The 72,089-nt window shown below is 39.2% G+C and overlaps 1 protein-coding gene and 1 long non-coding RNA gene across 3 annotated transcripts; one reads left to right on the top strand and one right to left on the bottom strand.

Moving 5' to 3' along the window:
• The first annotated feature begins 20,997 nt into the window (after nt 1–20,997).
• Nucleotides 20,998–57,680, top strand: AUH (AU RNA binding methylglutaconyl-CoA hydratase). Of its 2 annotated transcripts, XM_060762018.2 has the most exons (10): nt 21,016–21,367; nt 26,192–26,259; nt 26,341–26,428; nt 34,428–34,514; nt 36,085–36,177; nt 37,670–37,726; nt 51,781–51,968; nt 55,683–55,733; nt 56,057–56,104; nt 57,152–57,680. In XM_060762018.2, the coding sequence occupies exons 1-10, from the start codon at nt 21,118–21,120 to the stop codon at nt 57,227–57,229; spliced, it is 1,008 nt and encodes a 335-aa protein (XP_060618001.2). In that variant the 5' UTR covers nt 21,016–21,117; the 3' UTR covers nt 57,230–57,680. The 2 variants fall into 2 exon arrangements, with proteins under 2 accessions (XP_067320565.1, XP_060618001.2); XM_067464464.1 differs by lacking the exons at nt 55,683–55,733; nt 56,057–56,104; nt 57,152–57,680 and adding an exon at nt 52,411–52,556 and having other exon boundaries at nt 20,998–21,367.
• A 2,653-nt stretch (nt 57,681–60,333) lies between these two features.
• On the bottom strand, nt 60,334–65,706 carry LOC137096135 (uncharacterized). Its single transcript, XR_010909319.1, has 3 exons — nt 65,369–65,706; nt 64,000–64,420; nt 60,334–60,811 (listed from the first exon to the last, which is right to left on the bottom strand). It is a non-coding gene; the product is annotated as an uncharacterized lncRNA (long non-coding RNA).
• Between the last annotated feature and the right edge of the window lie 6,383 nt (nt 65,707–72,089).

Below are 72,089 nucleotides of genomic sequence, written 5' to 3'. Positions count from 1 at the left end.
TTTTAAATTGTAAGTCGGCCTGAGTCCCTCATTCGAGGTGAGAAGAGCACCTTGGTGGAGAGCGAGTAATTAAAAAATAAAGTGAAGTGAAGATGCAAAAATTTAAGAGTCCCTCCAGAACTGCAAGCACTATCTCAAGCAAATATTGACAATTTATTCACACTGTCATTACTTGCAGCAATAGCCGATGTAGTGAAGCAACCAAGTTGGGGGAGGGGGGGAGTGTTGAATGCTCTCATTAAAGAGGCCAGACTTGGTGGAGATGGTTGACAGGGGCGGAGCTGCAGGCTATTGAAGGCTGCTCTGCCCCCTGCTGTGCTCTTTACTTCAGCATGAGCTAGGAGGCAGGTTTCAACCCCTCCCCCCCCGCCGTGAAATTTTCAACCCCCCCCCCCCGAAAATTTCAACCCCTCCCGAATTTTTTTTCTGGCTACGGCCCTGCCAAGTAGTATGCTTCTTACTTATACTAGTCATATGTATGTTCATAAATGGATATAGATGGGGTAAGACCTCTGAGACCTTTGAGATACAGAAAGGTAATTCTGAAGCAAACAGTAGAAATGAGCATTTATGTTAAGGCTTGACATTACATTGCCATACAAAAAATGTTGGCACCTCAGTTATTTGACCATTTTTTCCCCCTAGATGGTGTTCTGGAAAAGAGGGAACCCAGAAACACTATTTGAACAGTTTTATTTTTGGACAGTAATATCACTGCAATGAATAAAAAGAAAAATGAGAAAAATGTTATTTCTTTAAATATGGATGAGTTAGCAGTAGTGATGTTGGGGAGATAATACTATATGATAGATACGTAAGGAAAGTGCCAATTCATTGTATAATGAAGTGTTTGTCTTGGAAAGGCTGTGGTCTCCTTAGTTGTTGATTTATTTATATCTAGAAATGTGACATTTCCCCCATACAAATTTTATAATGTCTGAATTAGAAATGCAAAATAAGCAAGATCACCAAAAAAATAATTTAAAATAAAAGCAAGCTGCCCGGGGGGGGGGGGGGGGGGAACGGGACGGGACGGGACGGGACTCTTGGGATTGAGGAGGCATATTTGATGAACTTATACATATGTACAAAGCTGTTTTAAACATTGGATCCAGTATGTTTTGCTATGGGTTTGAAGTAATATATCAGTGTTGGAGTGTATTTCTGCAAGGGAACCAGCTGTTATTCTCCCCTCTTTCCCCAGCTGCAGGCCCCAATCCTAATGCAAATGGTCTGCTGTTTATTTTATGTCTTAGCACATTTCCCCAACTTCTACCAGTGTAATGGGAATTCTTCTGTTCTGGTGTCTGACTAATTCTGGCACTCAAAGGTTATGGGAACTAATATTAAACTCAGGGTAAATGGCAAAAAATTGCAATGAAATCAAAGAATTTCTCCCAGCAGATGAACTGCAACAGTGAGTGAAAGCTAAGTCAACAGCGAGTCATGGGAAAAACTCTATGAGGGAGAACGGCTAGATATGGTTTTTACAAAATTCTGTCAAACGCCTTTTAACTGCAAACTTGAGTTTCGGAACTTGAACTGACCTGTTCAAACTGAAAGCACAATCACTTGCAGCAGGGAAAGAGACAGGGAAGGGGGGCACATTTAACATTTATGACAGATATCCCAGAAGTGGAACTTTGCTTTGCTGTTTAGAATACTGTAAACACATTGGGAAGATTTGTCAAAAACATTTGAGAAATCTCAACAAAATCTCAACAAAATGAAACCAAATCCGATGAGTTTTACTAGTAAATCAAATCTGAGAACTAAGGGTGGGAGTTCTCGCCAAGTTCCCTCCCTGTCCTTTCCTCCCCTTCCTCTTCTCTTTTGAAAAGCAGAAAGAAGGAAAGATGGGAAACGTTTGGATCCCAAAAGTCTTTGGTAAGGATGAGATGGTGGATGGGAGATAAAAAGTGTATCCATAAGACCCCGTATTGGCTACTCTTGATATGGAATCCTAGAATCCTAGAGCTGGAAGAGACCTCCAAGGCCATCCAGTCCAACCCACTGCCATGCAAGAAGGCACAATCAAAGCACTCCAGATAGACAGCCACTGAGGAAAAGCCTCCAGAGAAGGAGACTTCCCCACACTCCCAGGCAGCCTGTGCCACTCTCCAGGAAGTTCTTCCCAATCTTTTCAGTGGAATCTCTTTCCCTGCCATTTGAAACTATTGCTCCCTTGTGCCCTGGTCTCTAGAGCAGCAGAAAGTCAGTTTTCCTCCTCCTCCTAAATGGGAAACCCTTTTGAATCTTGAAACATAGTTCTCATGTTCCCTCTCTACCTTCTCTTCTCCAAGCTTAAACATCCCCTAGGAGGGAAGGAAAAGAGGAAGAAAAAAGAAAAGGAAGGAAGGGTGGGAGGGAATGGAGGGAGAGAGGAAAGAGAGAAAGAAGGAAAGACAAAAGGGAAGGAAGGAAGGAGCAAGAGAAAAGGAAGGAGAAAAGAGGGAAGGAAAGACGAAAGGGTGGAAGGGAAGGCAGGAGGGAGAAAGAAGGAGGCAAGGAAAGGAGGGAGGGAAGGAAGGGGAGAGAAAAAAGGAAGGATAGGATGATGGGAGAGTGAGGAGGGCCTGAGAAAAGAGCCCAAGGGGCCATATTCGGCCCCTATACTTGATTTATATGGACAGCTCTCAGGTTACAAGCCAAACCATAGTACAGTGTTCCCTTGCTACTTTGTGGCTCGCTTTTTGCAGACTCGCTGTTTCGCGGGTTTTTGCCTCCCAGGTTATGAATGGTTGCTGTTGCCCAGAGTGGTGTTCTAATCCTGCCTCCTGGCAACGATGGAGCGTGGAAGGGGGTTTCACCCTCCCCCTTGGGAGAGAGGCAACCAATCAAGAGAAATGGCAAGGCAAAGCAGAGATAGATAGCAAAGAAAATGTGCAGTGCCTTTAAATCTCTCCTCGCTTCTGCCTCACCCTCTGAATGCTATATACATATATAGCATTTCGACTTTGTGGATTTTCACTTTTCTTGGGTGGTCCTGGAACGTAGCACCCCCGATAAGTGAGGGAATGCTGTACTGCCATTCTTTTTTCATATCCTCTGAACCCAAAGTTTAGTATCTGATAGCTTGATCTGAAACTTGTTTTTTCTGGGATCAGTTAATACATTGCACGCAAATGAAGACTACACAAGATAGCGTTAGCTCGATACATTACACAGGTAACATTGAGATAGGGTTGACTCTGGATACCTCTTAAATGTGGAAGTAAAACTGAGTTATGCAGATAAAAGTGGTACTTCTAAGGCAGGCTGTGGAAACCTAAACTATGGGACAAAGAATTCTTTTAAAAGCACATTAAGTGTGACTCATCTTCTTAATAATGTGTGAATCTCTCAAAGTGTAAACTGAGAAGTTTATTTTAATAAAAAACTAACTTCTGAAGTATTTGCAATTTTCTGAGTTCATTATTTTAAAGAGCATGTTATCTTGGGCAAATGGTTGAAATTCCACAGGATGAATCATAGAAATATGAGGACAAAACTAATTAGGGTTCATTTTCTTGAGAAGAGCTGGAAGTTTTTGCTGTAAAGGGAGAGTAAACACATTTTTCTCCCTTCTTCAGCTAGCCTGACCACAAGCCCACAGGACTTAGTCACCAGCAGCATTTTTTCTTCTGAAGAAACAACTAATTCAGTATTCTCAGTGGTCTTTTCTTTATGAACAAAACGTTCCAGGACCTCCTGTATTGTCTTTACATAGTCATTTATTAGAATTAAGCATGGCCTCATGTTAAATATGTATCCATTAGGAAGCTACCATGCCTAAAAGCTTGATCAGAGCTTGGCGAAGTTGTTCTTAAGATTTAAAATCTCTAGAAAAATGTGTGAGTTTGTATTCTTTTCTGTCACGTAAGCACAATGCTTTCGACCAGGAATGAGGAAAGTGTGATCTGAGGATCATATGTGGCACCACTTCTCTCCCCGACTTGTTTTATTTTGAGGGGTAGATAATCTCTGAATTGCATCCAAACTGTGGCATAGGGCCATTCCACAGCCTTATATCCCAGAATACTGAGGCAGAAAATCCCACAATATCTGCTTTGAACTAGATTATCTGAGTCCACAGTCATAAATTCCAGTTCAAAGCAGATACTGTGGGATTTTCTGCCTTGATATCCTCATCATCATCATCACTTTATTTCTTAATTAGTCGCTCTCCACCAAAGTGCTCCGAGCGACTTACAATTTAAAATAGCTTATACACAATATAAAACATTCAATATAAAAACATTCAACATAAAAACATTCAACATAAAAACATTCTATATCCTGGGATATAGAGCTGTGTGGAAGGACCCCAAGACCTCCCAAATGGCTTAATTTTCTTCCATAATCCAAGCTTCCATAAGAGAAAAATTAATCCAAAAATAAATGTAAATAAAACCTGGAATTTCTTTCTGACCAGGAATGTGGGGAGTCCTGTGGGAGCGACATGGGAGCAAGTACTGTTTGCTACCTCAGAATAGTTCCTCATCCTTGCACTTGACAGTACAGTATAACCTCTTCATCCATAGGTAATGCATTTTCATGCTTACCTCAATTAGCAAAAAGATAATAGTGAAATCTTTGGAATGCACAACATTTGGCAGATGCATAGTATAGAGCAGGGGTCTGCAAACTTTCAAATCCGGGAGCCAGTTCTTGGACTCTCAGACTGTTGAGGTGGGGTGGGGGCGCAGACTTAACTTGAATTCCTATGCACACTGGACACATCTTATTTGTAGTGTAAAACACCTAAAAGAACAATACAATATTTAAAATGAAGAGCAGTTTTGACCAACGTAAACTTAAAAATATTTCAGTTGGAAGTGTGGACCTGTATTTGGCTGATAAGATAGTCAGTATCCGGTTCCATATTTGTCACTTCCACAATTGTTTCCTACGGTGGTCTGGTCCCTAAATAATATGTATAGAAAGCAATGGGTGAGATGCTATAGTTTCTTTTTTTAAAAAAGAAGGTCATTTCTCAGAAAATTAGATTTTCCTCCAAATACCCTTTAAACAAATATTGAAAGGCACATTTCAAATGTTCACTTTGGCCCCTTCTACACTCCTATATAAAATCCACATCAAACTGGATTATATGGCAGTGTGGACTCAAATAACCCATTCAAAGCAGATATTGTGGTTTATCTGCCTTGATATTCTGGGTTATATGGCTGTGTGGGAGGGCCCTCTTCTAGCTGATACTGACTGGCTCATCCATGACTGTGTCTCCTTTTCACAAACACACAGTATTCCTCTTATGCAGTTCTCTCACAATGTATTGTTGGCTAATTCCTATTATACTAACTGCTGCTACAGATTCTATTTAAAGGGGAATGCTGGTGAAATTGCTTTAAAATAATACAGAAACATTGTGTCAACAATAGGCTACACAGAAAATAAGAGCTTGCACAAAATCATAATGTCGAAACTGATTAATTTATTACTTACAGTCTTCATTAACTTAATGAGGTGTTTGGATGTCTAAATCTTATTTGCCAACTGCTGCTAGATCCAAGAAAGTACAAGATCTAATTTCATACAAAGCAGATAGAATGTCCTTTTCTCTGTCAACTGAACAAATTTGGCCTTGGTGGCGGTGTTATGTGTCTGTAAAATGTTCACTGTTTTGTGTTTTGTCTACATGGTAAGTTGTTAATGTATGTAAATAAAATATTTTTTTTAAAAAAAGGAAAGTTACATCACACTATTTTGTGCATGCAAATGTCATGAAAAAAAATGAAACCTTTAAAAATACAATACTTTCCTGTCAGTGCAATATATAAATTGAAAATTATGGCTTACTATGTGATTGCTGTTAAATAAAAAACATTTTTTGTGGGAAAAAACTTGGCAGTTGTACTTCCTAGACAAAGGACTGTATTTTGTTTTTTGTCGTGTCAGGAGCGACCTGAGAGACTGCAAGTCGCTTCTGGTGTGAGAGAATTGGCCGTCTGCAAGAACGTTGCCCAGGGGACGCCCGGATGATTTTGATGTTTTATCATCCTTGTGGGAGGCTTCTCTCATGTCCTCGCATAAGGAGCTGGAGCTGATAGAGGGAGCTCATCTGCCTCTCCCCGGATTTGAACCTGCGACCTGTATAAAGGACTGTATAATGCACATGGACAGAGACTATGTGAAATGTAGAAAATTACTAGTAAGTTGTCTAGATGACAGTAAAAACTGCAGTATTTACATTTTTGTTCCCAATTCAATTTTAGTATTGAGCAATAAATAAATTAAAATAAAATAAATTTTACTGCATTTTATTGCATAGTTGTACAGAACATCTGGATTTTTTTTACTTGTTGCCAGTTCTCCAGTTGGTATTGCTTCACTGTGTAGTTGGGGGAAAGGGGTTTGTGGTGGGTGCAACTGGTTGGAGGGAGGTGATAATTACCACCAGGAAGTGCATCTGTCCCTTCCAATTTGATTTTTTTAGCATATGCATGCAAGTACTTGCAATATTTGCACACCCCATTTAATTGAAAATAAATGTATCAGCATGCATGGTGGGAAAAAGAATGATGCATAGGATCAGAAATATGATCTTCTCCTAAGAGCATGTTGTTTGCTAGTGAGGAATATGTGGCCAGTTATGGTGATCTCATTACGATGTGTGTAGTGTTAACAGGGTCAATGCAGACCAGGAAAATACAGTACCAAATATATATATTTTGGTTGTCTGTGTAGACAAGTCCTATGACTCCCACAATGTTTTACAAATTTTCAAGTACTTTCCTTGACAAAATAATCTCAGGGTCCTGGCACTTTCCATACCTGTTAAGTATAGCTCTGTTAATATAAACACTGCATGACACAGTAAAAATGCAAACACATTTTCATGACTCTATCTTGACATTTCACTTGTGAATATTTCCCTGCATAATGTAACACATTCTTAAAAAATAGCTCTACAAGCGCTTTTCAATTTAAAACGAAGACATGAACAATTCGGTAAATGTGATTTTAAAGTTCATGGCATCTGCTGGAACCTATTTGCTCATTGTGAGCTCCATAATAAGCTGTAAGTATATTGTTGATGCAAGGTCATGAGCCAAGGAAAGTGTAATTATGCCACAGTACAGTTTAACACATGGCCTAAATACCCTAAAGGCACAAGATCCAGTCTGATTATGGAAGCTAAGCAGAGTCAACTCTGGTAAGTATTTGTGTAGGAGACCATTGACACGTATCAAATGCTGCAATCTCTATTTCAGAGGAAGAAACTGGCAAAACACATTATTGGCACGTTCCAGGAGGCCTGCAGAGAGACCTAATGATGACCCAGTAAGTTTTATTTTTAAGGCTTTGGGGGGTGGGTGGCCCAATGCCATCCCAAAAGTTTTCAGGAGAGCATGCAGACAACCAATGGGCAAAGCCTGTTTCCCCCCGGTGTGTAGGGACTTAAACCTGCTCTGAAGTGGGCTAATTTATGTCTGAAAGTGCCCTAGGAAAGCCCTATGAAATTCATGGGACTGACAGACGTTGATAGGCTATTTGAAGGTACATATATACTTTAATACAAGCAGGAACATTCCTATTCAATTTAATTCCAATATAAAGTTATATCCAGGAAACACCATCTATAAGTCACATCTGAATCTTTTGTGGGTAAGGTTGCCAGAGTAAATAACGGAGAGTTTCTGTAGTCTTAATGGCTATATAAAAATAGCAATTTAAGAAGATGTTGCTTCTCATGCCACAAAGTAATGATAGCTGCAGCAAGATTCAACCCAAATATGAAATATAACCATTTTAATAATTTCTAGTGCCTTTCTTTTTTAAAAGCAGTCTTGGAAGGCTTACTGAACATTTTCATTTCGATTTCTATTTTCTCCCATTCAGACATTACTTTTCTCATGGTAGAAAAAAAATGGCAGATGCAAATAGTGAAATGGCATCGGTTTCTCTGGCTGGTGCCTATTCTGACAAATATGTCCTTTTACCAGCAAAAGTTTCTGACAGTGTGGCCAAGGCAGTTGCTATTAGAGTTGTGCATTGATCCATTTTTCAAAACAGGTGCTAGCTGTTTTGGCAAGCCATAGTGGCACAGAGTCTGCCTCCATTTTTTTTCCTGGTTGCAGCAGACCACAGGGATGCTGAAAATTGCTGTTTTTTTTATTTCTTTAAGCGACAAGTGGAGTGCAGAGGGGTAGCCGCGTGCCCGCACAGGGTTTACTTATAAGCCCCCCCCCCCCCCCCCCCACACACACACAAGAAATTCTCAGGGTGATCCGCAAGAAGGCCTTACTGGTACATTATTTAAACTGTCATGTTTATTCATATCATGATCTGATCACCATGCTCAATATATTCCATATGCATGGGGGTATTGGGATAACAATACAAAAGGTTTGCTAGGGTAGATCTTCAGCCTCTCTCTCCCCCCCCCCCAAATCAATCTCATCACCCCCCCCCAAATCAAAATCCTGGCAACGGGCCTGCCCCCCCCCCCCCCCCAACATCCCAACATGTCTTTTAGCCAAGCCAAGCTTCCATTTTGTTGAAAGTGTTCTAATCTATGTGTGGTTATTTAGCCTTTGAAACTCAATATCGTCCTAAATAAAGAGAATAGACAATTTGAGGATGGTTCTGAGAAGGACAGATCGGTGATCTATATTCTTAGTTCCGCTCGCAGCTTGGCATGGCTTGACTTACGTTTTACACACTTAAGAAACTCCCACCAATGGTGCCCTTCATATGAGGCAAGCGTCAAATGTGGGGTAGAGGACATATCTTACAATTTCTAAAGACATCATAAAATGAGAAGGTAATGTGTACCTTTTTAAAAGAATGGTTAATGCTTCTTCAGGTGGTGTGGCTCCCACTGAAATGAGTGTTTACAAAGGGTGCCTCCTTTAACTCAGCTTCATTGAAAGAGTGTTGAGGGCAAACAATCCAAGAAAGGTAGGTTTCTTAAGTCTGATGCCTTTACCCCAGGATATAAAGAGAAAGGATCCCAGAAATGATGGGAGGCTTCCCATCTTTCCATAAGGAAAGATGTGTAAAGAGGCTTCCACCCATGTGATGAGGGGGAAGCCAGGACGGTGCTGGACACCTCTAGCAACGTGAAACCCAGGCTGAGGAAAGAAGGGAGAGTAGAGGGAGAAACAGCCAAGTCTCCCTTAAAACCTGAACCCAGCTGGCTTGAGGGTTGAAGCAGCTTAGGAAAGAGGAGTGAGTAAAGGAGAAATAGCTGAGTCTCCCTTTTTAAAGCCTAAACCAAGCTGACTTTACTGATGCTTAGGTTATCCTCCATGTGATGAGGGGGGAAGCCTGATGGTGTTGTACATGGGGTGGGCGCCATGGCTGCGCATGTGAAGAGGTCCAAGGAGAAAGGGGAGCCTTGTAAGTTACCCATTGCTACCGATGGGCCGGAACTTCCCAGATCTTTTGGTTAATGGATTGAAAAATGTTTTTTTTCCCAACCAAATTTGGGAGGCTCCCAAAAAAATGGACCTTGGGTTCCACTGAAATCTGGATACTGAAAACAGAACAAGGTTTAACCAAATTGCATACCCCTTGTTGCTATTACAAAAGGATGACTGAAATATGTATAAAATGGTCCTAGAAAATCAGTTTCACCCATAAGTGCTTCATTAAAAGGATAAGCCTTTCACTAAAACCACGTGGATGGTTCTCTTCTGTACTTGCCCATTTCTCTGTTCTCTGATATAGATTGCTGCTCATTCCCACAAAAACTAAATAACCTGCAATGGGGAAATATGCCATCCTAGAATTTACTGTATATTTGGAAACTAAACCTTAAACTTATTTCCTTTTAAAATCAATAGAACTGGTTTCCAGATGGCAAGTTTAAGTCTAGTATATGAATAACATTCCATCATTTTCATTTAACTATTTGTTGTTGTATGCCTTCAAGTTGTATCTGACTTGTGGATTCGATCCCTGGTTCAAAAGGGTACATCTACATTGTATAATTTATGCGATTTGACACCACTTTAACTATTACATTTCAATGCAATGTAATCCTGGGGGACTTTGCAGAATGACAACTCCCATGATTCCATAGCATTGAGCCATGGCAACCATAGTGGTATCAAACTGAATTAATTCTATAGTGTAGATTCACCCTGCATTGAGTGCTCAAACCACTACACCATAGGGGGTCATTTGATACAATGTATAATTATCAGAAAATTAACACCAGTGTTATGTTTCTGGGATAAATAGGTCTGAAAGGATAGAAATCCTAAGAAGAAAGTGTTCTAATCTATGTGTGGTTATTTAGCCTTTGAAACTCAATACCTTCCTAAATAAAGAGAATAGACAATTTGAGGAAACAGATGCCTTTGAAATAAACTGAAGAGGCAGAGAGCCAAAGGCGGAATGCCATGTGTGCTGCTTGTTTTATAAATGATTGATAACAATTAGGGAATATGTTTGTGTCACAGCATTGCTTAAACAAAGAACACGAGGGACGCATTTAAATAACCCCAAAACAGGGCCGAGAATGCTTTTCCAAAGGGAATGAAATACAACTGAACTCAATAATAAAAAAACTTTTATTCTACACTTTAATAGCAAAGAAGTGATTATTAATTACAAAAAAAGTTCTAGGTAGGTGGTGTGATACTGAGAACTTTCATAAACACACAAACAGTCAAGAAACAGCTCCTGGAGTCCCCTGTATAAGTACACAAAAGTATGAAGAAACCACAGTTTCAGAAATGCTTTGAATTTATGCATTGTGAGATATGCTTGAATGCCTTCAACTGAATAGAAGGAACTATGAGTCAGGAAATAAGCATTTCCAGCTATAACACATTTCAGAAACCCTTTCCCATCTTCGGTGTCTATTAACATAACAAGTGTTCATTAAAAGGAAAAATTACACTGCTGCAAGACCATAACATCTTTTAATGGAAGGAAAAGGGGACATATAGAGGCAAAACACAAGAATCAGGAGGCTTTGCTTGCTTGCCTATTTTCCCCCAGATTTTATAAAGTCTAAAAACTCCAAGGATGCAACTACACTGTAGAACTAATGTGGTATGACTCTACTTTAACTGCCATGGTTTAGTGCTATGGAATCATGAGAGTTGTAGCTTGGTAAGACACCAACACTCTTTGGCACAGAAGGCTAAAGACCCTGTATGAAATAACAACTCCCATGACACCATAGCATGGCAGTTAAAGTGGGAGCCAAACTGGATTAATAATATTGTGTAGATCAGACATAGGCAAACTTCAGCCCTCCAGGTGTTTTGGACTTCAACTCCCACAATTTCTAACAGCCTACCAGCTTGTAGATCTTTGCTTTTCCAAAGGCAATGAAATATAACTGAACTCAACCATAAAAAACAACCCAGTAGGCTGCTAGGAATTGTGGGAGTTGAAGTCCAAAACTCCTGGAGGGCTGAAGTTTGCCCATGCCTGGTGTACGTGCACCCCAAGACAGGAATATGGGTTTCCTCAAATAAATCTCTTGATTTCGACATAACAATATCTCTTACAAACTGCCACCACGTTTTCCTATCCAACTCATCCTCCTGTGCCCCAGGAATCACATGAAATATATATTTTAGTGGTTTTGTCCATTGGGCAGCATTTGGAAAGCAAAGATCTAGTTTGCAGCCCTCAAGAAATCAGATCAAAGCAGCATTAAGGAAGGCAGGGTAATTGAAGCACCTGGCATTTATTGTACCATGAGCTTTCATGGATATAAACCCACTTCTTCAGATGTGGTACAGAGTGATATAAAACCTCAGATTATAAAGCATACAATTGTGAGAGTGGGGCAGATTTTAATGGGATCCAGAAAAATGCCAACCATGTCCTTTGTCCTAAATTTTCAAATGATTGAGAAAGACCTATGGCATTCAATCCCACTCCCACAACTATATAAATACACTTGTTAATCTGAGGCTTTAATATCACCAAAGAAGTGGGTTTATATTCATGAAATCTCAAGCGAAAATAAAAACCAATAACTTTAAAGGTGCTGCCACATTAGTTTGTCTCTCCTTTCTTTCTATTTTAGCTGCAATAGACTAACACCGTAACACCTTTGAAAACTACTGAAGTGGATTTATTATATATATATATATTATAGAAATACATGTTAATATAGATATTTTATAGCAATATGTATATTTATTGAAATTTTACAATTTTATGTGGTTTGTTGTGTGTTTTAAGTTCACTATTGTTATTATTTTGTATTATGTTGTATTGTTGTTGTTCATTCGTTCAGTCGTCTCCGACTCTTCATGACCTCATGGACCAGCCCACGCCAGAGCTCCCTGTCAGCCGTTACCACCCCCAGCTCCCTCAAGGTCAGTCCAGTCACTTCAAGGATGCCATCCATCCATCTTGCCCTTGGTCGGCCCCTCTTCCTTTTGCCTTCCACTTTCCCCAGCATAATTGTCTTCTCTAGGCTTTCCTGTCTCCTCATGATGTGACCAAAGTACTTCAACTTTGTCTCTAGTATCCTTCCCTCCAGTGAGCAGTTGGGCTTTATTTCCTGGAGGATGGACTGGTTGGATCTTCTCACAGTCCAAGGCACTCTCAGAACTTTCCTCCAACACCACAGCTCAAAAGCATCGATCTTCCTTCGCTCAGCCTTCCCTAAGGTCCAGCTCTCACATCCGTAGGTTACTATAGGGAATACCATGGCTTTGACTAGGTGGATCTTTGTTGCCAGTCTGATGTCTCTACTCTTCACTATTTTATCGAGATTGGACATTGCTCTCCTCCCAAGAAGTAAGCGTCTTCTGATTTCCTGGCCACTGTCTGCATCTGCAGTAATCTTTGCACCTAGAAATACAAAGTCTGTCACGGCCTCCACGGTTTCTCCCTCTATTTTCCAGTTGTCAATCATTCTTGTTGCCATAATCTTGGTTTTTTTGACATTTAGCTGCAACCCGGCTTTTGCGCTTTCTTCTTTCACCTCCTCAGCTCCTCCTCGCTTTCGGCCATCAGAGTAGTGTCATCTGCATATCTGAGGTTGTTAATGTTTCTTCCAGCAATTTTCACCCCAGCTTTGCATTCATCCAGCCCCGCACATCGCATGATGTGTTCTGCATACAAGTTAAAAAGGTTGGGTGAGAGGATGCAGCCTTGCCGTACGCCTTTCCCAATCTTGAACCAGTCTGTTGTTCCGTGGTCAGTTCTTACTGTTGCTACTTGGTCCTTGTACAGATTCCTCAGGAGAGAGACAAGGTGGCTTGGGATGCCCATCCCACCAAGAACTTGCCACAATTTATTATGATCCACACAGTCAAAGGCTTTAGAATAGTCAATGAAGCAGAAGTAGATGTTTTTCTGAAACTCCCTGCCTTTCTCCATTATCCAGCGGATATTGGCAATTTGGTCTCTCGTTCCTCTGCCTTTTCTAAACCCAGCTTGAACATCTGGCAACTCTCGCTCCATGTATTGCTGGAGTCTTCCTTGCAGGATCTTGAGCATTACCTTACTGGCATGAGAAATAAGGGCCACTGTACGGAAGTTGGAGCAGTCTTTTGCATTTCCCTTTTTTGGTATGGGGATATAAGTTGATTTTTTCCAGTCTGATGGCCATTCTTGTGTTTTCCATATTTGCTGGCAAATGGCATGCATCACCTTGACAGCATCATCTTTTAAGATTTTAAACAGTTCAGCTGGGATCCCGTCGTCTCCTGCTGCCTTGTTGTTAGCAATGATTCTTAAGGCCCATTCAACCTCACTCCTCAGGATGTCTGGTTCTAATCCATTCACCACACCGTCAAAACTATCCTCAATATTATTATCCTTCCTATATAGATCTTCTGTATAGTCTCGCCACCTTCTCTTGATCTCTTTAGCTTCTGTTAGGTCCCTGCCATCTTTGTTTCTTATCATACCAATTTTTGCCTGAAATTTACCTCCAATGTTTCTAATTTTCTGGAAGAGGTCTCTTGTCCTTCCTATTCTGTTGTCTTCTTCCACTTCCATGCATTGCTTATTTAAAAATAGTTCCTTATCTCTTCTGGCTAACCTCTGGAATTGCGCATTTAACTGGGCATATCTCCCCTTATCTCTGTTTCCTTTTGCTTTCCTCCTTTCTTGGGCTACTTCCAGTGTCTCAGCAGACAACCATTTTGCCTTCTTGGTTTTCTTTTTCTTTGGGACGTACTTTGTTGCTGCCTCCTGAACAATGTCTCGGACTTCTGTCCATAGTTCTTCTGGGACTCTGTTTACTAAATCTAGTCCTTCAAATCTGTTCTTCACTTGTATTACTTTAATATATTTGCATTTGTTTGGGCGTGTCAGGAGCAACCTGTTTGGGTTTGGGCATTGAATGTTTGCCTTTCTGCTCTGAATCCCCTCGAGGAGAGGAGAGGAGGCGGTCTATAAATAAAGTTTGATTATTATTATTATTATTATTATTATTATTGACTATGCTGTAACCCACCTCAAGCCACGGGGAGAGGTGAATAAGAAATAATAATAATAATAATAATAATAATAATAATAGCCAGCAGAGTGATCTTGTCTGCTCATCTTGTTGTGTTTCAAATAATAATAATAATAATATGTCCTGATTAAATGAAACTTAAACATCTAAAGCAGAATCTTAAATGTGCTTTTTAATTTGTGGAGTTATTTTTGTCCTATTCGTATTTGTTGATGCTTTGTTTGCATAAATAGCTTTAACTTAAATTTCTTGCTAGGGCATCTCAAAATGGATTGGAACAGGATGTTATAAATATATTCATTTATATACACATAAATAATATAAATGGATTGTGAACCTTTGACCATAAGGACAAATAGCCAATGCTTCATTAGCTGGAGGCGATGTCCTGCTCAGTGGCTCAACACATTTCAAAATTTCTAATTTAACAGAGCTGAATGGGAGAAGGGAGAGTGACAGCTGAAAGAAAATATAACTGACATTTCAGAGGTTCTAACATTAATTTTGTAGATGTACGGCAACTATCTATGTAGCCAGCAAATGTCTTCCTGTTACTATAGCAATGTGACCTAGATCACTGAATACCATCTTTCTAAAACAATTAAACACTTTCTTGGGTCAGGAGTTATTAAATGGGCACCTGTTTCAAATCAATTTCTACAACTTCAGAATTATCTGCAATGGATTCATCTTCCATTCTGTTTGCTCTTCTGGCTCATAATACGAGTGGGATGAAGCAAAATGCAGTGAACAATGAAGGAGTTCTGTAAATGGGAAACTTTGCTTTCATCCAAATCTTCTGACTCATATTTGAAATGCCAGTGCAATGGGAGGAGTCCCTGGGTATTTTGAAAACTACATAATGACACCAAAAACAAGAACATTGAGCAGATTTTTTTCTGTTTTCTGTGACAAAAATTGCATTATTTAGAGCAGGGATCCACAAACCTTTTAAACAGAGGGCCAGGTCACAGTCCCTCAAACTGTTGGAGGACCAGATTATAATTTGAAAAAACAATGAATTAATTGCCATGCACACTGCACATATCTGATTTGTAGTGCAAAAACCACTTTAAAACAATAATTACAACGAAGAACAATTTCAACAAATACAAACTTATTAGTATTTCAATGGGAAGTGTGGGCCTGCTTTTGGCTGATGAGATAGGATTGTTGTTGTGTGCTTTCAAGTTGTTTCAGACTTAGGTTGACCCTGAGTGAGGGCCAGGTAAATGGCCTTGGAGGGCCGTATCTGGCTCCCAGGCCTTAGTTTGAGGACCCCTGATTAAGAGAATGTACATTGGTATCGAAAAATATATGTACACACATAAAATATTATGTATAAACATTTAAAAACTATTTATTTATTATTTAAATAAATGAATTACCTCTGGCTTTCAGTGGTTTTCTATTCCAGAAACTCCCCACATACCCTAATATTTTAATAGGCCAGAAAAATAAGAGACTAGTATTGAGATATAGTGGTTAAAGTTGTGTAAAACTGTATTCACTCTGGTGTAGATGCATTCCTAGTTAGTCAATGGCCCAATAAGCATTTGCAAACTACTCAATGCATCACTTTTTTAACTGTACATTCTCCAAAGTAATCTTCTACTGCACCCCTCATTATTTATGATATATCTAGGATTTCTCCAGTAATCCAGCAGCAGTCTGCTAGATTGTAATTATGCTGCATCCTCTCTTTCATTTGCTCCCCAGCAACCTAGGGAACAGTGTGATGTCTTTTTTAAAATCTTCTTAAAGGTTGGAGTGTTTCCATTTTATTTTTTAAAAGAAATTCAATACCATCTGCTGAGATAGTGCCATGGCGACTTCAGGTGAATATGAGGTCATAACGATAATAATAGATTGTATTTATTACCCGCCTCTCCTGATGGCTCAAGACATGGTACAACAAAGTCAAAAACATATTAACATAAAATATATACAATAAATTACATAAATAAAAACACATTTTTTAAAAACTTGGACCAAACACAGAAACAGAATTGATACAAGGTAGCAATCTACCTAACAGGGACCTAACAGAAGCTGAAGAGATCAAGAGAAGGTGGCGAGACTATACAGAAGATCTGTATAGGAAGGATAATAATATTGAGGATAGTTTTGACGGTGTGGTGAATGAATTAGAACCAGACATCCTGAGGAGTGAGGTTGAATGGGCCTTAAGAAGCATTGCTAACAACAAGGCAGCAGGAGACGACGGGATCCCAGCTGAACTGTTTAAAATCTTAAAAGATGATGCTGTCAAGGTGATGCATGCCATTTGCCAGCAAATATGGAAAACACAAGAATGGCCATCAGACTGGAAAAAATCAACTTATATCCCCATACCAAAAAAGGGAAATGCGAAAGACTGCTCAAACTACCGTACAGTGGCCCTTATTTCTCATGCCAGTAAGGTAATGCTCAAGATCCTGCAAGGAAGACTCCAGCAATACATGGAGCGAGAGTTGCCAGATGTTCAAGCTGGGTTTAGAAAAGGCAGAGGAACGAGAGACCAGATTGCCAATATCCGCTGGATAATGGAGAAAGGCAGGGAGTTTCAGAAAAACATCTATTTCTGCTTCATTGACTATTCTAAAGCCTTTGACTGTGTGGATCATAATAAATTGTGGCAAGTTCTTAGTGGGATGGGCATCCCAAGCCACCTTGTCTCTCTCCTGAGGAATCTGTACAAGGACCAAGTAGCAACAGTAAGAACTGACAACGGAACAACAGACTGGTTCAAGATTGGGAAAGGCGTACGGCAAGGCTGCATCCTCTCACCCAACCTTTTTAACTTGTATGCAGAACACATCATGCGATGTGCGGGGCTTGATGAATTCAAAGCTGGGGTGAAAATTGCTGGAAGAAACATTAACAACCTCAGATATGCAGATGACACCACTCTGATGGCCGAAAGCGAGGAGGAGCTGAGGAGCCTTCTAATCAAGGCGAAAGAAGAAAGCGCAAAAGCCGGGTTGCAGCTAAACGTCAAAAAAACCAAGATTATGGCAACAAGAATGATTGACAACTGGAAAATAGAGGGAGAAACCGTGGAGGCCGTGACAGACTTTGTATTTCTAGGTGCAAAGATTACTGCAGATGCAGACTGTAGCCAGGAAATCAGAAGACGCTTACTTCTTGGGAGGAGAGCAATGTCCAATCTTGATAAAATAGTAAAGAGTAGAGACATCAGACTGGCAACAAAGATCCGCCTAGTCAAAGCCATGGTATTCCCTGTAGTCACCTACGGATGTGAGAGCTGGACCTTCGGGAAGGCTGAGCGAATGAAGATCGATGCTTTTGAGCTGTGGTGTTGGAGGAAAGTTCTGAGAGTGCCTTGGACTGCGAGAAGATCCAACCAGTCCATCCTCCAGGAAATAAAGCCTGACTGCTCACTGGAGGGAAAGATACTAGAGACAAAGTTGAAGTACTTTGGCCACATCATGAGGAGACAGGAAAGCCTAGAGAAGACAATTATGCTGGGGAAAGTGGAAGGCAAAAGGAAGAGGGGCCGACCAAGGGCAAGATGGATGGATGGCATCCTTGAAGTGACCGGACTGACCTTGAGGGAGCTGGGGGTGGTAACAGCCGACAGGGAGCTCTGGCGTGGGCTGGTCCATGAGGTCACGAAGAGTCGGAGACGACTGAACGAATGAACAACAACAAAGCAATCTATATATAGATAAAAATGTAATGTTCGTTTGTGGGATTAACATAACTCAAAAACCACTGGGCAAATTGACACCAAATTTGGACACAATACACCTTTCAGGCCAATGAGTGACCATCAATAAAAAAAACTAAAAAAAACACAGTAGAAGAGACTTTAAAAGCAAAAGCAAAAAAAAAAAATCACATCGCATGAACAAGCCACACATATTCACACACATTCTGGGAGTTGTCATTTTACAAGATCTTTAGCCTTCTCTAGTGCCTCACTAAAATACAGATCCCAAGAGCCCATCGCATTGAGCCATGGCAGCTAAAGTGGTGCTAATCTGCATTAATTCTGCAGTGTAGATGTCGTCTTATTGCTTTTATATGTATTATTTCCCAGCCCAACTGATGGGTGAATGACCCCTCTTCTGTCTCTAACACACAAAAGGTTTACAAGTTGAGCCTCCCTTATTTGAAATGTACAGTACCAGAAGTGTTTTTGGATTTGGGCCCAAGTCTAGAAGATTAATTTCATTGGTGTTTCATGAACACCTTATATACATTGACTTTAAACAAGGCTTGGGCAAACTTGGGCCCTCCAGGTGTTTGGGACTTCAATTCCCACAATTCCTAAGGAGCCCCAGTTCAAAGCAGATATTGGGGATTTTCTGCCTTGCTATTCTGGGTTATAGGGCAGTGTGGAAGGACCCATAGTGTCTCCTTTAGTTAGTTAGTAGTTAGGCGATCCCTTATAGCTCAAGGATGATTGTCCTCCAAGTGTCTTGGCGGTGGGTCTGAAGGTGGCTGTGGATCCCTATTCTTGATCCACATGTTCTCCCACAATGAGGACATTGGCTTCCAAGTGGAAGGTGGTCCTGGTCAGGATTGCTTGACGCACCTTCCTTTTGGCACGTTTCTTCCTTTCGCCCTCCATTCGTTTCTCTTCAAATTCTGCAGCACTGTTGGTCACAGCTGACCTCGGGTTAAGAGCACTCAAGGGCCAGGGAATCCCAGATCTCGGTGTCTATGCCACAGTTTTTAAGGTTGGCTTTAAGGCCATCTTTAAATCTCTTTATTTATTTGTTTGTTTATTTATTTATCATGTCATCAGCAGCCAGACATTTGTATTACATTTTTAACAAAAACAAACAAACAGACAAAACACAGAATTTGCAAGCTTGGTAGTTGATTAAATGTCCTTTGACCAGTAGCTGGCCACTTGGAATGCCTCTGGTGTTGCCATAAGGAGGTCCTCCATTGTGCATGCTCAGGTTGCTTTGCAGCAGGTGGTCTGTGGTTTGTTCCTCTCCACACTCACATGTCGTGGATTCCACTTTGTAGCCCCATTTCTTAAGGTTGGCTCTGCACCTCGTGGTGCCAGAGCGCAGTCTGTTCAGCGCCTTCCAAGTCGCTCAGTTTTTTGTGTGTCCAGGGGGGAGTCTTTCATTTGGTATCAGCCATTGATTGAGGTTCTGGGTTTTAGCCTGCCACTTTTGGACTCTCGCTTGCTGGAGTGTTCCAGCGAGTATCTATCTAGATCTTAGAAAACTAGTTCTTGATTTAAGTTGTTGACATGCTGGCTGATACCCAAACAAGGGATGGGATGGAGATGTCACTGCCTTGGTCCTTTTACTATTGGCTGCTACTTCCCGGCGGATGTCAGGTGGTGCAATACCAGCTAGACAGTGTAATTTCTCCAGTGGTATACGGCGCAGACACCCCATGATAATGCAGCATGTCTCATTAAGAGCCACATCCACTGTTTTAGCGTGGTGAGATGTGTTCCACACTGGGCATGCATACTCAGCAGCAGAGTAGCACAGCGCAAGGGCAGATGTCTTCACTGTGTCTGGTTGTGATCCCCAGGTTGTGCCAGTCAGCTTTCGTATGATATTATTTCTGGCACCCACTTTTTGCTTGATGTTCGGGCAGTGCTTCTTGTAGGTAAGAGCAAGGTCCAGAGTGACTCCCAGGTATTTGGGTGCGCTGCAATGCCCCAGTGGGATTCCTTCCTAGGTGATCTTCAGAGCTCGGGATGCTTCTCTGCTCTTGAGATGAAAGGCACATGTCTGTGTTTTGGATGGGTTGAGGATCAGCTGGTTTTCCCTGTAATAGGCAGTAAGAGCACCTAGAGCTTCGGAGAGCTTCTGTTCTACCATCTCAAAGCTCCCTGCTTGAGCAGTAATGGCACGATCATCAGCATAGATGAAACTCTCTGTCCCTTCTGGCAGTGGCTGGTCATTTGTGTAGATGTTGAACATGGATGGGGCAAACATGCTCCAGCAGCAGAGTAGCATAGCACAAGGACAGATGTCTTCACTGTGTCTGGTTGTGATCCCCAGGTTGTGCCAGTCAGCTTTTGTATATTGTTTCTAGCACCCACTTTTTGCTTCATATTCCAGAAGCGACCAGGAAAGGGATAAAAATACCAGAAAGAAAATAAATAAATAATGTTACACCATTAACCTGTATTTCTGGGATTACAGAAAGATTGGCTGGTGACTGCTGGTTTTCTCGATGTTCAAGGAGAGGCTGAGCTTCTCATATAGTTCTGCAAAGAAGTTTAGAGTGGCTTGTAGGTCTTCTTCTGAATGTGCACAGAGGACGTTGTCATCAGCATATTAGAGTTCTGTAACAGATGTTGTGATCTTTGTTTTGTTTGGCCTTTGGTCTCCTTTATGAAGGATTCTGTATGGAGGATGGGAGGCTGGCACCATGGGGAGACTGCACTGGGTGCCACCAGCCCTAGTGACGTCAATGCCAAGCAACTCTTGATTGGTCGCACTCTCGGGTTAATTTGCATGGCAGGAAAGCTCCCCTGTTTCTAATAGAAGACCAGCTATCGCTATTATTATGATCATTGTGTAAGGGAGGGCCGAGGCGCTGACTTTCTCCTCGCGACCGTTGGGCCCGCGTGGCCGTCACGTGCCATTCAAATGTGGGCAGCGCGCGAGGGGAGGGCTGGTCACGTGACGCTACGCTCGCGAAAGCGGAAGGAGCGAGGAGGGGGGGGGGAGTTCTGCTCGGCTTGGCGCGCGCGCTTGTAAACAAGCAACATGGCGGCGGCGGCGAAAGCAATGAGGGTAGCGGCCAACCTCCTCCAGCATCGAGGGGCTATGGCCACGGGGGCTGCCGCCACCGCTAGCCCATCTTCTTCACTCCCTACTATTCTGGGACGCTTATCCTCGAGGGGTTTGGCGCCTGGGCGCTGCTCGGCCTTGCTCTCCGCCGCCAGAGGTTACAGTTCTGAGGCGAAAGGTGGGGAGGAAGAGCTGAGGGTCCGCTATTTGGACGATGAACATAAAGGTAACGCCGGGGTTGTGCGTGGGAGAGAGAGAGAGAGAGAAAACTCCCGCTGGAAGGCACGCCAAAGATCCCCTTCCCCGGGGACGGCGTCGAGGATCCTCCCTGGTTAGTGGAAGGCACGGGTTCCCTCGCGTCGTCGGTTGCCCTGGCTCCTGGACGTGACGCGGTCGAGCGCTGTCGAATCAGCTGCCCACGAAGCGAGGATGCGGCCCTGTCAATGCCCTCTCGTCATCATGTGACGCCCAGGAAGGGCATCTTGGCGCATTGAAGGCCTCTCACCATCGTGCAAGTTACCGATTGAGGATCTGCATTGTGGAATGAATGCAGCTTGACACTGATATAACAGCTATGGCTTAAGTCTATGGAGGCCTGAGAGGTGTAGTGCTATAAAGCCTTTACACCTTTTTGCCAAGAGTACCGGCACCTCATCAAACTACAGCTCCCAGGATGCCATAGTATTGCGCTAAAGCAGGCGTGGGCAAACTCTGGCCCTCCAGGGTTTTGGATTTCAACTCCCACAATTCCTAACAACCAGTAGGCTGTCCTCTGAGGATGCTTGCCATAGATGCAGGCGAAACGTCAGGAGAAATGCCTCTAGAACATGGCCCTATAGCCCGAAAAAACCTACAAGAACCTAACCAGTAGGCTGTTAGGAATTGTGGGAGTTGAACCCCTGGAGGGCCAAAGTTTGCCCATGCCAGAACAGTTAAAGTGGTGTCAAAGTGCATTAATTCTACAGTATAAACGCATCCTAAGGTTTGGTGTCAAATACAGTGTAAATGCGCCCTGAATTAGTCAACAGCCAAATGAGGTATTGACACCAGCATTCCTTCCCAGGGAAAGCTAAAGACCCGGTAAAGCTGCAACTCCCAGGATTCCATAGCATTGAGCCATGGCGCTTAAAGTGGTGTCAGACTGCATTCATTCAACAGTATATATGTTCCTAAAGTCAGCATGTCAAATATACTGCATTCAACATAATTATTATTACAGATTAAATATTCCTTGTTCCTTATTTCCACATGCAGCTTTTGAAACCACAAACAGCATGGAAGGATCTTTGGAGACATATTCCTTCAGAAATTTCATTTTCTGCTGGAATCAAAAGGTTGAGAGAAGAGATACATTTACACTCAGTACAGTTTGACATAACTTTAACTACCATGGCTCAATGCTATGGAATCATGGGAATTCTCATTTAGTGATGGACCAACATAGAAGGCTAAAGACCTTGTAAAACTATAGCATTAAGGATTCCATACATAGAGTCATCACCGGGAAGCATGGTGAGCTCCCATCTGTCAGCTCCAGCTTCTCATGCGGGGACATGAGAGAAGCCTCCCACAGGATAGTAAAATATCAATGCATCTGTACAATATCCTTGCAGATGGTCAATTCTCTCACACCAGAAGCTACTTGCAAACCCAAGTATGAACACAAAATTCATTGATGATTCATATACACCTTTAGACATACTCAAAGGTAATTTTATATATAATATTTGTAAAACTTTTATGTATGAAACAAGGTTTGTGTACATTGAATCATTTGAAAGCACTGATGTCAGTATTTCAGCCACTCAGTTTCGGATTTTGAAGCACACCTTGTAGCGAGATATTCATTGATGTTTCCTGTACATCTTATATACATAACCTGAAGGTAATGATTTATACACAAATTAAGGGTTTCACTTTCTCAACAACCTATGTGGACAGTTTTGAATCACTTCAGATTTTCAGATAAGAGATACTTAATTTGTTGCAGCCTTATTTAGACTGTTGGGTTTTTAAAGACCAAAACTAAACCTTTCAAAGAGACCTTATTTCTTCTTTCTTTTTGATGTCTAAACTCTTGGGACAAGGGTGTAATTATGGGAGGAACAACATGAGAAGTATGGCCTCAAATATGAATTCTACTTCCCAAAATAAAAGTTTATTTCAGTTCCCAATTCTCTAGCATTATAGAGAATGAGACATTGAAAGTTGTTCTCAATATATTAACATTCTTTTGGTAACTTTGTCCAACCCTTTTCTTAGATGGCCTGCACTGTACTTCTGAAACTTAGCTGAACTTCCAAAATACTAGAACTTTTGAGTCAGAGATAAACTTTCAGGGGTGAATTCAGAATTCTTATTTGAAGGTGCAGTGTCCTCATTTTGCCTTCCTCTCACCATAACTACCCCCATCCCCAACCTGTCTGAAAGAAACTCAGAATCAAGTCCACATACATTGCAGAATGAAATATTAAGCTCTTGTTAATTTCCATGGATTCACAAAAATATGGATGTTTTTTGCCCTGTATACTTATAAGAAAAAGCAGAACAAAAAGTAAGGTCACTTTGGATGATTCATTTGATGTAGACTCACCTGTATTTCAAACTTGAATATTATACTATTGGCCCTACTTTTTGGGAATTTGATGGGATTTACTTCTGAGTAAACTGAATATTCCAAGCCTAAGAAAAACCTGTGAAATACATGGGATTGCATTAGATCAGTGTTTCTCAACCTAGGGGTCGGGACCCCTGCGGGGGTGTCAGAGGGGTCGCCAAAGCCCATAAAAACACAGTATTTTCTGTTGGTCATGGGATTCTGTGTGGGAAGTTTGGCCCAATTCTATCATTGGTGGGGTTCAGAATGCTGTTTGATTTTCGGTGAACTATAAATCCCAGCAACTACAACTCCCAAATGTCAAGGTCTAATTTCCCCAAACTCCGCATATGTTCACATTTGGGCCTATTGAATATCTGTGCCAAGTTTGGTCGAGATCCATCATTGTTAGAGTCCACAGTGCTCTCTGAATGTAGGTGAACTACAACTCCCAAACTCAAGGTCAGTGCCCACCAAACCCTTCCAGTATTTTCTGTTGGTTATGGGAGTCCTGTGTGCCAAGTTTACTTCAATTCCATTGTTGGTGAAGGTCAGAATGTTCTTTGATTGTAAGTGAACTATAAATCTCAGCCACTACAACTCCCAAATGACCAAATCAACCCCACCCCCAACCCCACCAGTATTCAAATTTGGGTGTATCAGGTATTTGTGCAAGATTTGGTCCAGTGAATCAAAATACATCCTGTACATTAGATATTTACATTATGATTCATAACAGTAGCAAAAGTAGTTATGAAGTAGAAATTAAAATAATTTTGTGGTGGTGGGGGGGGGGGGGGGGGTCACCACACTATGAAGAAGTGTATTAAGGGGTCACTGCATTAGGAAGGTTGAGAACCACTGCATTAGATTAATGGACAACTTGAAGACATATACAAATATGCCTTAAAAAGTCCTATCACATTCATGGTGTTGCCATAAGTCAACAAACTACTTGAAGGCACATACACACACACAGACACACACATGTCTAATGCTATGCTTCTATTTGACATGTGAAAATCTGCCCAGGGTTTTGCTATAATTGGGGACAATTGAAAATTTGGTTTAGTTTATTCATAAAGTGCAAATCAATCTGAGCTACTCTTTCTAGAGCAATCTGATTGCAACCACCTTGCTCTTTTCAAACATCTCCAAATCTTGTAGTGTCGCTCTTGAGTTAAAAACTAAATGGTGCATTTTAAAATAAATCTTCATTTAGAAATGCATAGCTTGTTTTTAAAATAGTAGCAAATATTAGTTGACAAATTTCACCTTTGGAGATGTTCTGGTGGTGATCTCTTTACAAGCAGAGCTCAACTTTTACATTGGGGAAATCAACCTGGAAAAAGGCAGTCCTCCAGTTACAAACATCCGACATATGATGTGTATATGACTCCTTCCAGTAGTACAAATGGAGGTGAGACAACAGGAAGTGCAAGGAAATCTACTCGTAGGAAGGGAAATTCAATCCTGTAAGAGATGTGGGGGAAAAGATATCTCCACTAAGCCTTATCACAATTCCATTTTTCCATGATAATCCAATTTTTTCAAAATCCAATTGTCACAGGGACAAGTGTGATGAAATCTTTTGAACGCAGGCACAGATATCAAAACAAACATTACAGGAGTGTTAACCCTTCCCTGTACTATTCAAAACTTTAAAAAATGTTTTTGGCTAGAGTTACCTATTAAGGCTTACATATCAATTCAATGTAAGAATAAACATACAGGACCTGTCTTTGTCGTAACCCAAGGGCTGTCTATATTCTGTACTGTCCACTTAGGTAAAAATCACAACTGGAGACTTAATAGTTTTGAAAGGCAGCATGGTTGAGATGTATTGTGGTAGCAGCCATAATAAAATGTTGTCATTATTTTCTATGGGGAGATGACAAGGAAACTTATTAATTATAAAGTTCCATTGTATAATAGCTCTCTCTTTTAAAATAATATTATTTTGGGATGGATTGTAGCCTTAATATGCCCAACTATGTCACTGTTGACTTTTATACCAAATAACTATACTGTAATGTATGGAGTATATCAGAACATCTGGGAGTCCACTGGGCAATGTCCTTGCAGATAACCAATTCTCTCACACCAGAAGCTACTTGCAGTTTCTCAAGTCGTTCCTGACACGGGAAAAAAACCCTAGTTTCAAAATTTCCCAACTAATTCCCAAAAGAAAAGCTATATAAATAATATTAAGATATTATGAATTAATTTCTAATAATTGCATATTCTTTTTTTCCAATAATAAGTTATGCTTTTTACTTCAAGCAGTTACTACTAGAAATTTAGATTATTGATATGTGTATTCATGATGCATCCTTGGGAAGAACTGTTCAAAGAAATGAGACTCCAGTTTTGTCAATAGATAAAAGATGTAGACTACAAAATGTAACAATAAACTTATTAAAGACTGATTACTGTTATTTCTTCTTTTTATAGGAATCGTCGTACTTGGATTGAACAGAGAACATGCAAAAAATGCACTTAATAAACATGTCGTAAAAATGGTAAGTTGGGACTCATTAATCTTATGTCAATCTGCAATGCTGATAGTAAGTGTTGATAACTTGCACACCTTTTTTCTGTAGATATCAAAAGTTATGGAAGCTTTGAAAACTGACAAAAAAGTACGGACGATTATATTCCGAAGTGAAGTTCCTGGGGTATTTTGTGCTGGTATGCAAATTTAATTTTTTTCTATTCCTTTGGAAATCCATAAATTATCAAAACCCAGTAGATAAGACTGAGAATCTAAAATTCATTTCAGTAAATACATATAGACAATTTATGGACTTATACTTTTTCTTTAGCCATATAAAAAGGTCAGGAAAAACCTTTTGCAAGCTTCTGAGCCCTTGAGTCCAGAACCAAGATTGAACAAGAAATTTTAAAATGTGGAAGGATAAAACAATAAAGTGTTTTAAACCATGAAACCTGGTTTTGATTATTCCGTGGCCCTGTATCATATTTTTTTTTAAAAAAACACAATTGCAGTTTCTTTGCAAGCCACACAAGTGAGCTCATTAGCTCTGCAAGGCTTTCAGAGAGACCTCCAAAATGTTCAATTAAAACTGGGATAAGGTAGCATTGGTGACATAATTCTTGGAATGCTTCTCTAGACCAATGCAGAGTGGTGCAGAGGTTATGAGTGGTCATTCTGTTTGCTGAGTCTGCAAAGGCACTCTTGCGTGTGCATTGTTTGGGAAATAGCTGCTTGACCAGTCATCAGGTAAGGGGCTCTCCAGTCTGGTGTATGTAACTGAGCTTGACTACTGGCGGAGTAAGTGCACGAGTAGCACTTGGAAGAGCCATTGGCAAACTAGGCTCCTTCCCGTTCCTGGCCTAGGTTGGCTTCCAACCCACCCACCACTAGCAGCAGTGTAGCAGCAGCAGAGCCTTTGCAGAATCAGCAGACAGAATAGCTGCTGTGACCCTCCATGCTGCTCTGTTCTGGTCTGGGGAATAATTCCAGGAAATTTTGCCTCCACTGCTACCCTAAGCCAGTTTTAATGGAAATTTGACCATGCATTTTTTTTTTTTTTGTTATCTGCAGGGGTCCTGGAACCAATCCCCTGTAGATATTGAGGGCCCACTTAATCTTGGAAGTGGGAGGATGCCATAATTGTTAGATTATAATTTCCTTGCTTATTTCATCCCAATAGCCTTGGGAGAGTCCCAAGTTTTCTAAAAACCTCTTCCTACTTTTCATAGAGTTGATTTTTATTTTTTCCTTTTGGTCAATCCTACCTTCCTTTACAAGTTCTATATTTTGAACAACCTCAATTGCTTTAAAAATCCAAAATGGCTTTATAGGATGAAGCAGTTTTCATCCATTACCATGTGTGTATTTGTATGTGTGTGTGTTTATTTTTTTAAATGCCGTCACAGCTGAGATTGTGTTTGGTAATATGTTTAGAGAACACAGTAATTTTAATCTTAGGTAATATGAAATATACTATATCTTGAAATGAGTTCAAGCAAAAAGTTTCAGTTACACAGTTCATATTGTCTAAGATTGAAACAGTTCAAGGAAAGGTGATGGAGTTAGAAGAACCTGACCTCAGTCTTCTTTATCTTTTCCTCTACTGAAGTCAGGTGGAGTGGCAGCTACAGTCAAACAGTTGAAATATGGTAATGTGTCTAAGCAGAACTTTTGGTATTGCTTGTTTCCCTGCTCCTTTTGTGCAGCTTGATGGACATAAAATAAATGTGCGCTAAGAGGTTGTTCATTTCTGTGTATGTAGTTGTCGCCATGATTTTATTTATTTATTTATTTATTTATTTCATTTTTACCCCGCCTTTCTCACCTGAGGGGACTCAAGGCGGCTTATGCCTCTGGCAAGAATTCAGTGCCAGTAAAACCCAACAGTAAAAACATATCCCACAGTTAAAATGATTAACGGTTAAGTAATAAAACAGATAAAACAGTATACACATTAAAAGCATATAATTATTTGAAACTTGGAGAAAGCAGAGCTGTATGTCCAGTAGGGATGGAAAATGTACCCCAAAGTATTATTTTCTTGACAAAAAAGAAAGGGTATCTTAACTAATAGAAAAATACATTCCTCATCAAATTAATTACTGTAATTTTATTCCTCCTTTTTTGCTTTTTGAGAAAATATAAGAAAATGTAGATTTTGAACAATGTTTTAGCAAAAAAAGCAGCAATCAAAAAATAGAAAATATGAAAAATCATTTTCCCAAAATGTGCAAAAAATACATATCCTTGGTATTTCAGTGGTTCCAATTTTCATCTAAAGAACAGTGCTGAGATTGCTACATGTTTCTGTATATAAAGTGCATTATATCTAGTTGTGGATAGTGCAAAGACATTTTAATACTTCTCTAGTGTCTTTGTGTATGATCCAAATCTTCTCCAAAGGATTAGGGAAAAGTCCCTTTCCAATTTTAAGGAGGGGATGGGGCTGCACAAGAGGAAGGGAAAAGAAACTTGAGTGAAAATTCGCTTGAGTGAAAATTTGTTTAACATTTGATTTTAGCATCTATGGTGGAATAGGCACTGTTGGTGCAGATGCTCACCTGTGTCAGTTGATACGCTTTGGCAGTGCCATTTTTATTGTTGATCAGAAGTAGAGGAAACATAGTATTTTGTAAGATTAATATGAAGTTAATCTTGTTCTGAACTTTCATGAAGGTGGAAGTGAGAGTTACTGATTGCTCCATGAAATCTTTCCCATGGGATCCTATAGTGTCCATTCCATTAATTCCTCAGTTGAGTTGGACACAGCAGAGGATGTCTCAAATATTAAGATATCCTTCTATAGCTTCTCATCTAACAATGATTCACTCTTGACATTGTGCATTTAATTTCAAGTCACAGTAGGAAACCAAATTTGACCTAGTTAGTTCGCAGTTTATCTAGCCATCATCCAAATAAAGATGAGTGACAAGATAAGAAGTGTGTTAGTTTCATTGTTTGGATTCACAGCATATGGAGTAGATTTGCTATGGTATGAATGGTTAGTTCTTTCAGTTTTATTTTTAATGTATTTTTAAAGACAATACCCACTCAAGCTCCTAATGTGGGTATGATGCATTATTAAAAAACATTTTAAAACTTTTTATTCAAGCTCTGACACATGGCTTTAGTTTAATTTTAATTTTTTCACTTGTTAAGCATGCTTTTTATGTTCTCTTGGCAAAAGAAAAGCATACTAAATACATCACCAGATTTTTGTCATCTTTGGCTTTTAATATGTCTTAGCTATTTCTGTAACATGAGTGGGATGATTATATGAAACATTTGAGTCATATTTAATTATGCATACACGTGCGTTTGGTCTACAAAGCATAACCCCCCACTCTTTTTTGCCGACAAGTGGTTTGTTTTTAGACTAGGTAAAAAGACTTAAAATAGCTGTCTTTAATTTCAGTGTTTTTTCCCCTTGTCACATTTATTCTAGATACGGTAGTCTGTAAAAGCAGATATGGAGTGTTCTTCCTGATGCTTAAATATAAAATTTTAAATAAAGCTGTTCAGATATTGGATATCACATGCAATTTTGACACATGCATTCATGGATAAGGCCGTGTGGTTTTCCATCTGAATGTTTTTGTTGTTGTTGTTCATTCGTTCAGTCGTCTCCGACTCTTCGTGACCTCATGGACCAGCCCACGCCAGAGCTCCCTGTCGGCCGTTACCACCCCCAGCTCCCTCAAGGTCAGTCCAGTCACTTCAAGGATGCCATCCATCCATCTTGCCCTTGGTCGGCCCCTCTTCCTTTTGCCTTCCACTTTCCCCAGCATAATTGTCTTCTCTAGGCTTTCCTGTCTCCTCATGATGTGGCCAAAGTACTTCAACTTTGTCTCTAGTATCTTTCCCTCCAGTGAGCAGTCGGGCTTTATTTCCTGGAGGATGGACTGGTTGGATTTTCTCGCAGTCCAAGGCACTCTCAGAACTTTCCTCCAACACCACAGCTCAAAAGCATTGATCTTCCTTCGCTCAGCCTTCCCTAAGGTCCAGCTCTCACATCCGTAGGTTACTACAGGGAATACCATGGCTTTGACTAGGCGGATCTTTGTTACATTCCTGAAATTATGTCATTATGGTGGTACCTCCAAAATATTTTATCTTAAGATAAACATAAAAACAACCTATGAATGTTTGGTGTTATAAACATTAGGCCTGGGTAACAATGGAAAAATTTGTTTCTAAAATCGATTCGTTTTTTGGGGGTTTTTGCGTTTCGATATTTAAAATAATTACAAAATTTTCCTTTTAAAAAGTTCGATATTTACGAAATTTCGTAAATGGTAAAAACATAACGAATCGATTCGTTAATGGCGGACGCGACCGCGAAATACGCTAAAAAACCTCCAAAAACTTCTGAAGCTTCCCTCTCCCTCTGTTGTTGACTGTTGGTGTGATATTATAATTTTTTTTCACTAATTAAACCATAAAACTGGCCCAGACATGCGGAAATAATAACGAAACGACCTCGGAACAATAACGAAACGAATACAATAACGAAATACGAAGCATTTACAAAACGTCTTTAAAAATTCGTTTTTTTTAAAAATTGCTCCAGAATGGTTGGATATTGCTTCGTAATCAACAAAATTAACGAATTATTAACGAATTACGAATTAACGAAATGAAACCGCCCAGCCCTAATAAACATCTATATAATTATTTATTTATTTATTTATTTATTTGCTGCATTTGTTAACCGCCGCTCTCAGCCCTAGGGCGACTCGCGGCGGTGTACAACATATAAAAAACATATTTTACAATAACTACAACGACAAAAAACAACATATCACTAATACACTATCATCTAATTACACTAAAATAATCCACTTCGTCTTATCATAGAATCATAACCAATCTCGTAGTCTATATTCCGTTCCAGTTGTCATTTCCAGTTACTGTAGTATTTAGTTAAATGCCTTCTCGAATAGCCATGTCTTCAGGCTCTTCCGGAAGGACATAAGGGAGGGCGCCTGTCTGATGTCAACAGGGAGGGTGTTCCACAGCCGGGGGGCCACCACTGAGAAGGCCCTATCCCTCGTCCCCGCCAGGTGTGCCTGTGAGGCAGGCGGGATCGAGAGAAGGGCCTCATAATAAATAAAAATAATAAATAAAAATGTAATGTTTGTGGGGTTAACAGAACTCAGAAACTACTAGACGAATTGACACCACATTTGAACACAAGACACCAACTAAAGCAATCTATGTCCTTCACTAAAAAAAACCAAAACAAAACCCAGAAAGAACTTAAACCCCCCACAAAGCTAAATGACTATACAGAGCATGCGTTAAAAGAACACCCTCCCCCCACCCCTCCCTTCTGCATGAGGGAAAAAACCCAACAGCTGAGAGAGAGGTAGCTTGAGAGAGGGAGGGAAAGGTGGCAGTATAACACTCTTGCTACCCCCTGCCTCTCCCCCCTCCCCAAAGGATTCAGAGATAGGGAAGGAGAGAGAGAGAGGGCACCTTCTTCCAGATCCACCCCTCCCTTTCCTTCCTTTCCTTTTCCGCTGTCGGCAGCATGGAGGTGCCTCCACTGGGAACTCACACGGGGGGGGGGGGATTCATTCTCTCTGTGTGTGTGTGTGTGTGTGTGTGCGTGCGTGCCCAGAAAGCTCACCCATACTGAATTCTGGGAAGGAATTCTGGGAAATGAAGTCCAATATTCAAAGAAAGGACAAAAAGACATGCTCTGTGAGTTAGGAAAGTCTGTCCAGGAAGGCACAATCAAAACACTCCCGAAAGATGGTCATCCATTTTTACTTTATAGCAACCCTGGGCTATATTATATCTACAATAATAATATCTATATATCTATCATAATATCTATAAGTCTCTCTCTCTCTCTCTCTATATATATAATATCTATATGTCTATAACAATATATACATGTCTATAATAATATCCCTACGTCTGTAATAATAATGTCTATATGCCTATAATAATATCTAAAGGTCTCTAATAATATCCATACATCTGTTACCCGTTTTTGCTCGAAAGATGTTTAGCCCTGTGCTCCTTGTATTTTTTATCAGTCTTATACTAATTCATGCAATGCTTTGAGTCCCCCCAGAGGTGAGAAAGGCGGTATATAAATACTGTAAATAATAATAAAATTTTGATATGAAATAAAAAATACATCTATAATAATAATGCCTATATACCTTTAATAATAATATTTGTGTCTATAATAATAATATCTATATGCCTGTAATAATATCTATATGTCTACAACAACAACAACAACACCTATATAATATCTTTGAACTGGGTTATATGCCAGTGTGGACTCAGGTAACCCAGGGCCCTTCCACACATTCTAATAATAATAATAATAATAATAATAATAATAATAATAATAATAATAATACTTTATTTGTACCCCACTACCATCTCCCCAAGGTACTTGGTGCGGCTTACATGAGGTCAAGCCCACAGCACATCAATAAACAAAAGCGATAACAAATAATCAGTACAAAACAGTTAAAATAAAAACTCAAAATCAAAAATACACAACAAACACTAACAATAACGTATAGCATATAAAAACCCATATAACCCTTTGGCCTCGAGGAGACTGAAAAGGGGCTTATATTAGGTTGACACTTTGCCACTTCAGTTGTGTATTGATAGCTTAGAAACCAGCTCTTCCTCTTTTCTTTCTTTCCCATTTCTCCACAATGGGCCACAGCTAGTAACTATATATTTTCATTGAGTTAATACATTCAAGATAATAATCTTGACAAGAAAGCAAGGTGTTCATCTTGGATTTATTTTATTGTGTGCATTATAGTTGTTTCAAGCTTATGGTGCCCCTAAGGAAAACCTATTGTGGGTTTTCTTAGCAAGATTTATTCAAGATTTACTCAAGTCACCTACTGGGTTCCTATGGGTGAGTGAAAATTCAAACCCTGGACTCTAGAATAGTATTCCAGTGCTCAAACTACTACAATATAGTAACTACACCATACTGGTATTGATTGTTATTTCCCCTTTCTTGGAACCAAACTGTTGTACAGACTGTGAAGCAGTTACAGCTTTGGAAGGTCATGGGAAGCAAACTGCTGTGGTTTGAACTCATTATGGGTGTGGTTTTGAGGGGGGGGGGCAACCCAAAACTACCTCCCTCTTGTTTAAAAATGAGTATAGGTGGGTTGTTGTAGGTTTTTCGGGCTATATGGTTATGCTCTAGAAGTATTCTCTCCTGACGTTTCATCTGCATCTGTGCCAGGCATCCTCAGAAGTATGGCCATGCTTCTACAACATGGCCATACAGCCCGAAAAACCTACAACAACCCAGTGATTCCGGCCATGAAAGCCTTCAACAATACATTGAGTATATGTGCTTTGAAAGACTTGATGGTTTGCACTTAGGAATCTGAAGGACTGCATGGAGCCACAGCTTGCATTTTGTCCACCTGTTGCCTACACTATATATTTAGTTCTGTGTAGATCTGCAACAAAACTGGGCTGAGGGATTAAAATGTCTGATCTTGATTCATAAGGGTTAAAATCTGCCTTTCTCTTTTAGGGCAAAAAAGTTCTAAAATCTATGCATAACCCAACCAAATATTTTTCTTTTTACTGAGTTTTACTCTGTTAAATGGGTATAATTACCTCCCATCTCATTTTCTATCCAGGGAATGTTTAAACATGTACATATTTGTTCAGGCCTTGCCCAAATGATATCTTTTCAGTTCTTTTTCTTGGTCTAGTGTTGACAACCTCTTGAGATACTTGGTTGTAATCTCATATTTTAAGCAAATCCTGACTAGTATTTCCCTCTTTGAAGTTATTACCCTCCGCTGTGATTTTCTTCAGAAAGGAAAGGGATGAGTGAATGTACTTATGAAGTTGCAGTGGATAGAGGAAGGAGGGCACTAGCTCTTTGTAAGTCAGATATTTTCTTAGATTGTCCCTTTTAAGATTTCTGTAAAACATTTAATATTTTAAATGCTTGACTAATTATTTTTATAAGTATTTATTAACATAATAACAGAATCTTGTCAAATAAATTAACAGTCCTGATCTTGAGGCTAGGCATGTACTTAAGTTTTGTGAGAAATGTTTGCATTGCTTTTATTGAAAGTATTTGTTGTTGTTATCATCATCATCATCATAAATGGATGCTTCTTTTTGTGAAATTTGAATATAAATATAACAAGAACATATCACTTGTAGGTGCTGATCTTAAAGAAAGAGCCAAAATGCACTCTAGTGAAGTAAGCTCTTTTGTCTCAAAAGCAAGAGCAACTATTAATGAAATAGGTAAGTGGAAATCCTATTGTTTATAAGTGTTATAAGTGTAAGATTTATTATGGACTAATGAAAATAACGATCATTACAATAGCCTTTGTAATGTGATGTGTAATTCCCTTTGTGAAATATTATGAAGTTATTAAAGTCAGATACATTATTTCCATCTTGTAAGGGTGAATTAATGGAATGTGGAATCCAAAAGTCTTTCTCCTTTTTGTAGGGCGTTTCTCAGTTGAACCTTTCCACTTTTCATCATATTGTTGGAGGTTCTCATTTCCATCAGACGTATAACTGTGGTTTTAAACAGTCAGCATTAAGCAACTGTGATGAATGGATGAGAAGGAGAATTTAGAGTTGTTTTCTGTGGCATAGATTCGCTGAAGGCACTATTTCACATTTTGTCCTAGAGACAATCTACACTTGTTACAAACAGTGATGGTGTGGTAGTCATTGCTTATCGCCTGTAGTGATGCTAACCAAAGTGAAGAAGCAATACGAGAGAGCGGAGGGAGAAAAGAAGAAGAATTCCCTCCTTTCCTCTTCCTTCTCCAATCACTTTATCACTCCAGCTAGCATCATTACAGGCAATGAGCAGTGACTATCACTAGTTTTGTGCCCAATGGTTGCTGCTATGCCCAGAACAATGGGGAAGCCAAGTGTCATCACAAACCCCCAGGACTGCCAGAGCCTGAGAAAAGCATAATGATTGCCATTCACACAGCCACAAAGTGCAGGAAAACTCTGGGGCTTCAGCATCAGAGCATCCTGCAGCCTTTTAAAATGTGGGACGAAGTTGCATTACGTGATCTTCTCTTGCATTAAAGCGAATAGATCCCACAGTTGGATGCCATGAAATCCATCCATCCAAACATTGACTCATTTAGCCTGCATAGATGGATGCGTAGAAATCTTAATTCTTCTTTATTTCTATTGTTATTTCTAATGTCAGATTTGCATCCATGTATTATAAAGAAAATGGCATATTCATCTTTAGAATGCAGTTGGATATTTGTTGGCAACTAATGGGATATTTAGATTAAAGATCAGGTGTTTATGTCTCTAAAATGAATAGTAAAAGAAACTTATATTTTTGGTTCAAAGACATAGTTTGTTTTGTAACAATGTACAGCTAATGTAGCCCACATATATTAAGAATACTTCTATTTTAAGTGATTATTGTTAAACATTTACTTTTACTTAGGTACTTCTAGGTTACTTTATTATGTAGACAGTCCCACTTGGGTTAATAAAATTACTGACTTACCAATATATACACAGATGCACCTAAATAAAGCAAGAGGTTATTGTGATGAAAACGAAACAGTCAGATTAATGCTGATAAATATGTATTTTGAATGCCAGACTCATTGTTCCATTTAATTTTTCATCATCATTCATCTTCCAGCTGTCAAAGAAGTCTGTGGACATTGAAAAAAGCACAACCAAGTAATTTGCCCACAGAAAAATAATTTCACTGAATCAATTTTATGCCAGAAAAATTGCCCTGAGGGTTGAGTGAAATGTATTGAGCAAATGACTTCTCTGTCTTCATGGTGCTAATTGTTTCTTTCTCTTTCAGCTAATCTTCCAGTACCAACTATTGCTGCAATAGATGGCATTGCATTAGGTGGTGGCCTAGAATTGGCTTTAGCCTGTGACATACGAGTGGCAGGTAAGATTTAGTCATATTTGTACAATTATAGGACTCATAGTGTTGCCTAATGTTTATGTAGGAAAGTATTTTTTTATTTTAAATATTCTTCTATTTAAGGTATAATCAACACCTAAGTTAGTGACATGTTTTTTACTATGTATTTATGCTGGCTTCTCATTAACTGTAGAGGAGCCCCCGATGGTGCAATGGGTTAAATCCTTGAGTTGGCAGGACTGCTTACTGAAAGGGCAGCGGTTCGAATCTGGGGAGTAGGGTCATCCCCTGTCTGTCAGCACCAGCTTTTCATGCAGGGACATGAGATAAGCCTCCCACAGGACTGTAAAAACATCTGGGCATCCCCAAGGCTTTGTAAAAAGGAGCTTCTTTGCCTATACTTTTACTTAGGAAAAGCCTTTTCTGAGGCAGTAATCAATTGGTTTTACCACAGAATAATTAGTATTACCCTGACTTTTTGATATTGCCAGAAATTGCTAAAAGGATAAAAAAAATATACATAATGGTGAATATCACATTTTCTGTTTAATCAGCTGAGATCAATCAATTCTTTTTGCCAACATAAAGACATCCACATCACTGTTTTTGGCCACCATTGATAATATGCTCTATTCCATTGTGGCAGTGGTTTGTGACAATGCATTTCGTTGTAATTGAATCTTGTGGGATAATACAAATTTTAAATTTGTCACTGTATGTTCAAAGAAAAAGGGAACATGAGAAAATTCTATGCTTAGAAAGACATCTATTTGAAAAAAATAATGACACAGAGAAATTTAAATAGTGGGATTTATTTGTCACCTTTTATTTGAATTGTTTTCTTTCCTTGTTACGTTTCCTCAATATTTATAACTATTTGGTTTGGGGGAAAACAACAGACATTTGTGAATTTTTAAAAAATTACAATGAAATTTCTTTAGCTTGTCTTAACTTTGCAAAATAAGACCTACTATGGACTAAATCCTGTTTTAATTCTAGCTGGAGTAGCAGTAAATTTAGGCTGACTATGTACTGTAAAATCAATGCAGTATAGCACAGTTTAACCGCCACGGCTCAGTGCTATGGAATCCTGGAATTTATAGCTCAGAAGGGCCTTGCACTCTGGCAGAGAAGGCTAAAGACTGTAAAACGACAACTCCCATGATTCCATGGTATTGAGCCATTGCCACAATGAATTGGAATTACTTATTAACATAAACTAATATAAAAAGATACATGAGAATGCTATAAAGTAATGTTTACTGTTTCAGCCTGTTAATAAAATTTAAAGCATTGTTGGGGGAGACAGATAAAACAGTCTGCAAAAATACGTGAGGAAAAGCATCTTTTATGCAAATTACTGGCTATTTAATATATTTACCTGAAAAGCTTATCTGATCCTGAGTGTTTTAGTGAATTCAGGTCTAACGTATCAACAGTTTTTACATAAGTTCCTGTTTATTTAATTAAAGCAATTTAAAGATTTCACAAGAACTAACTTCTTCTTCTTTTTTAGCCACTTCTGCAAAAATGGGTTTAGTTGAAACAAAGTTAGCAATAATTCCTGGTGCAGGTATGAACATTTTTTAATAATGTTATAGTTCTGGTATTTGTGATTGTTGATCATTTGAGGCTATCTTTGCCTAGCATTAAAAGCAGAATATGGATTCTGTTAGTTTTACTGTTGACCCTGCTGCTTGTCAACCCCCATGGATCTGACAGGGTAGTATTTGAAGTGGTGTTGGGAACTCTTGGTCTATCCTTTTATTTTGCTTTTAAACATTCATACCCCAGCATGTCTCAGCTGTTTTTTGTTTAACCATGATACAGGTTTCTGCCACCATTACCCCGATGCTGGCCCTCTCCTGGTACGCAGAAATGACGCGTACGCAGAAATGACGCAAGAATCCCCCCCCCCCCCCGCACATAATTTCTATGTGCCAGGAGAAAAGTGGCAGCAGGGTAATGGTGGCCAAGTAAGTAATTTTTATTTTTAAGGCTTTTCTGGGGGGGGGGGGGGTATTCTTGCTTTTCTGGGGGGCATCTCTCTTCCCTCCACCCCCCCCCCCCCCCGGAAAGTGAGTGTTTTCTGCTGGTGTGGGGATAGAAGTCTGGCTTGACCTGGATATGAGATATTCTTCATTTGTGGTGTTATTTTTTAGATTTGTTTCTCGTTCAAAATGGTTAATAAAACTTGGTAACTTGTCAATTCATTAAACCGATCGTATCAAGCTCATTTTCATTGAGGGCTCCATCAGCCTTATTGTTGCCTTCAAAGGGCCATTGAATCTATGGATGGAGAATTCATGGGTACAGAGGACCAATTATAATGTTTGCATTATTTCAATACTCTTTATTTTTTTACCCAGTCTTGGTCCTCAGATGTTGTAGAACAACAATTTCCATCACTTTTGAGTATTCTTAATGATGACTGGGGATAATGGGAATTGCAACCCAACAGCACTTGTGACTCTGAGGTTGGGGAAAGGACATTTTAAAGTCAGACATTGCATCCACAAGCCTTGTATCCAAACTCAAATCCCACTCTCCTGATTAAAGAGAACAAACTGCAGCACTCTTGATGTTTCTGTACAACAATTCCCATCAGCTCTAGCCATGATGTCTAATGATGAAGTATACAGAAGTTGTAGTCCAGTACCTGGAGGGCTACATAAAATGACATTGTGGGCCTGATTCAGCCCATCGGCCTTGAGTTTGACACATATGCAGTAAACAATTTGTAACTTTTTGTATAATATGTTACCATTGTGATGTTTTTATTGTACTTTATTGTACTATTTTAATATATAATGACTTTGCACTTTGTTGTACTTATATGTTATTGTACTTTCATATATGCTGTAAACCGACCTGAGTCCCTCGTTGAGGTGAGAAGGCCGGTATAGAAAACGTCTAAATAAATAAATATAAATAAATATTTAAACCCGGGTCTGTTGCGTTAGCAAGTGATTCTGTTGAAGAGTTGGTTGAACTCTGGAATGAACAAATGGCCAGGGCTAACTCTCCCCTTCCATGAACTGGAACCAAGAAGCCTCCTGGCTTACTATGGAGCATTCAGTGATGAAATAAGTGAGACAGGGACCAAAGCCTTCCTTATTTCTAAACTGGGGGACATGGAAAGTGCCTCCTCGAAGACTGTGAGCAAAGGACAAGAGGGATCCTCTCACCTCTGCAGGAGTCTACCGTGTACCGTGCAGCTGTGGTCAAGTCTACATAGGGACCACCAAACGCAGCGCCCAAACACGCATCAAGGAACATGAAAGGCACTGCAAACTACTCCAACCAGAGAAATCAGCCATAGCAGAGCACCTGATGAACCAACCTGGACACAGCATATTATTTGAGAACACCGAAGTGCTGGAGCACTCTCACAACCACCATGTCAGACTACACAGAGAAACCATAGAAATCCACAAGCACGTGGACAATTTCAACAGAAAGGAAGAAACCATGAAAATGAACAAAATCTGGCTACCAGTATTAAAGGACTCAAAAATCACAACAGCAAAACAACAGAGGGGAAACAAACAGGCACATAAAATCACTCTCAACAAGGGATTCCCCCCGGGCACTTCCAAGCCATTGAATGCTAATCAAAACCTCACTACCTCTGAGGATGCTTGCCATAGATGCAGGCGAAACGTCCGAAAAATTGCCTCCAGAACATGGCCGTATAGCCCGGAAAAACCTACAACAACCCAATATCAGGTGTGTTCATTAACACGAATCCCCCCTTTCCATTTTCACATGACAGCAGTAGTCTATCAATTCAAAATTGGTATTTAATATGCAAGACATAAATAACTGCAGTAGATGTGGGTTTGCCTCAAAATCAATTGAACACTTAGGATTAATTTGAAGGCTTGCTTTTGTAAGCAAAATATTCCTCATCATTACAAGTCTGTTGAAAACTTAGCTTTATTTGCATTTAATAATATTTTGTAATGTTTGTTTTATGTTTCTTTTTAAATAAATAACCTCAAGAGAAAATGTTAATAGCACAGAAAGCAGATGTTTGAACAGCAACTCTTGCTTCCAAGTAATTAAACAAAGTATGTAGAGTGTTAATGGGAATAGGTGGATTAGTTCTGCTTCTCTAAATTAGGGTGAATTGTGGTGTGTAGATGCTTCCTGCTGCTTTTTTTAAAAAGCAAGAACAAGTCTTAATTCAAATGAGTTTCTTTGTAATTGGCTTGATAAATATTTTTTAGTGATAATGCTTCTGAGGCAAATATGCAAATATTATACAACAATTTTCAGAGCCTTTTCAAATTACTTTTGTATATTAGGAAGTCTAATCTGGTGCCAAATATTATGATGTTATGTAGGCTGGTATACTGTATTCTTTGTATATGTGGGTTATCGTACACAAAAGGTGTACACAGCTTTGTATATTCTGTTAGAAAACACATACAGACACACAATATGTATATATATGTTTAGTTATTTAATGTATATCCAATATGATACCTATGGTGGCTTATAATAAAAGTTAAAATACAAGTAAAACAATATATAATACAACAGTATAATCCAGTTGTTAAAAAATAATTTTCAAACAATTTAAAAGAAGTTTAAAACAGATCAAAATCCAGCAAACACTAGCCATTTCAAGGTCTTTTCTGCTACAACCAGTTTAAAGTCAAAGGCTTGGCAAAAAGAGAGTAGAATGGGGGGAAACCAAACCTTGTGTTCTTAGTTTAGAACTTTTTGTTTATTTTAAGCAATGCTTTTGGGTTGGAAAGATTAGCCGTTTACAAGAAACGTTGCCCAGGGGACACCCAACTCTTTACTCAGTCTTCGAGGAGGCACTTTCCATGTCCCCCAGTTTAGAAATAAGGAAGGCTTTGGTCCCTGTCTCACTTATTTCATCACTGAATGCTCCATAGTAAGCCAGGAGGCTTCTTGGTTCCAGTTCATAGAAGGGGAGAGTTAGCCCTGGCCATTTGTTCATTCCAGAGTTCAACCAACTCTTCAACAGAATCACTTGCTAACGCAATAGACAACTGTCAGTGAAAGTGGAAAATGTGAATAAAAAACCTTACATTTTTGCCTGAGAGAACATCGCTATGAATATGTAGGCTTCCCATGACAGCTCTGTGATCAACTCTAGCTGTTACTATGCTATATAGCTGAACTGGAATGTCTAGAGATTCCTAAAGAGCACATATTAATCAGATCCGTGAATAATCAAATCCACAAATGTTATACCTGAAATTGTGGGTGGTCTGCTATATATGACACATACAATGTAAGATAGACTTTCATGAATCAGTATATCAAGATATTCAAAACATCACAATTAAAAAAAGAAGTCAAGTTTACTGGGTCCAAATGCACTTGGTGATTGCTTATTTTAGAAGCAAAGATCTTCTTACATCTTAATCTGGTAAACAGTAAAAGCTTAATCAAAATAATGTTAATTGCAGAATATTTGATCAGTTACCTGGATCTCCCAATAAAATAACATGTAAGATGGGCCTTCGGAGGCTCTAAAGAAGCATCCAGAATAATGTTTGAATGCCAAGATGTTAAATCCATGGAAATAAAGTTTACTGTATCCACTTCACTGTATTCCGCATATTTCATGAGTCTCCAGCCTTGTGGAGAGATCTTTTGGAAGAATTAGTTTGAAAGAAAAATCAGGAAACCTTTCCCCTATGCAAACAGTATTATAGGCAATCCATGCAAACAGTATTATAGGCAAACCTCTATTCATAAAAAGACTCCCTGATTTGTTCTGGAAAGTAAGCAAATATAGTGAGGAAAACAAAAGATCTGTACATATAATCATGTTTAGCCAGAGTTTAGAAAGAATCAGAAAAAAGTGTTTTACTACAAGATTTGTCTGTGTAGATATTTGTGAATGTGGTGTGCATTTACTTGGATGTAATGGTTACTATGTTCTTTGAAGCATTTGTCCAGGTAATTGGGTACAGGATTTCAACTTAAGGTTAATGTTTCTTTTCTGAGTTACTGAATGTGAGGAAGTATTAATCTTCTTTTAGATATCAATTAGGCTGCCACCAATATGTTTAGAGACGCTGGTTTATGGCTCTGTTTATCTTTAGTTGTGTTGTGAGGTGACTTTGGTAGTGTGGAATGCACCAAGCATAAAAGCAATGGAGGAGGCAGGTTTGAAATACAAAGAGAACAAGTTTTATTGTTAACAGAACGTAATTGTTGCAGTTTTGAGAATTTGAACTTGGCACAAGGCGTGATGTTACAAAATGGCTGGTTTGAGATACATTCAGGCTTCTGATGTTACAATTCTACAAACTCCTTCTTTAGTGAAGTGCTTATACTACTTCAGAGTTCCCTATTGTGAATGTCCACACTGTTTGCCCTATACTCGGAACAAACCACTGATCACCAGTCTTTCCTTACTGGCGATCCTTAAAACCCCCTCTGTTAGATTCTTTTAACCTAAGCAATCTAACAAGGTAACACCTTCAGCTCTCTTGCTGAAGAAATATTCACAAATTCTAAGAACTACTGAATTCTCACAGCTTCACAACCCAGAGCCCTAATTGACTCTGAACCTCTTCCCCGGGTCTCATCCACCGGACTAAACTACTTTCCCAGAGTCCTTTCTTGACTCTGCCAGACTCCTATTTGACTCTGCTCCTCTTCTCAGGGTCTCTTCCTCCTGACTGAATATTAACTGACGCTTTCAAACCTTTTATTCCTTAAACTCCGCCCACCTCCTCTGAGGCTTTGTTACCATGGCAACCTATCTCTCTCAGCTAGGCCCTGGCAACAAATGAAATACATAAATACAGATTCAAACACATTATAGATAACACTTTATAATAAACATTATAAATACAGTTTAAACACATTATAAATAACACTTTATAATAAACACATCTCTACACTGAACATGCTAAATTTTCACACAGAAAGCAGAAAAGGAGAAGAAACTATATAGAATTTGGTCTTTATAGGAAAAAGTGATCCATTTAATTCACTTTCTGATTAAATTAAGGTGTGAGATTGCAACAAATGTGTTACGAACATTTATAAGTTAATCCATATGGGTTAACTAATATGCTTTTATTGTCAAATAAGATTAAATTGATGAAAGTAACAAGGTTTTATTTTGGGTAAATATGTTAGGAAAGAAATCTGTAGCACATACAAATTATGATAATGGTTTTGTTATGCATAAGTTAGAACAGCATTTCTCAACCTGAGGGGTCAGGACCTCTGGGGGGGGGTTGCGAGGGGGGACAGAAGGGTCACCAAAGGATATCAGAAAACACAGTATTTTCTGTTGGTCATGGGGGTTCTGTGTAGGAAGTCTGGCCCAATTCTGTTGTTGGTGAGGTTCAGAATGCTCTTTGATTGTAGGTGAACTATAAATCCCAGCAACTATAACTCCTGAGTGTCAAGGTGTATTTTCCCCAAACTCCACCAGTGTTCAAATTTGGGCATATTAAGTGCTCGTGCCAAGTTTAGTCAACATCCATCATTGTTTGAGTCCACAGTGCTCTCTGGATGTAGGTGAACTACAACTCCAAATTCAAGTTCAATGCCCACCAAACTCTTCCAGTATTTTCTGTTAGTCATGGGAGTTCTGTGTGCCAAGCTTGGTTCAATTCCATTGTTGGTGGAGTGGTGGTGGAGTTCAGAATGCTCTTTATAGATAAACTATTAATCCCAGCAACTACAACTCCCAAATTAAGGAGTCGCGGCAGTAGGAAGGTTGAGAACCACTGAGTTAGAATCTTGAAGTACACTGACCTTGAGTTACTATATTTGTTGTTCCTGAAGTTGTTAATACTTTATTTGTATTGAAATGGAGGCAGACGATTTTTCAAGCCAAGATGTTTTATCAGTATTGCTATATACTGATCTTAAATGTGAGATTAAAATACATGCAGAAACACATTTCTTAAGTGAGATATTCTGATTAAAATTATTTTTAAGTATTTACTTTCTGAGACTGAATTTTATATATTACTTAGTGAAGTAACAGCAAAAACACTTTTTGTGTGCTTTATGCCGTTGTGAGGTAAAGGTTATTCTTTTTTCCTTTTTTGTCTTTATTTTGTTTACAGGCTTCAAGTATTTTCATACATAAAATTGTTCAGCTAATTTATTCTCATAGGACTATTTGCCTTCCTTTTCCCATCCCATTTAAACTAGGTCACTGCTCTGAGGCATTGGTCCAAGTTGTGAGAGTTATCTGATGGTCAAAACATAGTCATAGAAATAATGATGCACTGTCAGCAAGGCCACTTCTTCTTTCATGAACATAAATTCAAGTGCCCAAAAATCAATTTAACCATTGACCTGTTACTAACTACAGCTCATCATTCTATACTGTACAAAGATTCAAAAAGTATCTGGAAATGCTCAGTTTCCAAGTTAGGTGATTATATACAGCTTTGTGTACTCTGTATACGTAGCCTTTATAGCATGTTTGCTTTATTCTTTCAAAATTTGAAACACAGTTGTAAGTTGTCAGATTTTTTTTAATGAAATTCTACATTGAAATGAAGATTATTGCAATTGATTTCAGTTCATTAACAATGTTATTAATTAATATAGTTTATGTCCCTTCAGGATGAAATATAAATGAAGTATTATTATTATTATTATTATTATTATGTATTGCTAATTTGTTGGAATCATTTCACCTGTGTTGTAAAAACAAGAGCTCCCAAATAACAAACACAAATTTAAAAACATCAGGGAAAATAAAAATGAAGTAAAACAGAAAAGGAATATAGAGTATGTAGCTGGTTTTATTTATTTATTTATTAAAACATTTATATGTTCTCACCCTGAAGGGGACTCAGGGCGGAGCACAACATACAAACGGAAAACATTCAATGCCGGGACATGATTTATGTTATAAATATTTTAAAAATCTAAATAAAAGTGCATGCCACAAAAAAATAGATAAATGAAAAACAATTTCCATGTTTGATGCCACAAAAAATTCAAACACGGTGCCAGGCAAATCTCTTGGAGAAACTTCATGTGGAAGGCCCATTGTGAACATTTTAGTATGTTCAATGTGATATATGTTCATTCTTGGGAGAGTCTGGGGAAAAAACATGGTTTTGCAGCATTTTAAACAATAACGTTGTCGAGGCAAGTCCTATATTTTTGGCCTGAAATTCAGAGGCAGTATCACAACCTGAATATAGTAATAAGCCAAATGGGATCTTACCAATGTGGTACATTCCTTAGTTACATCCTGCCTGGATTACTGTAAGAGCCGCCGCAAACTAGGCTCCTGTGGGAGCAAACCTTGCCAGCACGTCCCTGACGTCATGAGGCTGTGCCTCTCGCCCCGCCCCTTTCTCAGCCTCTTTCTCCGTGCCAGAGTGGTTTTTCCTTTGCTAGGGCAGCATTGCCAGCGTACTCTCTCAGTTGGCAGAATTCAACTGAGAGAGAATGCTGGCAATGCTGCCCTAGCAAAGGAAAAACCACTCTGGCACGGAGAAAGAGGCTGAGAAAGGGGCGGGGCGAGAGGTGGAGTCTCATGACATCAGGGACGTGCTGGCAAGGTTTGCTCCCGCAGGAGCCTAGTTTGCGACGGGTCTAACATGCTCTACATGCGGCTGTCTCTGTAGAGTGATCCAAAGAGCTGCAGCCAGTTTGCTACCTGGGACTGGCTACGGGGAGCCAATAACCCTCCTCTTGCAGCAGCTCCATTGGCAGCCAGTCTTTTTCTAGGCACAATTCAAAATGCTGGTTATGACCTTTAAAGCCCTAGATGGCTCAGGTCCAGGTTATTGGCTGACCACATGCCCTTGCATGAATGTGCCTAGGCCCTGAGATCTTCAGGAGAGGTCCTTCTCTTAGTCCCACTTCTATCTCAAGCTTGGCTGGTGGGAGCAAGAAAGGGCCTTCTCAGTGGCTGCCCCTGGACTCTGGAACTCCCTGCCCAGGGAAGCCAGAATGGCCCCCTCCCTGCTGTCCTTCCGACGGCAGGCTAAAACCTCCCCCCCCCCCCCGGCCCGGCAGGATTTTAATGATGAAGGTGTTTTCATAGAATCATAGAATCAAAGAGTTGGAAGAGACCTCATGGGCCATCCAGTCCAACCCCCTGCCAAGAAGCAGGAATATTGCATTCAAATCACCCCTGACAGATGGCCATCCAGCCTCTGCTTAAAAGCTTCCAAAGAAGGAGCCTCCACCACACTCCGGGGCAGAGAGTTCCACTGCTGAACGGCTCTCACAGTCAGGAAGTTCTTCCTAATGTTCAGATGGAATCTCCTCTCTTGTAGTTTGAAGCCATTGTTCCGCGTCCTAGTCTCCAAGGAAGCAGAAAACAAGCTTGCTCCCTCCTCCCTGTGGCTTCCTCTCACATATTTATACATGGCTATCATATCTCCTCTCAGCCTTCTCTTCTTCAGGCTAAACATGCCCAGTTCCCTAAGCCGTTCCTCATAGGGCTTGTTCTCGTTTCTTGTTTAATGGTTTTTAAGTGTGATTTTAAAAATACTATTTATATTTAATCCTGTTTTAATGTTTTTATATTTTAATTGTTATACTGATGTTTTTATGTTAAGCCGCTTTGAGTCCTCTTCAGGGGAGATAAAGCAGGGTATAAATAAATACTATAACAATAACAATAATAGTAATAATAATAATAATAATAATAATAATAATAATAATGTATGATTAACTATAGCCACTTTGGATTTCAAAGGTAAAGATAAGAAGACTACATATAAGATCATTTGGAGTATAAGTGTAAAATTCAGTTGCATGACTGTTCTCGTGTTGGAGGAACTGTTGAATTTTTCATCTTCAAGACTGCATATTTTGCTCAGAGTTTGAAAATAACTTGTTGATTAGCTTCTTAAATTCATTATTTTCCTAGTAATTTCACCTAACTTTCTAGATTCCGCAATTAACATTGAAGTAAAAATGTGCTGTAGTTAATTACGTTGTGAAGATTCATTAGAATTTGTTTCGCTCATGCAGTAGTCCAATCTTTTGTTTATTAAATTTTAGTTTAGTTTATTCTTTTATAATTGGTTCACTTGCAGAGAAGAAATGTGTTGAATACTCAGTTTTCATCACAGTAGGGTCTGAAAATCTCTTTAATGCAGCCCTTTTGTCATGAAAATATCGGTCAACTTGCAAGTAAAGGCTTGACTGAAATTAGGTTTTGTAACTATAAGCTACCTTAATTACAACTATGGGACTGAAATTGGTTTAACAAAAATAGAGATTGGGAAAAATGAATGGCTTTATGAATTAATTTAGGAAGTTTTAAATATAATATAAGGTATACTAAATATAGCACTATTATTCCAGTTTGACTGCTATGGCAGCATTTTGTGGAATCCTGTGGTTTGTAGTTTATTAAGATCTGAGAACCTGCTGGCTGATAATTCTAAATGCCGTTTCATAAACTTAAAGATTCCAGACATAGTAGTTAAAGTGGAATAATAATTATACAAAGTGTAATGTGATAGGACCTTGTGTAAAATAAAAATTCTAGTAACCATCACTTGGACTAGAAAACTCTTAATTAAATTCTTAACAATCTAAGCACATTTTCTGCCCATTGGGTTAAACCTGAAATACTACAATTAAATGTTCAGGTATTTAAAGTGCAATCAGAACAAGTTATTGTCAAAATGCACAATATTAAATTAAACCAATTGTGGCATTTTCTTAAAATTATTTCTGTATTAACATCTGTGCTAACATCAGTTCTCTAGATTGCAACACAAGCCAGTGATTGTACAATAGCGGTGGCCATTTTCATTACAAAACCCATAGTTCAAACAAGTAGAAAGTTTTCTGAAAATTCACGTGCCATTTCAATAAGATATTCAATATTTCCATATTCTTAGCACTCCCTTTACCTTCCTTGGGGCATGTCTCTTTGTTTTTCAAGAACAAAGTATTCCATGGCACTCTTTGGTCTTGCATCCTTATAAATTGTTTGCCTGCTGACTCAAATGGTGTATAATGAGATACTTCAGTCTCTGTGTCACTTCAGTATCTGATTTAATACTGACATTGCTTGAAATTGTGATTTTTTTTGGTAGCTTTTGTTTCCTTTCTTTGAATGTTTTCCTGTTTAATATTTTAATTAACCCTTTAAATTATTTTTCCAAAACCAGGAAAAAAAACCTTTTCAAGCATCTGATTTGCTGAACCTTAAAAAAAGTATTTTATATGTCAATATCACAATGATAAACATGCAATATTATACTAAAAGAACAAAGATATCCACCAGACCTTGATATAGACATCCTAAAAATCTTAAATTGCCTATCATTTCTATTAAAGGTTGAATGTCTGAAATCTGAATATTTTCACACCCAAACTTCTTGCTGCCAACCACATGCTTCCACCTTCTTTTCTCTTCTTCTATCTGCCCCAGTCACAGGAAGGAGCACCTCACCTCTCTTTGTTGCTATGACTGCTACACTCCCCTCTTCCGGTCCTGGTCAGCTCTTGGGATCAGCAGTGGTATCCCCATGAAGCCTCCACACTGGTAGCTCTGGCAGAAGTGAGAGTAGGACTGTCCTACAGATCTCACATTTCTGGCAGTGGTGTCCCGCCAAGGTGATAATAAAGTTAGCAAGGAAGCATCTTTGCTTCCTTGCTAACTTTCCTGCTAGGGCTACTTTTCCTCTTAACCAGGAGGAACACCCAAGCAAAACCTGCCAAGAGTACATGAATGCAGAGGAAGTGTGTAGAGAGAGAATGTGGGAATTGTGGATAGTGTCAGCATCAGTGGTAATGGTGGTGTTCCCACTGTCATCACAGGACAGAAGGGGTTTAGGTGGGAAAGAAGCCTCTCCTCACACACCTGTTGCACTTCACATTTGCTTTCCTTACTCTCTGTCCCCTCCTCTCAAGATGATTAGGTATACATGTGGTTGTGAGGAGAATGCAGTCATGACTTTAAAATACCCGCAAGAGTGCAGGAATGTGTAAGCAATGTAAGCTGGCCATTGAAGCACCTTGAGGTATATATATATATATATATATATATATATATATATAATTATATGCAAGTACAAGTTTCCAAAATGCAAAAAATAAAAATAAAATCCAAAAACATCCAAAGTTCTTCTGGTCTCAAAAACATCCAAAGTTCTTCTGGTCTCAAGCATTTTGAATCAGAAGTATTTGCCTGTAACATTAGTACAAGGCTACAGCAAAACTGTAGAAAATGACTCATGTTACTAAAGGATTTGCCACTGTGGGCTGGGAGTGACTGTATCTATCAGTCGTCATTAGCTGTTTCATTTAATCGGAAGTGGTAACAAAGCCAAAGGCTCTTTTCATCTGATGAGTAATTGAGAACGATTCTTCTGTTTGAAAGTTTTTGTACTGTTATTTTTGGCATTATGTTACTGCTGTTTTTATATCATTTGCATTGTTTGCAGTTTAAGCTGGAGAATTTTATGTCAGTAGGGTAGTGAATCCACTCCAAGGTTTGGTCCACATTTTAAAAGAACTCTCCAATGCACTGATATCTGAGCAGCCAAAATGTGCTGATACTTTGTTAGTGAGTAGTTCAGCAATAGTAAGGAAAGAGGCAGCATTTTAATATTAATAAGAATTGAAACTTGCAAAAAAAAAAGTACTAGTAGCCACTGTAAAGATTAGGTGCAACCTCCTTCCATGGTTGTGAGTGACAGGAAGTGTACACTTCTTGTATATTATCATTGCAGAATATTTATCAGCAACTGTACACTATCAGTTTGTTCTTGTTAGGAGTTGAAGCTTAACTGATACAACTTTGTGGTCTGTTGATTAATCTGAACTAAAATCACTGTTATCTGTTGGGCTAAGTACCAGTTTCAGTGTTTCTTTTAAAATCAGTGATTAAATTATTTATGTAATGAAAAACAAAAATGTGAATTGATACAGAGACCCTTGTGTTATATGTATTACTGATGAATGCCAAGTGGGCTGAATGAAAAAAGACTTCTACCAATCAGGACTTGTTTGTGTGTGACCATGTTAGTTTGCAGTGTATCCCCAATGTATGGCCACCCTAAGGCAAACCTGTCATAGGATTATTATTATTTTGACAATACCTTATCAGAGTGTGGGTTGCCTTTGCCTTCCTTTGAGGCTGAGAGAGTTGATATACTCAAGTCCACTTACTGTGATTCTGTGACTGGGCAAGGGGTCTGTAGAGCCATAGCTCAATACGCAAACTATGACACCACACAGATTCTGCTTAGGTCTTACCATTTTATGGAGATTGATATTTTAAAGATGATTTTATATGGTTTTAAAATACAGGCAGTCCCAGAGTTACAAACATTTGACTTACAAATGACTCATAGTTAAGGACAGGAACGAGCCAACAGGAATTGGGAGAAAGTTACCCCTCAGAAGGGAAATTCACTTCTGAAGGAGTTAGTATCATGGGAAAAAGGTGTCTCCACTGAAGCTTTCTCGCCAATCCTTGTTTCCACAAAAAGCCAAAATTTTCAAAATCCAGTTATCACAGAAACAGAGAGTAAAGTGAAATTTCTGAAAGAAAGAAGCACAGACATCAAAACAAATGCCACGGGGGTTTTAACCCTTCCCTATGCTATCCAAAGCTAATATATATTTTTGGCTGGAGTTACACTTATAAAATGTCCTGTTCCAACTTGCAAACAAATTTAACTTAAGAACAAACCTACAGAACCTATCTTGTTCATAGCTTGGTGTATTGATGCTTTTGTCTGGTAGGATTCTAAACACTTTTATTAGGCTTTAAGTTGTATATCATGTTTTACAGTTGCCCGCAGCGCCATGGGGGAGGAGAGGACTACTGTATTTATTTCATTTATTTATTTACTACATTTATATTCCACCCTTCTCACTCAAAAAGGGGGACTCAGAGCAGCCTTACGAAAAGGCAGCAGTTTAATGCCATTCACATGCATACATACAGTAAAAATAGATATATACATTAAAACCAAAAATCAGCATCAATATTAAAATAATGAGACACTATGGATTTATATTTTATTGATTCTGTTTAGTTTTTATTATATGTAATAATTGTATTTATGATATTGTAAGCATTGACTTTTACCCTTGAGTCGCCCGCAGGCTGAGAAAGGCGGTATACAAATACAGTAAGTAAGCAAATAAATAAATAAATAAATAACAGGCAGGATAAACAGAAGCTGTTTCCAGAATCTTTTTCTGAGCATGATTGAACAGCAAAGGCATGAGTAGAGTAGGGTGTTTCACCAGCTACCCCAAGCATGTTAAAAAGAAAGATAGATTTAAACACTGGCTACAACAATAGAAGCCTTAAGAAAAGTGGAGTCTAGTGAAAGAAAAAGTAATCTCTGGGTGCATTTAGGTAGTCTCAAAAAGATTGAAAATATTTTTGTTTCCTTATACTTTTTAATCAGATCGTTTTATATCACATGTGCATGCTGTTAGTTTTGAATGCAGAGTTTGCTAAAACATGCCTAACTGTTCCCTTTTGTAGGAAGCCATCCCTATTTATTCCATCTTATTTTTATCTCAATTTCCGTTAAAGAAGTAATGCCATGGAACATATCTACTTCATTAAGTGAGGTATACCTATATTGTTGAGTCAGTTTTTCCAATTTCTTTCTCCCCCCCCCCCCCAAAAAAAAAAAATTATAGGAGGAACGCAAAGACTACCTCGTACAGTTGGAGTGTCTCTGGCAAAAGAACTAATATTTTCTGCACGAGTACTTGATGGCGAAGAAGCAAAATCAGTAGGATTGGTTAGTCATGTCGTGGAACAGAATGAAGCTGGGGACGCTGCCTATAGAAGAGCTTTAGCCCTGGCAAGAGAATTTTTACCTCAGGTATAATCCAAATGAAGGGTGCTATTAACCTGCCATATCCTTTGCAGTGAGGAAAATGAATAAATAACCAAGAAAAGAATCGTGAAAGCTAAAAAAAGTGCTCATCACAAGTTATAAACAAAGTTTGTTCTGATTAAATAAGCTAAAAATAGACCCCATATATATTGATTATAAGTAGTGCCTCTTAAGGACAGACTTGTCTCTTGCCCCATGTGACATCTAGATTTTGAATCCATCTGTATTTTGTTGCTGTAACTTTATAATGTTATAATAATGTAAGCTAAAAATAGCCTTTCCATTATTGCTAAAGTTAAACCTTCCAGATATGCCATCTAGGCCTCTCCGTTCACTTCTGGAAGGAGTGAATGGATGAGGCTATCTTGAGAAGATCACATTTATTGAATTCTCACCATGGTGAATTTTTGTATTTCTTTGCCTCTAGACCTCCCAATTCAATGTTGCAAACAAAAAGCCACAGATTCTCTGCATGAACAAAAAGTATTGAGCAGGCACTTTGTAGTTGGAGACCCAAATTCTAAACACAAGCAAATTCCATTAACTGATGGGATTTGTATGCATGTAAATGTGTTTAGGTATGTAGCTTTATATACTCTTAAAATAAATGTCTTCTGTAAGTGTTTATCATGAATTGTTGATTTGATTACTACTGATTTAATATTATAAACATGTGCTTATTTGGGTATTCAGTCACTTTAGATAGAACATGGATGTTGATATTTGGCACAGTTAAATTTATCTACAGCCAACTGTTTTGCTCTGTATGTTTGAGGGATAATCTGGGTTGCTGTGAGTTTTCTGGGCTGTATGGCCATGTTCCAGAAGCATTCTCTCCTGATGTTTCGCTCACATCTATGGCAGGCTTCCTCAGGTTGTGAGGTCTGTTGGAAACTAGGCAAGTGAGGTTTATATATCTGGAATGTCCAGGGTGGGAGAAAGAACTCTTGTCTGCTTGTGGTTAGTGTCAATGTTGCAATTGGCCATATTGATTACCATTTTAATGGCCTTGCATTTTCAGAGACTGGCTGGTTGCTGCCCAGGGGATCCTTTGTTGGGAGGTGTTAGCTGGCCCTGATTGATTTTTGTCTCAAATTCCTTCTGGAACAGCCATGCAGCCTGGAAAACTCAAAGCAACCCAGAGATTCTGGCCATGGAAGCATTCGACAACACAGATAACATAATCTATTGTGAACTTCTTTGGCTTGTGTCCAGTTACTCAATTACAGGTACCAAGTCCAACCAATAGTTGTCACAGGGTATAATTAGCAAAATATGTGTGGGCTATTTTCTACTATTTGTTATCTAGTAGAATTTGATGTGTTACTGTTTAATATAAATATATACACAGTATACCATATGAGTGCATTACAAATGAAAGAAATCACTAGCAGAGAGAGGGGATGGTGCAAACCATGCCCAATTTATCACACAGCTGATTTATGGGAATGGACATGTATGAGAAAAAGTATGAAATTATACACTACAACTTCCCATATCCACAAGCGATGTGTTCCCAGACTTTGCATGAATATGCAAAAGATGGATAATAGTGAACCCTATTGAAGTGAAGAACCTCTGGCCCAGTAATCCCATGGAGTTGCAGTAGAAAAAGCTTAGAGATGACATATTTTGTCAGACATGGATAAATGAAATCATAGGTACCAATACTGCTGATATGGGGGTCATGCTGTATTTTATTTCATAGATAGTTATAAACAGGATATAACTAGAATGAGACTTGTAAGCTAGGATAACATTCTGGTGCTATAATACAATTAATTAGAATAATGTTCACTTTTATATGCCCACCAACCTCCTTCCAGCAGTTCTTATGTGTTAAGAACTTCCACATTTGTTCATGCATGTGGAGATTTTCAAGCATTTACCTGGCTAAAAATTGCCTTATTCTGGTCCTTCGTAGATTTTGAATCAGCATGCTTCCATTAATGCTTTTATAAGTGTAGCTAAATTTCATACAACTGTTCCTTTGTAGCAATAATTTTTAACTGTGGTTCACTACTCACTAGGAGTTTAAAGTCCTGACAGATATCAAGTTAAAATTAACCTTCATCACTTCAGTACAAACTTCTGAACAGAAAAAATAAGGAAATGGCAAATGCTTATATTTGATAAAAAGAGTGTCTTTATAATTGTATCTAACACAGATGAAAAAGTTTAAAATTCTTTGAATAGATTCCTATGTAGTAGTTGCAGCCATAAAGAAAAATGGTGATCAAAGCAGAAACAAGGAAGCCAGAATGGTAGTAACTATCTTGAATACTAAATAGTGCAGGTTGTCTGAAAGTTCTCTCATGAATACCTCCATTATGCTCTTTAGGGGCCCTGTTCTGAGGCCCCCCATCAAATGAGGTCAGAGGCAGGGAGGTGATAACACCTTAGATATGGTAAAACTGCCTGTGATAGGGTTCAGTTGTGACTACCTTTCTGGTCTCTTTGGTTGAAGAAGGGCCGTTTTATTTGTCCAGGAGTTTTGAACAATTGAGTGATTTAATAACACTCCAAGAAAAGATATATTACGGGGCAACAATACAAAGTTAGTTATATTAAAAATGATTCTGTCATTTAATAATCTTGCTGTGGCAATCAACAAACATTTTTGCGATAGTAGCCTTTAATGTTGGAAATTCAGAAGTAGGACACTGTAACACAATTTGGGCCTGCTTGATGTCTTCATATAATTCCCAAATTGAAATCTGATTGTTTTAACTTAACAGTTTTGTCATGCCTTAAATTCTATAACCATATTTTCTGTGTGCCTATAAATAAATTATTAACAGCCAATAAGTTGTTTTCTGTAAGTTCTAATTCAGGTTTTACTTTGTAAATACCTCCAAAGAGTGCACATCTCCTTCCCTCGTTTTCAGTCTTGCATTTTGGAGGAGTATGCATTTCAGTGCTTGTGGGAAGCACTAGTTCAGTGGTTCCCAACCTGTAGTCCATGGACCACCAGTGGTCCGCAAGAACAAAAATATGGTCTGTGGCCTCACCATTACTACACTGTTGCCTTGAAACCACGAAAGCGATTGGTCTTGCAAAACCTTCTTATAGTGCCGTGCCAATGGGGATGTCAGTAGAAGCTGACTGCCCACGAAAGATTAATATTACCACATCAGCTCTAGATTTTTTACTACGGTTTTCTGTGGGCGAACAGATATCGACTACTGGACGGCATATGTTCTGTGTCAGAAAGTAGAGCTGATGTGGTCTATCCAATGCAGTTTTCTGAATCGGCACCCCAAATAACCAAACCGAATCTAAAGTTGACCAAAAACCGATTCGTAACCCTTTTGGTACTAATGTTTAGGAGTGGTCTCTGGTTAAAGTGGTCCCTGGTCAAAAAAAGGCTGGGAACCACTGCACTAGTCAAAGAACACGCATAAGTATATATAAATATTTTTGCAGAAAATACATTCAATCTGCTGGACTATTCAAACTGTTTTTATGGTCAGCATGCAAAAATTCTGTTTAAAGATTAAAGCCTAAAATCTTCCTCCCGAATACATTTGTGTTTCATGGTCTTTTCCCAGATAGAAGTGTTGCTTCTGTGTTGATAAATAGCACCATCAGATATTATGTTACAATGGAACATATATCTTTTAACATTTTAAATCACAATTTTTTTTTATTTAAATTTATCACAGAACTGAATTACAAAAGTTACATTTTTTATTTTAGGGACCAGTAGCAATGAGAGTTGCAAAATTGGCCATCAATCAAGGAATGGAAGTAAGAAAACCTGTTTTTCCTGCTATCTCAACACATTATTTAAAGAAAAAAGTACAATGTGGGTTTTATCAAATTCTGTAAAGCAGAGGCTGTGAGAATGATTTAAAGCTAGAGGAGCGGGAGGCGGGTGTTATGGGTTCTGAATCTTGCCTCTGAAATTGCTTCTCTCTGACTATTGTTGCCTTCTTGGTCTTGCTTCATGTCTTAGAGCACCACTGTGGCAAGCATTGGCTAGAAAGAAATGTTATTTTAGGGTTGAAGTCCATTTTGTGCTGTTTTCCAGTTTTTACAATGTTAATTGTTTTTCATCTTTTGTTTCACAGGTTGATCTTCTAACAGGTTTAGCAATTGAAGAGGCATGTTATGCTCAGGTATGTAATTCAAATTTGCCTCTTCAGAAATACACCCCCCCCCCCCCCCCGAGTATAATCTGTGATGTTTATTTTGATTTCTATATCCTGAATATTAAACTAGTTGGCACTGTTTTTAGCGCGTGAGTTTGCTAGCAGCGTCTAGAGATTTGTCTTTTGAGAATTTAATATTTTTATGAGAAAGAATTTGCTCTTGTATTATGCTTCATCCCTTTAGGACTTTTCTAGTGAAATAAATAGGAAATATTCCATGATTAGATAGGATGCTTAATAGGGTCTTTGAGAATGCAGCAGTATTGCCAAAGCCCAAAAACCTTATTCTAATAGCATCTCAGAAGATATGAGGAGACACACAGTTCTTAAGGATCTTGGGATTCTGTAAAATTGTCCAACATTCAGTATATCTCATCCCTGCCTCCAGGTACTTAAGGGGCAGAAAACAAGGAAAGTGTGGGAGAAAGATCCAGCTTTCTTTGTAGTCTGATGGTACCATTAGCTTGGAATGGCCTTGAGCTTCAAACAAGCTAATTGGGGCATGTGCTGAATTAAGTTCACATTAGCTTACTTTATGCAACCACATTTAAAAATGAGCCTGAAAATGTTCACTCATTACTAGTCAGGTGCTGTCTGCCTTTACTTGGTTAAAAATGCTAGGTTGAGGAAGAGACAAAAGCTGCCTAATCTGCTTACTTTTGACAAAATAAACAAGTTATTGTGTAAGTTCTTATTTATTTCACTCAAATGGGACTCAAAGCAGTTATATTTATCCCCATGGAGATGGTCTCAGTGCAAGAAGGAGCAATGTATATGAAACTGTTTTCAGAGTTATTGTCCTTCCAGTGACACACAGCAAAACTTTGAGTACAGGGGAGTATGACTGATTTATAGCAGCTGCGTAGCAGTTTATAATCATGGCTCAATGTAGTGTTTCCAAGCTTGCTTTCTGTAAATTACTCTTGCAATGTAACAACTCCAGAGAGTTTTCGTTTGCATGGAATTGTGACTGACTTGTAATGTGGGCACTGAAAATGATTTTCTTTATTTTAGACTATTCCAACAAAAGACAGAATTGAAGGCCTTCTTGCTTTTAAAGAAAAAAGACCCCCTCGCTATAAGGGAGAGTAGAGGGGTGGAAACCAGATGCCTTTTAAAATGCAAATGAAATTGACATACTGCTGGAAGGAATTCCAGCTGTCTTTTTGCCTCACAATATGGAATATTGCAACCATGAAAGTAAATGTAATTTCCCATACTTTTATCTCGGTAATGTACTTAAATATGTATTTAGCCTTACAGATTCTGAAGGCTTCTTTGTGTATTTGCAAAGTCATTGGTCTGTTCAGCACTTTATTCCATATATTTGAATTTGCATACCTTGTCCATTAAATACATAAATGCATCATATACACAAAACCAAAAGTGACCATTAAATGTCTACGTCTTCTGCTCCTGCGATAAAATAATTTAATTTTGCACACAAAAAATGTGACATGTACTACATAGAGTTTCTAAATGAATCATGTTTCTTCTAATGGTGAATGTATAAATTTAATAATAAAGGTAGCTGAATTGAGAAGAGTGAGTGATGAAGAATTCATATTAGTTTTAATGATACATACAATTAACCTGGAAACTGTTGCAGTGTGGTGTTTCATCTTGACATATTGTTCCCAACTAGGACAAAATGACTCCTGCCCAACCATCACCTGGAGGATCACCATCAGGGAGAATTTCTAATAGTGGTTTAGATGGTCCAATAGTCTGATCCAGTATAAGTCATGTGCTTTTCCATCATCCTGAAGATATACAGTGTTAGAGCCCATCTAAGACCCTCTGCGACAGCTGCATGACGCACATAGCTGACTTGGACTAATGTGGCCTTGAACTGTGTTAACAGAAGTTGTAGGACACTCCAGAGCTTCCCTGAAGCTTCCCTATATTTTGGGTGAGTGCAAACAGTTACACTATGTAAGAAAATAGCAGTATGTTTTGCTCATTGGTTGGAATGATGCTAGCTGGAGCAACGAGGCAATCAAGGGAAGGGGGAAGAAGGGAGTGACAGTGGTAAGTGGCCTTGAAATGATATTGTTCAAAGGCTATAACATGCATATATACACCCTGTGTACTGCAGTGTACATTTTAAGATTGTTCTTTGGTGCTTTAAAAGACACTGCTGTCTTTGTTCTTGCTAATTGAGCCATGTCTCCACAGGCATTTGTGCAGAGGGTTATAGAATTGTCTTATGCAGCAAATGTCTTTTCATTTCTTATAATTATAGCATGCTTGTCTGAAAAGTTTCGCAAGTGTTCTTTTCGGTAATACTGGTAGGAGATTAAGTAAGAGCTTCTCGCTCATATTATTGCTCAACAACTTCAAACACCATTGTTATGGGCTGAGATTGGCTGTGCCATGCATTCCTTTGGCTGTCTTTGTTCCTTTGACCTTTATACTCGTTTGGCTCATCAAGCGATCTTGTAAAAATGCATGTGTTTTCTCCCGCACACAAATGCCAGGAACCACTTGACTTGCATTTTGATTCCAGCTTTAATAGGAGGCATTCATAATCAACACCAGGAGTTTATCTGAGCAAGCTTGGCCTTGATTATGTTTACTGTATCAGAAAGCAAGAACTTCAGAGCTGCTTCTTGAAACTCAAAAAGAAGACAAGTGTGTCTTCCTTGATCTCGAGCTTAATAAGAGTTGGCAAGAGCTGCCGATCACATGGGTTCATTCCTGTCTTAGGAAAGGTCAGCATATGGTACAAACACTTCTTCTGTATTATGTAGCCTTGTACTCTGATCACATAACACATGTTTCAGAATACATTATGCAATGTTATGCGTCTGATTAATGACTGCTTACACAAGAAGTTTTTCATTAGCCCAAATCTTCCTGTTCTGGGAATGATTAACTTTGTGACATAACTCTCATCACATAAATATGAAAGACTCCAACTTAACTTCAAACTCATGTTTCAGGAATAACTGAACAATCTCTTCGTGATTAACAAATGGCTTTAGCTTCAGAGTTGAAAACAGATCTGCGCATTTGAGAAAAGATTAAAGATGACTTACTGTTTTGTGGTCAAAGTGTCAGCCATGGTTAATTTTCAGAAATAGTGACAGCAGCAATTCATTTAGCACTTCCTGTGACTCCCAACCATATAAGGATTTACAAGTGGTAAATCTGTTGCCATTTTTTCTCTTAAAAAGTCAACTGTTCTTTGCTCAACAATGATAGTTCAGAATTTTCATCTGGAATTCACTATTCAAATATCTTTTCTTTGCTGAAATTGTATTGTGCCTTTTTCCAAAAAGTAGGACTCAAGGCAGCTAAAAATAATGGAGGAGGAAGAGAGGAAGAAAGGAAAATCAACTATTAAAAGATAATTAAATTAAAAGCCCTTTTAAAAATATCTCACCAAGACATAACTGGTAACAAGTCAGCAGCTGGCCAGTGGCCAAAGAATTAGCTAAATAAAAATAGGTCTTTATTTGCGGATGGAAGAACAAAAGGAAACGATCCAGGTTAGACATACCCAGCCAGGAGTTCTAGGCTGGACATCCTATTAATGGAATACTAAGGTATAATTCAACCTGAAACCGCATGTGTTGTTATCTCCCCCTTCCCTCCACATAAAGCTGCTGTAATCATTTCATGTCTGGCTCTGGGGACATAGATGCTTTTCCAGTTTACCTATCCATTAATCACCAGACAGAGAACATTTATGGGAAGGCAGCACAGTGGTTCTTCAGGAGGTACAGTGTATGCAAATGGATCTTGTAGCACTCTAGAGGCTGAGAGAATGAAGTTGATAGCATAAGCTTTTATAAAAGTCTCTCCTCAGACGCTGTAGCGTAGTTGTACATGAGAAACTCCTATGCTACACTGAACAATATAAGATTCATCCTCTGTTGTCTAAGCAATCACTGTGAAAGCCCTCCCTCATATCCCCACCAAACGCAATCCTGAATGTGGTCAAATCTAAAGAGAGGACTGAAAGTAGGCATGAGAGAAGATAGGCTACCTGACAGCCTGCACCCAAACTATGTAGCACTTTGCAATCAGTACTTCGAATTGCACTTAGAAATCATTATAGAGTTTTTAATTTTGTGTTGTTTTAAATTGTTGCTTCAAACAGGAGTTGGTAAAGGTACAGAGGTCAGTCCCCAACCCCCGGATCTTTTAGTAAGACACACAAATCCCAAAATCAGAAATGGTTAGATGTCTACTTTCAGATTTATAAAGCTCCTTATTAGTTTTGGGGAATAAAACAAGGCGTGCGGGAGAATCACTACTGGAGCTATTTATAGTTGTGAATATTTATTTATTTATTATTTATTTATTTACTTTGCTTATATACCGCTGTTCTCAGCCCGGGGGCGACTCACAGCGGTGTACAACATAGGAAGAACAAGGTTCAAAATTCAAGACATAGTATAAAATAATCCACAATCCAGCATTAAACAAAAAACATCATCATCAAAAAACATCATCATTACCATGAAAGCCATTCCGCGTCGTCTCATCGTCCAAACCACAATCCAGTATCATTTTCCGTTGTTCCATTCCTATAGTCATTACCAATCATTGCACTTCTTGTTCGAACGCCTTCTTGAACAACCAAGTCTTTAATTTCCTGCAGAATATCATCAGGGAAGGAGCCAGTCTGATATCCACGGGAAGGGTGTGTTATACCTTAAAGAGCTAAGAAAAGTATGTAAATATTAAATAACTAAAATTAAAAGCAAAAGGTTCAGTTATTCTGTGCTGAGAATGGTTCTTTACATCTGATTTTAATTTTTGGTGAAACAGTAAATGCAGTGCCTTAGGGCCCTTCCAGATGCCCTTTATCCCAGGATTTTATCCCAGGTTTTCTGCTTTAAACTGGATTATCTAAGTCTGCACTGCCAGGTAATCTGGGTAAACAAAATCTGGGATCAGATCTTGGGATATAGAGCCTGTCTGGAAGGGCCCTTATTTATACAGATGGCACTAGCTGAGGTGTTAGTGCAGAAACAGATAGGCACACACTGAAGAGCAGTTCATATGCACCCATGTTTCATTTTATATCCTGATTTCTCTCAAGATATGCTTGTGTGCATTTCCTACTTATGGCAGCTTCAAGACATCTATGAGGGTTATCAGGAAAGTAAGATTACAAGTCACGTAGTTCTCGTGGGGAACTTTCTTGGGGAAAAATTGTATCATTGCCACATAGTGAGAAGCCAGTGGAAGTGAAAGAGCAGTGTCAGTTGTCAGTAGCTCATCAACTGGTGTTGTGGTGAAGGTTAGAGATGAGTGTCCTCATTCCGTTTCCGTGCAAAGTCCATGCTATAATACGCTATCTAAATGCTAAGGGCATGTACGCCGCTGCAATTAATCGTGAAATCATTTCAGTTTATAGAGAGGACATAATGTTAAAACAGCATGTAACAAAATGGGTACAGAATATATTGTGAGACCATGAAGAAACTTCACAGAGCCATTCAAAACAAACGTCGTGGGATGCACGCCTGCACACTAGGCCTGGGTAACAACGCAAAAATTTGTTTCTAAAATCGATTTGTAATTGGGTTTTTTTTTTGTTTCGATATTTAAAATAATTACAAAAAAAAGTTCGGTATTTACGAAATTTCGTAAATATTTACAAAACATTTTGTAAAGATGGCGCCCTTTTTTTTCCCAATATTTTTTAAATATTTTTTTAAATTTAATTATTAATTTAGTAGAATTAAATTATTATTAAGGAGGGAAGGCAGGCACTCACTCTCGCTCGCCGCTCGCTCGCCCCTCTCGCGAACCGCTCGCGAGCCGCTCTCGAGCCGCTCGCTCGCCCCTCTCGCGAACTGCTCGCTCGCCCCTCTCCCTTCCAAGGAAAAGTAAGCTCGCCCTCTCAGCAAGCATCGGCAGGCGGAGAGACCAATCCCGCACTTTCCTGGGGGGAGAGGGAAGAAGGAGTGGGGGGGGGAGGTGACCCTGCTGAGACTCCCCAACGCCTTCCTCATGGGGAGGCTTCAATCCAAAAGGGACCCTGAAGGAGAGAAAGTGCTTGACAGGCGGCATCCCGGCCGCAAACTTCCCTCTGTATTTTATCTTGCAAATCAAATAAAATATGCAGACTGGTGGAAACTAAGGCCCCTCTCTCAAGCACCCTCCTTCCCTTCTTTATATTTAATTAGGAACTCCATTGCCTTGTCGCGTTGGGAAACCTCTCTCCTTCCTTTCCTCATCTCTCTCTGCCTCCCAAAGTGAAAGGGAAGCTTGCCCCCTCTCGCGAGCCGCTCGCTCGCCCCTCTCCCTTCCAAGGAAAAGTAAGCTCGCCCTCTCAGCAAGCATCGGCAGGCGGCCATCTTACATATTTCCGAAATGGACGGAAATACAAAATTTTTTGGCGCCTGCCGTTTCGATATTTAAAAACACTTCCAGGTTAAAAAAAAAGTTTTATAATCGTTTTGTAATTCAAAAAATAATGAATTTTTAACGAATTAACGAAACGAATTGCCCAGCCCTACTGCACACCACTCATGCAACACAAGAGTTGTTGACTTCATTTGGTAGGGATGTTTTAAGCCAGCCCTCTCACAGCCCTGATCTCTCATCCAGTGACTATCATTTGTTCACTAAATCGAAGAAACACCTGGTGGAAAACATTTCCAATGACGATGAGGTGAAAATCAAAGTGATGAACTGGCTGAAAAAGGTGGAGGGAAACTTCTATAACACAGGCATCAAAAACTCGTCCTACGGATGACAATGTATTGAACTGAATGGTGATTAGGTAGAAAAATATTGTAATGACTATGCATGTAAGTTTTCTTAAAATATATTGAATCTTTGTATTTTCTAAAAAAATCTTCTAATCTTACTTTCTGGACAAGCCTCATATCACATGTGCCTTCCCAGATTAGGAAATCTCAACTACCAAGTCCCATAAGCACTTTACTAGAACCAATGATTGCTGCACATAGCACACTGCACTTGCCCTAGAAGCCTCATATTCACCCCTGTCACATCAGCACTTTTAATTTTGTACCCATTACTCTGGCCTGGCCCAGTTCTATTGTGTTTTAGTGTATTGCCTGTTGTTCATTTTGCTTTATTTTGTTTTAATTGTTTGATTTGCTTAGATTGTATTTTTATATTGTGTGTTGAGGCCTCGGCCTGTGTAAGCCGCATCGAGTCCTTCGGGAGATGCTAGCGGGGTACAAATAAAGTTTAATAATAAAATAATATAATAATAATAATAATAATAATGGTTTTCTGTACAAGATTTGTTCAGTGGGGCTTGCTTTTGCCTTCCTCTGAAACAGTATAACTTGCCCAAAGCCAACCAATGGGTTTCAAATCTTATTTTCCAGGACCATAGTCTGCTGCTGAAACCACTAGAACATGCTGACTCTCAATCTCAAGAACTGACTGAAAAAAAATCAAAAAATCAAAATAAGTAGAGTCTTGCTTATCCAACATAAACGGGCCGGCAGAACGTTGGATAAGCAAAAATGTTGGATAATGTTTATACTGGCTATGGATGCTGGGATGTGCAATCCAAGAAAAGTCATACCTTTTGTTTGTGAAAATGAGCACAAATCACTATATGTTAACCTACATTTACCTCCCTACCCAAGGAGATATGCATCTTTCCTTCACATTTGCATCAGAAACGTCAGCACTACTTTTAGCCTAAATGACATGCTCTTTGTTTTCTGATTAAATGTTTGTCTGGTCTGGAGAACTGTCTGCTCCAGCAACTTACTGCAGTGAGTAAGACTTACTCATGAGAATTATCCATCAAGTAGCTATTTATGAAAAGGATAAATGGTTTGTATAAGAGACTCAAGATCTAGCAAACATTTTCTGCTCAGAGAGGCGGCTTAGGAATGCTCCCGTGTTACCTTATGTGTTCCATTCCACAGGGTAAGCACAGCCAAAAGCAAATAAAAAAAAGTTAAACATTGACTTTAAGTGTGTTCTCAAGCGCTTGGGCAATGCCTGTCTCTGCATTCTGGTTCCAGCAAGCTGTAGTAGCAGTGGACAGAAAAGCAGGCAATTCTGTTGCCACCATCTGCAGCTCTGCAGCTCTCTTTATAGCGAAGGGTCTCTCTCCCGCCTGCTGCCTTTGCCCTGAGTCTACGTGCAGAGCCAGTTCTGGTCTTTCAACAACGATGACGAAATGTCATGCCTTTCTTCCTGGAATAGTATGCCGATAAGAGGCCACTTGTTATGCTGCGGTTTGAGATGAACTCCAGGAAGGGTTTCAAAACACGGTGTCACAATTCGTTCGGGTTTCTCTAGCAACCAATGCATTACAGAAGCCTTTGAGATAAAAAGAAAAGGGATGATAATATTTTCCCCCTTCACTGTGGGGTTAGCTGTTTTCCCCTTACCAGGATATGACTATGGAAGCCTTTAACTTTTACAAAATCTCAGATTATTGTGGTTGCAATGGCCTAGTAATTCTGTTTCTGCCTATCAGATCTATATGAAAAACAGCCACTTGTGTGGCAGAGAATCATCCGGTTGCTGTACTCTACTGTATAAAGGTGGATTTTATCATTTGAGATCCTTTTTTTTAAAAAAAAAAAAAGGATGGGAGAAAGCTATGCCCTGTTAAATTGGAAAAGTGCATGCTCCTTCTACACAGCTGTATAAAAACCAGATTATCTGCTTTGAAATTGATTATAAAGCAGTGTAGACTTATTATTATTATTATTTGCTTTATTTCTATACCGCATTTTTCAGCCCTTAACAGGCGACTCAATGCGGTTTACATGGTACAATTATCAAACTGTCAGTGCAATTAAAACATAACAATGCAACAAACAGGATCAACAGCATCAATCCACAACAGTTAACAATCAACAAGATAATCCAGTTCAAAGTAGATAATGTGGATTATCTGCCTTGATATTTTGGATTATATGACAGTGTTGAAGGGCCCACAATGAACATTCTAAATATGTTATGAAGATACTTAGTTTTAAATAGTTTTAATCAGTAATATAGTTTTAATAAGTAAAAGTCAAAAGTAATTATCTCTGAACTGTTGATGGTTTATTATTATTATTATTATTATTATTATTATTATTTTAATTATATGCCACCTTTCCTCTCAAAATGGCTTGCAGAAATAGTAAATTTGAAAGTGTTCACTGTAAAACTTGCAAGCATGTTCATAAAACATCTTAAAATCAATTTAAAATATACAACAATTTTAAAAATCAATAAACCACCCTCAATCCCACACACACACACACTGCTTACATGTTAAGAGTCCCTTTGAACAAAAATGTCTTTGCCTGGCAAAAGGAGAGCAGGGAGGGGGCTGAAGACTCTCATGAAAGGGAGTTCCAAAGGATAGGAGAAGACACTGAGAAAGCTTTTGTCTCCTCACCAAATTACCCTACGACAGAAGCAAGCCAAAAGGAAGACTTCCCCTGAAGATATCTGGCAGGTTTGTATTGGAAGATAGTCTGAGGCCAAGTTTCCAGGAAAAGAAAAGAAAAAATGTAGTCAAATGGACAAAAAAATGGCGATGGTCACTAGACACCTTAGGGGAATATACGACAATTCTCCATATCGGATAGCCTGAGCAGCACTGGTTTAAATCATTCAAACACATTTCAACTCTTAGCTAATCCAAGAAACTAGCTTCATTTACAAAGAAAGAAGAGGCAGACACTTGATCCTAGCCAGTCTCTTGCTAGATTTGCCTCTTGCTAAATTTGAGCTGCTGCCAAGGACTCTTGAGCAATCATACATTTAATCTGAAAGCAATTGCTTAACATACAGCCTATCAGTACAGAACAGCTTCCTGTTTGTAAAACAGGTTGGGTTAGTACAGTGGTAAAGAGCCCCCCTCCCCCTGCACCACCTGATCTTAGCGGAAAATATTGCCATCAAGATGGGCATGCCATATCCTGCGAGTAGCTCACATGCAGAAATAGGCAATCGAGAAAAGCAATTCCTATCCATAGAGTTCTTTAAGGGGAAGCAAGCAGGCTTGTCAATTCATACAACTCTCAAACATTTCCTTCCAGTAGTTAGGGCGGATTTTAGAAGGGGCACACCCTCTAAATTCAATCCCCCAATCTTGGCTACTTAGAGCAGGGATTCTCAAACTTTTTCAGCCATGGAGCCCATTTAGAAGTTTCTTGTGGAGCCCCAATAAATGTTTATATATTAAATAATGTATTATATAGTATATTGACCATGGGCAAACTTTTTAAGAACAATTTTAACCAACATAAACAACAGTATTGTAGTGGAAGACTCCAGGGACCATCCAGTCCAACCCTCTTCTGCCATGCAGGAAAAGCACAATCAAAGCACCCCCTGAGTGGTGAGAGGGATACAGGGTTTTGGAAACATTAGAAATATTAGAAAATGTTGACCACTTCAGCTACCTTGACAGCCACCTCTCCACAAAAGTCAACATTGACACTGAAACGCAACACCGCCTGAGCTCTACAAGTGCAGCTTTTTTCCGAATGAAGCACAGAGTGTTTGAGGACCGGGACATTCGTAGTGATACCAAGGTGCTTGTTTATAAAAGCCAACCCCGACTGGTACCGCCTTCAACCTGGAAACTGATGTCCTCACTGTGGGAGAACATGCAGGTCAAGAATAGGGCTCCACAGTCACCTACATACCCACCGCCAAGACCCTACACTTGGAAGGCCATCATACTAGGACAATGAGGGATCACCTGAGTAAGTAAGTAAGTAAGTAAGTAAGTATAGGATTTTGGAAGGGGAAAAAGATCTGGGTGGCAAGGGGCTGAAGGAAAAGGCTTTTGGTGGTGAGGAAGATGGGCAATGGGGGAGGAGCAGGAAAGAGGAGGGAAAGCCGAGAGAGGGAGTGAACCATGGGACTCTTCAGTATGCTTTGCAGACCCCCAAGGGCTCCAAGGAGCACACTTTAGGAACTGCTGATTTAGAGCAAAAAAAGAGGGGCATTTCCCCCTTATTAAAGCATGACGGTGTGTGTATTGGAGCATGGCCATGCTTAACAGGGTTGTAGTCATTTATGCACTGCCAAACGGCAGGAATAAATCACCAAGAGACTGCAAAAGATAACAGATTTGAACAGATCTTGTATACTTTAATTACTATGTATAGTTGCAGATTCTCAATTACTCTAAGTATCTCGCCACAATGGAGAAGATAGCAATATATCTACAACATAGGTCCAGGCTGTCTGACAGATTGTTTCTCCCATATGACTCCACCTGGATCTTGAGATTCAAAGGAAAGCCCCTTCTTTCAGTCCCAACACCTTTCCAACTGACCCACCTGATGTGGGTGTTGTCCTATGAACTGGGTACTAGGAAAATCAGGGAAGGTTATGGAAGCCTTTTTAGGCTGGGTCATTAATGTAAGCTCTGTGAGGATGGGTATAATGTGGGGAGGTAGTCAATCCCAGGTATTTACCAGTGGGAGCGTCATCTCAGGGGATTCATTTAATAATAATTCAAAGGAAGTGTTTATGCTCTTAGAGAATAATTCCAAGGACAGATTTTGTGGGTCCGATGGTGTTGCCTGCTTACATGTATTTTGAAGGATGCCTTCAAATACAGCCAAAATTAGCAGTTTATTTGTTGTCCTTGTTGTTATGTGCTTACAAGTTTATTCCTATTTATGGTAACCAGTTAAGAGTTTCTTGGAAAGATTTGTTCAGAGGTTTGCCAATGCTTTGTCAACTTGGAGCCTGTGAAACACATGCAATCAGAACATGAATGCAAGAACATTCATACTGATTCTCCCAACTGACTTGTACTCAGAGGCATTCTGTTTCTCTCTCTGTCTGTGCGTGTGTGCACACACACATTTCTAATTTAGCAATACTAAAGCAAAGCTATCATACCATTTTCTTGGTCAGATGTGTTCAGGGGAAGTTTGATATTGCCTTTCTCTGAGACTATGGGCACATCTACACCGACCACTTAAGTCAGTTTCAATCTGGTATTGAAGAAAGTGGTTTCGCTATGCAGATTATTACGGTATACAGGAAATCCTGGAGCCAGATTGAGGCCTGAATGGTGATTACACAAACCACAGAGTGATGATGGGAGTTTGTTGTCTAGCCACCACACTGAAGCTAGCTTTGAACTACATTTAATGGGTAGTATAGTGGGGCCTAAGATATATGACTTCTCCAAGGTCATCAAGCGGCGCAATTTGAACCTAGTATCCCTGAGTCCTAGTCCAAGATTCAGACCACTACACCACACTGACTCTCTCCTATTCATTGATCGGCTGATTGACTTTTCATTCTGCATCCTTAAATTCCACCTGAAGGAACACAGGTTGATTTAACAATCCCATTAAAATGAGGTGGATAAAAGGCAACTGAGCAGTCCTAACACTACCAATGACAGTATTAGTAGGGGATACATCGTCTGTCCCAAAAGTAATGAAAATGATTTTAAAATATATTGAACATAACATGCAATTACAGTTTTTGTGCTAGAATGCAATGATTCCAGTGTTGGTGCCAGTCTTCATAGCATTGGAAGACTTCTTCATTTGAGATGTTCAAAGCCCTCATTGCAGTTGCCTGGATATTTTCAACTGTCCACAAATGATGTCCTTTGAGGTAGATTTTGCACTTGAGGAAAGAAATTACACAAAGCCAAGTCAGGGTTGTACTGGTGGGGAGTGGTGCTGAATCATTCAGAAGAGCCTTCACACGAGCCATGTTGTTCTCAGTTCTTGAAGCAGAAGGCACTGCTCCAGACTCCTCTGCATTTTCACCTTTGACAAGACACAAAAATGATGTACTGACTGCTACAAAGGCACGGACTCAACTGAGGAAAGTCAGTCTGCATGCCTGGGTTCCCCTTCCTCCTGCCTCAACCTCCATTTTTCTTTCCTGGTCCTTCTTTGCTGCAGACCACTTATGAACAACGATCCTACCAAGAAAGACAAAAAGGTTCTAGATCTCCCTTCAGACCACCAATCCCCTTTAATTTGCAATGACATCAATCCCATTTCCTCAGCCTTGGCTTCAAAGGCATATCCATCTGACCATTGTCTATGTCTATGACATAAATAGGTCTATTATGAACAATCTGTCACTACCTGCACATACCTATAACAATAACAACTGCATTTACTTAGTTTCAGCCTGTAAAATGTACATTTAACTAACTCAGCATCAAATGGCAGATTTGATGTAATTTAAAGAAAAGGAGTAAAAGTGTGCTTTCTTGTTTCTTTGCTTCAACGAGAAACATGGACATTAAAATAGATTAGACATTTGAACTAAAGGGTTTTGGTTAGGGATGATGATTATGATGATGACAAGATTATTATTTTTAATTTAGTTGTATGATTCTGGATTAACCGGTAAAACATTATTTGGTGAATATTTAATATTTTGTACATGCTATTTCTCTCCCTTTGAACTTGGGGAGCTGGCATGACTTTTCTTCAGTGGTACAAACAATTCAGTAACATTAAAGCATGTCAGTTGATATTTCTAATTATTTTATTAACACATGGATTTCCAAGTCAGCAGTCAAAACTAACAACCTGTAGGAAGCCTTTGGAGCCAACATGACATAGTGCTTTGAACATTGGTCTAAGACTGGAGAGCAAAGTTACCTGTCCAGGCTTTGAAACCCAGCGGATGACCATGGATGAATCACATACCCTCAACTCCAGAAAACCCTGTGAAAGTTTGCCTTAGGTCACCCTGTCAGAAATGAACTGAATGCATACAACAACAAACAAATGAGGGGTTTTTTTTTGGGGGGGGGGGGATGGTGACAGGTGTCCCTTAACAGACTTTTGGCTGAACAATGTGTCACAGAGACAAGACAAGCATGCTCTCAGAAAAAAATGATTATATTCAAATGGCAGCACTCGCTTCAAGTTTTGCAAAGACATACCTGATAGGCCTTAACTAAATGCTATCTTGAACATGTTGTTTGAATTAAACAGTATGTCAACATAAAATGAAAAAAGGTTTGATTCAAACGTGAGATCTTGGAATATTTGAAGTCAATAATGGATCTTTTATATAAATTTCAGGGCAATTTGATTAGAAGCTATTTTAATATACAATCACAAAATATATACAATAGAATTATGTATACTGATCCTGAGTCAGAATTAATAACTTTGTCAAAGATGTTCATTGATGCAAAGCTGTAACATTTATTTACTCAAAAGTTATTTCCACCAAGTCCAATGCAATTTGTTTCATAGTGAGCACTGCAGCCTAAACATTTTAATGCCAGCACACTACTTTTGTGCTTCATTGGGCATGTATACCATGTGTTTTCTCTTTGCCTATCCTGATTGGACTGCATGGCTATTGTGATCTTCTCTAGCTCTAATTCTGTGGCTAATCTGATAAAATCAACATATGTGTGCATTTTGCAATCACCCTTAGTCATTTGGACTCAATGACACTGATCAAAAACAAATCAAAGCAAAATCTTGAAACGAGTTGTGGTGTATAACATGCTCATATTACCCACCACAGCCATCTAACAGTTCATACAGTTCAGGCAATGGAAACAGTCAAGATCCAGATGGTGTTTTCAAACCTAACTAATGTCAACTCAGAATCCAGAGCAATAGTATTCATAAATGACTACTGCTATTATTTCTGTTGTGTGCTTTATGGGACATTGTTCTGAGCTAGAAAGAGCCGGTCTCTCCAAATGTACCAAATCAGATACACTTCACTGCTGTAAGAAGAAAACGTTCCAGACCTTTAGATTGTCGTTTTCATAATCCTCTTATTGCAGGTATTACAATTGTACACATAAACAATGGTTTCTACTTGGCTCATTCTAGAACCAACATTTCTGATCTCCGTGGCTGGCTAACAGGTCTGCTGGCATGGGATGCATGTACACACCCTAGCAAGGCCTCTGGAAGGAATACTAGAGTGACAAAGGGCAGGACCCAACAAAGGAAATTGAAGTATGCAGGGGTGACTTGTCTCCTATCATTATACCACTGAGAACAAAATAATCAAGTTTTCAAAAGGAAAGTTTGCTCTGCTTGCTTTGCTCTGCTTTGAACTACCTTACATTGAAACTTTCTAGCAGAGGGAAAAAATCAACTTATATCCCCATACCAAAAAAGGGAAATGCGAAAGACTGCTCCAACTTCCGTACAGTGGCCCTTATTTCTCATGCCAGTAAGGTAATGCTCAAGATCCTGCAAGGAAGACTCCAGCAATACATGGAGCGAGAGTTGCCAGACGTTCAAGCTGGGTTTAGAAAAGGCAGAGGAATGAGAGACCAGATTGCCAATATCCGCTGGATAATGGAGAAAGGCAGGGAGTTTCAGAAAAACATCTATTTCTGCTTCATTGACTATTCTAAAGCCTTTGACTGTGTGGATCATAATAAATTGTGGCAAGTTCTTGGTGGGATGGGCATACCAAGCCACTTTGTCTCTCTCCTGAGGAATCTGTACAAGAACCAAGTAGCAACAGTAAGAACGGACCACAGAACAACAGATTGGTTCAAGATTGGGAAAGGCGTACGGCAAGGCTGCATACTCTCACCCAACCTTTTTAACTTGTATGCAGAACACATCATGCGATGTGCGGGGCTTGATGAATGCAAGGCTGGGGTTAAGATTGCTGGAAGAAACATTAACAACCTCAGATATGCAGATGACACCACTCTGATGGCCGAAAGCGAGGAGGAGCTGAGGAGCCTTCTAATCAAGGTGAAAGAAGAAAGCGCAAAAAAAACAACAAGATTATGGCAACAAGAATGATTGACAACTGGAAAATAGAGGGAGAGAATGTGGAGGCCGTGACAGACTTTGTATTTCTAGGCGCAAAGATTACTGCAGATGCAGACTGTGGCCAGGAAATCAGAAGACGCTTACTTCTTGGGAGGAGAGCAATGTCCAATCTCGATAAAATAGTAAAGAGTAGAGACATCAGACTGGCAACAAAGATCCGCCTAGTCAAGGCCATGGTATTCCCTGTAGTAACCTACGGATGTGAG

This window comes from Anolis sagrei, chromosome 2, assembly GCF_037176765.1.
Source record: "Anolis sagrei isolate rAnoSag1 chromosome 2, rAnoSag1.mat, whole genome shotgun sequence".
NCBI lineage: Eukaryota > Metazoa > Chordata > Lepidosauria > Squamata > Dactyloidae > Anolis > Anolis sagrei.
The sequence above is the reverse complement of the archived record's forward strand: the minus strand, read 5'-3'. Positions and strand labels throughout refer to the sequence as shown.

Bases quoted from the DNA above. Each gene is read 5' to 3' on its own strand.
- AUH (XM_060762018.2), top strand. From the start codon at position 21,118: ATGGCGGCGGCGGCGAAAGCAATGAGGGTAGCGGCCAACCTCCTCCAG. The intron at 51,969-55,682 runs GTATAATCCAAA...TTTTTATTTTAG, and splicing joins CAAGAGAATTTTTACCTCAG to GGACCAGTAGCAATGAGAGT. The intron at 55,734-56,056 runs GTAAGAAAACCT...TTTGTTTCACAG, and splicing joins CCATCAATCAAGGAATGGAA to GTTGATCTTCTAACAGGTTT.